The following is a 72,089-nucleotide window of genomic DNA, read 5'->3' on the forward strand; positions in this document are numbered from 1 at the left end:
TCCTGACTTCTGGAAGGGTCTACAGTAGATTCTGTCCTCACAGAGTCAATCTATATGAATGACTAGCCATAGTTGAAGTCTGAAAGCCTTGACTCAGGATCTTTCCATTTTAGGTTGACCCTTCACTGACCTCTACCCTCTCCCCCCACCTGTTTCACCCCAAGAGGCCATCCTGTTTGCTCTTTGCCACTTTGTTGCAATTTTCCACCCGAATTATTTGTGGCTATAACAAGCAAGGCCACGCCAATGTCTGGCATTAAAAGAAGCATGAGCCTTCATTCCTGAGGTAATGAAAACTTTTTTCCCAAGTTCCTTCCTCCAAAGTTCATGAACTTAATAAAAAGTAAAATAAGAACAGCTCTATTACAGCCCAGACCTCTGCTGCAGGAAGCCAGGGCTGATTAGGTAAAGGCAGTGCCTGGATGAAAAAGAAAACATATTCATAGATCAGCTCCGGTCTTTACCTTCTATCGACCAAATCCATAGAAAGCCACAGAGGAAGGCACCACAGCCTGCCTCTTAGCTTCCTGGTTCCACACTGCAGGTGACATTCAGGTCACAAGGGCAAAGTGGACCTTGATACAGAGAGGTTTATAACATTTTCTGCCCCGGGGCAGTAGAGCTTTGGAGAACCGTGACACTAGACTCTTCAAGGTGGAGACTTACATTTTTTCAATCCCTGTGTACCACAGCTACGCACAACAGTGTGAAATATTGAGTAGGTGAGAGCAGGGAGTCCCCCAACACTAGGGCTTCGTGGGCCTCGTGCTCCTCAATGCCAGTGGCCTTTGCCACATGCTTCTGCAGCCTCTCAGGAACGGCCCCACAGTGGTCTTTGTCATGACTCCAAATGGCTTCTCCACTGATACTGTTAAAGCCCACTACCCCCCTTGGAGACCCCCAACTGCTAGCAGCTCACTGGCACAATGACTGCTCTCAGGCCTCACTGGGACCCCCAGGGATTTGACTCGCCTGTTCATGAATCCCCTGCTGACATGCACACATCTATTCAGCAGACATGTCCTGAGTGCCATTCACACTCCAGGCATGAGAGGTTCGCCTTGAATAAGATCCATCCCCGCTTTCCCAAACCAGCCTCACCTCCCTCTCTGCCCAGCCTACACTGTCCTCTCATCAACCTACAGGTCCTTCATTCTGCCCCACCCAGTCACTCATCTTCTCCGCTGAGGCTGCCAAATTGCTGGAGAAGTTAGCCTAACAATGCTGCATTGTCCCAGAAAAGAATTAGCAAACTCTGCCTTAGTTTCAGTTTCTCCATCAGGAGGCTACAGTGAAAAATACAGGAGGAAAACAATCTAGAACCCAAATATACTGTGTAACACAAGCAGGTATTCAGTAGATACCACCACCACCACCGCCACCCACCTGGCGTTTGAAGTCAGGCGGGCCTGCATGTGAATTCCTACAGTCTGTTTACTTGCTGTGCGCTCTGAGCCCCAGCCCCCTCCTCTGCAAAACGGAGGCAGTAAAATGGCCTACTCTTAAGGTGGCAGAGAGGCTTTAGAAGCGAGCACGGCCAACAACCCCTTCGTGCCATTGTGCCTTCCCTAAAGGAAGGACTATGTCTGGGCTTCAGAGCCTACACAGTTACCTCACTTCTAGGTGGTTTTCTGATCAGCAGCTTCTTGTTGCATCAGAGGAGCTCTACTGCTGACAGGTTTAAGACCTGCTAGGCTCCTAGAACCTGTGCCACTGCCTCCTAATTCTCAGCTAAGACCTTTGCAAAGATTGTAGAGAGATTCAGAAAACAAGAGTCAGGAGCCCCCGAAGCCTGGGAGGCTTTGTGCAAGGGAAATGTAACATAGCAGTGCCAGGAGCTCGAGTGCCCAGGCCCTGGGACCCCCATCACAGATGTGGTAGGCAGCGATGACGAGGAGCGTGTTGCATTTCCCATGAATTAAGCCATAGGGCCGGGAGAACAATGTTGTCATTGATGGGGAAAGGTCGCTGAAATTCCAAGGACACTTGAGGCCTTTCACTGTGCTGAGACAGAGATGCCTAATATTAATCCTACGTAATATGAGTCTCTGACCACTCGCTTTCTAAGGGGCCTGCTGGCAGCTCAATCAGCCATTCACAGTGATTCAGTGCATCCTCAAGGAAGCGGTTTCGAGGGGAGAAACTCTCTCTCTCTTTCTTAATCTATGATCCAAAGCTCCCTCAAAATGTATTAGCCTAGGCCATTCTGATTCTTGGCGGAAAAGGTCCTTTGCTCCACTGAAGTCTTACTTAATTTGGGGGGAGGATCCATCCTCCAGGCACAATAAAATCAATGTTCTTTCCATTTTTCAACACACATTAATGGGGCACAGAATATAACTCATGCACAGGCTATTTCTGCTGCCCTCCTGATGGTAGTTTGTCACCTGTGACCTTGGATCTAAGGCCCATCTCTTTGCACAGCTAGCTTCTTTACACGGGTGGTTTGGAGTTATTCATTTAATGGACCAATCCTTAATGAGCACTTCCGCTATTCTGAGTACTATAGTGAGGGATAAAATGGAAAAGAAGACAGAGCCGTTCTCTCTCCCTTATGTAGTCTATAACTAATTGGAATGTCAAGCCATGACTTTATTATTACAATCAAGTGTAATGGGAATTACTATGCTTGGGGAGTTCAGGACCCAGTGAGGACATATAGCAGGCAGTCTAACCTCTAAGGAGAATTTGAAGAGGACCTTTGGAAAAATTGACATTTCAGCCAGGACTGGACAGAAGGCTGAATTAGCCCAGGGAAGTTGGAGCAGGAAACTAGGGACAAAGAAGGAGTGCTCTGTACCTGGGCTGTAGGGAGAATGGAGTGAAAGAAGTGAGCCGTGGCTGACACAGATCCAGCTTATGGAGGGGAGGGCTGCCTGTTACACGCCTTTTCAGTTTTTGGCTGCACACTGTTTTAAGACTTTCTTTGGCTTCAATCTTTGCAATCTACAGTCCTCAGTGAGACCCCAGCGCCGACCCAACTCCCAGAGTCCCATTTTCGGCATGGTGTCCCAGGAGCCCACTTGTCAGACAGGGGAATTCAGACCACACCCATTCACGTCTCCAGAGTCTGATTATTGTGAATAGAAGAATTATAGAGACGTGGGGGAGAGAGGGGTGAAGGTGGTCTACTGAGTGGGACCAATAGGAAATGGTGAGGGGACGCTGAACTGCTCCACTCCTTTTCTTTATCTTCACTGTCAAGGGAAATGACCTTCAGGAGAGTCGGGCAAATAAGTGAACTCTTTGTCTCCCTCAATGAGTTCTCATGTCCTGTCTTGGATTAAACTCCATCCAAGAAATGAGAATTGCTGCAGATAAAGCTTTGACGAAGCATGAAGACGGAGAACAGAGTTGAAGGACAAGGGTTTGGCCAACATTAATTTTATTTTTAACAATGAGAAGGAAAAAAAAGTTTCCCTGAGTTCAACAAACCATGTGCCAAACTCTTCTTTGGCAATCACTTAGTGTACACTCAACAGACATATGCTAAATGTGGTATGTTTACAGAGTTGAGGACAGAGTGTTATGAGACCACAGCAGAAGGTCACCTACCCCAAGCCTGTGACAAGTCTGAAAGGCTTCATGAAAAAGAGACCACTGAGTGGATACACACGCACCCAGCAGATGACAGAGTATAGAATAGAAATGCAGCACAGCATGATGCAAACTCTGGAACCCGACAGCCTGGGGTCAAGTAGGCTCCCCCGATTACTAGCTGTGTTACCCTGGAGTTTCCCTCATCTCACTGTTGCCTCACTTTCCTAGTCTGTAAAATGAGAATAATAATAGCACTTAGCTCACAAGCTTGATGTGAGAATTTAAAAAAAGAGTTCATCCACGCCACATACTTAGAACAGTAACTGATATGTGATAAGTGTTATATAAATGTCAGCTATGATTAAGGAGATGTGTAGTTAAGGTTGGGTGTGTTTTTTTGGTGTGTTTTTTTTTTTCAATTTTTAAACTTATTTTTGAGAAGCTTTAGATATACAGACAAATTGAGCAGAAAGTACAGCGAATCCCCATATACCCTCCTTCCCCTCCACACACAAGTTCCCCTATGATTAGCTTCTTGCATTAGTGCAGTACTATTGTTACAACTGATGTTCCAATATTGACACATTGTTATTAACTGAAGTCCATGGTTTACATTAGGGTTCACTCTTTGTGTTGCTCATTTTATGGGTGTGGACAAATGTGTAATGTCATGTACTGGCCATTACAGTACCACACAGAGCAGTTTGATTGCCTTAAAAATCCTCTATGCTCTGTCTACCTGCTCCTCTTCCAACCTCTATCACCTGGCAACCACGATCTTTTTACGGTCTCCATAGTTTTATCTGTTCCAGAATGTCATATTGTAGGAATTATGTGTAGCCTTTTCAGATTGGTATCTTCCACTTAGAAGTGCGCATTTAAGTTTTCTCCTTGTGTTTTCTTTTCTTAAGTTTTATTAAGGGGTAGGTATATTCATGTCAATCAAGTTAAATGATGGTACTCAAAGGAAGCTGAGTAAAGGGCCTTTACCTTGTCACTCTATAGAACGTTCTATGAATCTTTGCTTTTGGAACTCTATTTCATCCTCCACTGAGGTCCCACCACTAAGCCTTCTAGGTTTAGTTCAGAGACCCCTTTAAAATGCCAATGTTCCTTGGAGGTCACATTTTAAATATTTCAGGCCTAGAATCATAGCATTTTTCAGCTAGAAAGGGCCTCAGCAATAGCTGAGATGGGAATCAGATGACTCACTGAAGAACACAGTCAGAAGTGAGTAACATGTCACTCATGCAGCGTGTCACTTGTCACTTAAAGGCAGGTTTGGATAGATGCAATAACCACACACCCTGAACCAAAAAATTAAAATACATGCTCAACAAAAGATCCTGTGGATTTCATCCATGAACACATACAGGTGCGATCATATTTAACGATTTAATGCATAACCTTTACCAATAATAACAACATTAAGGTAAGTCAGGACTATTCATTTACCAACATAATTTTTGGGACGCCTACAAAATGTAAGGCAATATGCTAGGTATGAAGGCATGCAGGTAAAAATAACACAAGCTTGCGGAAAGTACCCATAAATGACGGCCTCGGTCAATCAAGGAGGGCTTCCCAAAAGAGATGACATGTGATCGGGCCCTAAAGGATTTGCAGCTAGAGATGGTAAGGAAAGGACACTAGAGTGAACTTGGGATGAGGAAAGTATGAGACATTTATCTGGGAATAGTGAGCAGTTCCGTGGGGCCGAGAAGAGAGCACCCCGGGGTGTGGCAGAAGTGAGGCTGCATCCCCTCTCCCCGTGATGGTGCCATAAGCTGCAGAGCGACCTGGCTGGGCAGAGTCATCATAAGGCCGACTGCTCCACTGCACTGCCGTTCCCAGGGCCCAGCTGCTCCGCCAGGTTCTAGTGTTCAGCCAGTCCCTGAACACTTGCCAAAAGGCAGTCCACAGCAGGTTCTTAGCGCACTCAAGGACTCCCTGCTTCCTCCGTGTGTCCTTGGCTGCTGTGTCTTCATTGTGCCCCCGAAGGAACAAGTTTCCTCTCAGTCCTGAAGGGCAGACAATAGAATTCTTCTGAGACAGCCTTCTCAGGAATGAGAAGTCCTAAGGCAGCGTTAATTCAGCCGGTGGGGTGGAGGGTGGGCTTTCCTTCCTGGAAACCTAGCTTGCTAACAAATGCCTCCCCACCCTTCTACTACCCCCACTGGCTGCTCTGCACTTGCAGCTCCACATCCTCTGCCAAAGCAGCAGCCTCCCAGCCAGACCTCACAGTCAGGATGGGCCTCGAGTGACTTTCTACATTGAATTCCAGACTCCTGGGTGATGCAGCCATTTTTCAACCAGCCTCCCCGAGCTTGTCAGAGCAGGGACGACTCTGAGTCTGCAGGACACCCCATTCAAATAAACACCCAGGCAACAAGCAAGCACCTTGGCAAAGAGGGATCAGGAGTGTGAGTGACAAGGGGGGGTCTTGGGAAAGTGACAGCTGTTTGAGCTGATCTCTCACAAGTCCTTTCAGCACCTACCTCCCTCCTGCCTGCCTCCCCATCTCCGCGAGTGAGCACACACACACACAGACACACGCGCACACACACACACACACACACCCCTAGCCCTCTTGTTCCCTGTGCCCGCAGCCATTACCTCCCCACTGCCAATCTTTCCTGACCCCCACACCCCCACTAATGCTTACACCATCATGCACCTCAATACCACAGGACACAGTGGGGATGGGTGGAGAGAACAGGGGCTTTTGAATCAGACAGACAGGGTATAAACCTCTCTCAATCTAATTCTCTTCACTGCAACCTGAAGAACAAGAAAAGGAAAGGAATACAGGCCATTATGTATGTACATAACCTACAGCAATAGCTGGCACAGAGTAAGTGTAATCTCAGGTTATTTCCCTCCCTCTCCCTCCCTTAACAAATTAAATTCAATTCTAGTCACACAAGCACAGCACGGCAATGTCCCTTGAAGGTCATAGAGAGGCAGTATGATGGGAAGAGCAGAGGCTCAGAGACAGATTCTGTCTCATTTAAGTCACATGTTTATTGCAAAGAACAGAAACCCCAACTCAAATTGGCTTGAGGATGGAGGAAAGAATATATTGCGGTGGCAAAATTGATGAATACTCCTAGTATCTATTCTCTCACGCTTCCCTTTAGTAGTAGGACTCCCTGTCTGCAAGCGGCCTGAAGGTTGTGCCCATCTTTCCACACACTCTCTGGAGACTGCCCTCCCCAGCCTAACGTTCGTCTATGAGTGGCATGCAGTGGGCTGGAAACAAAGGAGATGAGTACACGTCTTAGGTCACTTCTCTAAAAAGAAGCTGCTTGCTCTCCATATCTTCTTCTGTTCTTCCCCTTGGTTGAGAAATGGGTCAATTGGAGCCATCTATTTGGACCTAGAGATGGAAGCCACACGTTGAGAATGGCAGAGGTACGCTGGCAGCCCTGGACCCCTTACTTCTGGATGTCTTTCTATCTTATTTCAGTCCTTTTGCTGGGGAGTCTTTGTTATAGCAGCACATCCTCTAACTTACTAACAGAATTCATTTCAGGTCAGAATTGATCCAGCCGTCTCCAAGAATCCAGTGTCTTTCATGCGTCCAATGATGTCTGTCTTACTCTCACACTCTACATGTCCCCCTCCCACAGTTCGCTCCTACTCCCCCAAACCACCCTAACCCCAATTCTAAACCAGCTTCATACTAAAGATGTTACTAACAAAAATTGCGGCAGCCAGTGCAGACCTCAACACACTCTAGAGAAGAGTGATATTTTTTTTCTCTCAGCTTTGAAAAAGGGCAATAGGGACACGGAAGACAGAAAGATAAGCTAGCAAACCAAAATGGCCTATTGTTGCTCAGTTTCTTCTGTGAACATAACTTGCTTAACTGTTTAGCTAGAGCCATTAGATCAGGATTTACATCAAGTACAATGGACTTTAGATGTCAGCTCTAATATTCAGAGAGTGTTCTTCCAGGGCCCTTCTGGATTTCTATTGTGGGAGGCAAGTACCTATTTCCCACAATGTCCAACCAAGACATTTGTTCCCAGTGAAGGAAACAATTCCCCAAGATGAAATTCAGTGCTACCAGGAAGTGGAAATCAATGCTGGGAAGCTAAACAATGGCAAATGTCCAGTCCATCACCTATATGCTGACATCATCCAAACGTGTACGCCCAGCCCAAATCTCTCTCCTGTGACTCAGGCAGGGTTGGAATACAGTGAGGCAAATAAGGTGCCTCGGGTGCAAAATGGAAGGAGACACTCATTCTCAAATAGCGACTCTGCCCTTACAAGACCCTGGGACTGAGCGCCTCCTTACATTTTTCTCCCTATGTGCCATGCGTGCCTCACCCTAGTTTTGTACATTGACCTGCAGGCCTGTGCACCGGCTAGTGATCGACCAGGCTATTTCCTAGGCTTCTCAAGTTCGGCCTGATGACAAATCCTATTACCTTCCACTCTCCAACCTTGTCTTCCTGTGCTCCCTATCTCAGGGAAGAACACTACCCCCTGCCACCTGCCTGGCTGCTCAAGCCAGAATCCTGGGAATCATCCTTGATGTCACCCTCTCTTCACCTGCTGCCAGTCAGTCGTCAAGTTCATAGAGATCCCCAGAATGCTTCCACTTCGGTCCCACCACCCTCATGACATGCAGCTAAGCTGCTATCGTTTTCCTATTAAAAACAGGAACAGCCTTCTACGTGGTCTTTCCATTCCCAGCCTTGCTTTTCTCCAGTCCCTTTTACTTATAACCAGGATGGTCGTTTCTAACTTGGCTTACAAAGTGGTCCTCCATAATATAACTCCATCAACTTCTCCAGCTTTGATTAGGAAACCCCACCCCTCCCCGCTCCCCCCACCCCACAGCTGCGCTTCCTTCTCTTAGCTCCTTCGCACTTCCAGACCTCTCCATGTGCTTTTCGTCTTCCCATTTACCGCCCCCGTAACTTATTTATTCTTTGAATATTAGTTTGGACTTTATTTCCTCCAAAAGGCCTTCCTGACCCATAAACTAGGTGAACCCCTTCTCCATGCTCCCGTAACAGATAGTTTTACTTTTAAAACACTCATCAGATTTAAATAAATAAATACACAAATACATAAATACTTGTGTACGGTCTGCCACCCCTGATTGGTTCTAATTTCCTTGAGTTGCTTATCATAAGTTGGGTGAATGTTTGAGGTAGAATCAACATTACAGATCCCAAAATTACAACTCTGACAATACATTTATTTATTCAGCTATCATCTGCTAAGCCCCAAGAAAGTTCCAGTTCTTTGCAGGCACTGAAACTGCAGAGAATAAAAAGAACCATACCTTCAGGGCATTCAGAGTTTAGTATACTAGTAGAGAGCCCAAGCTTCGAGTCAGAGGCCTTGGTTCCCTCACCTGTTAAAGGGAGCTATCTTCTAGATATAACAGATGTCTCTGGTACCTTGATCACATCCTGTTGACCCACCCCTAATTTCAGCTGCAACTCTGATAGGTATTCCATGCAAGCTCAGAATCATCTTGTGCTGTCAGCTTCCCACCCCAAGCAAGTATCTCCATCTTTCAGCATTCTGCCCCAGGGCTTTCTCCAATGTTGCCATAATCTGGTTGACCTGTGTAGGTAAACTCAGCCCAGAAGTGCAGGAGACTTAACGATACCCAGGACGCAGACAGCTTTTAATCACTGAGGCATTGTAGCTGGTGGGTAAATGCTACAGTTTCCCTCTTTTCGAGGAGACAGAATTGAACCCCCATTGCCTACAGCAGAAACACAACCTTATTTGGCCTTTTCCTTCTTCCCTGTCTCCTTCTCCCTGTCCCCTTACTCCTCCTTCTTGGGATCCCCTGTACTGGTACCCAAGTCCTCTATCAGGCTTTGCTTTGAGTGAAGCCCAAATTAGGGCCCCAAATTCACAAGGTTATTCCAAAGATTAACTATAGCAACGTGACTGACATCTCCTGGCACACGGTAAGTGCTTAATAAGTTGTAAGTATTAATGTTAGCGATTATATTCTTAGTGGGGGAGATAGACAAGTGTAATCCAATCAGATAAATGCCATAATGGAAGAATAAAATGGTTGAATGTACAGAGTAAGAATGGGTGAAGGAGCCCTTAAGGTTGGAAGAAGCAAGGATGCTTCTCAGAGAAAGTTTCTCTTAAACTGAGCTTTCTTAAAGGCCCACGAATCAGGAGAAAGAATTCCCCACAAGGGACATAGCAAGAATGAAAACGTGGCTTAAGACAGAACATGCCATGTCGTGAGACACATACACAGTTCTATATGATAGGGAAGTTAAGAGAGGGTTTATGAGGGGTAGAAATTGAGGGCACAGAGAGCGGCAGTCTCAAGGAACCCCCACCAAGGAGAGAGGTGACGTCTGAGGCGCCTACAGAGATGAGCGGCCAGGCTTTCCTGTAGATAGCCGCACGGGGAATACATAACGTTCGCTATCCATCTACACATGTGCTTTCCCGGCTCCTGTTTATTTACACTCTGCTTGGCTGGATGGAATCAAGGCTTAATTCCTGACCCACCCCCCCTTTAGCACCCTGCAGAGAGGGGGAAGCAGGGAACATCCCTGTCAAGTGCCAGATGTTTGGCAAGGGCCGAAGGGCTGCTGATGGCTGTGGAGGTGAAACAGGAAACTCTTCTGGGGCAGGAAGCCTGGAAGTGCAGAAGTTTGCCAAATGAAAGACAAGTGGTTTCAGAGAAGTAGAGAACGATGAGATCGAGTAGAGCTGGACACATCTGGGTTCCAGGCCCAGCTTTGCTCCTTCCTGGCTCGGTGGCCCCCCACAAGTCACTTCCTTAACCCGAGCCTCAATTTCTTCAGCTAATATCCCTTCTAGCTCTGAGGTGCAAGGATTTCATGAGGCAGTCCCTGAACTTCACTATGAAGGTTGTAAAGGATTTTGGTATCCCAAAGCTCCTCTTCACTTTGAGTTAGTTGACAGAATGAGATGTCTTTGAACCAAAAGAAGTTAAAAAAAAAAAAAAAAAAAAAAAAAAACTCAGAGGCCTGCCCACCTGGCTTTAAGGTAAACAATGACTTTTAACTACAGTACATGCAAAACAACAGATTGAATTGGGGGTCAGGGGTGGGGGCAGGAAGTTAAACTGGCTGTTCAGAAATGCTGGTTGGCTAACTCTCACTTTTATCCAGTTACTTTGGCTAACAGCTAATAAATTTTTGCTCAAGTTATTTCCAGTCTCATGTCCCACTCTGCATCCTACTCCAGCCAGGTTGAATGAACGACTACTCTTCATTCTTCTAAAATGCCCTCATCTCCTGCTATTTTGTCTTTGTTCATGTTGTTCATTCATTCAACAAACATTTACCGAGAACTTTCTGAGGCCTGGGTTCGGGGTAGTGAAAACCAGAGAAAGACCTGGTCCTGCTCTCAGAGACATGTAGTCTAACATTAATTACATTAACCAGACAAACATTCACTAAAAACCTGGTACCAAGAGATGGGAACCTCAGAGGCTGTCCATCTTACACTGGGTTGGGGGCAGATGTTGTTTACAAGAGTAAACAGTATGATTTAGTTATGGGGGTCAAGGCTTCTTCGAGTACGTAATGTCTTTATGTCCCTCCTTTTAAAGACAAAATCCTATTCAGCTGTGTGAGGCTCAATATCATCTTGTACATCAAATGTCATCTCTGTGCAGTTGTCGGCATCTCCCCAAGCAAGACAGTCAGCTTTTCCTTTGGGATCTGCAGGTTTTATTTTACGGACACGAACATAGCTTTGGGGGCACTGTTATTATCTTTAGCTGTGTTCTAGCCTGTCTCCCCACAAGCTGTGAGCTCCTTGAAAGCACAATGCCTACATCACCCACTTCCGCAGCTCCAACTGGGCCCCACTCACAAATGAGATAAAACTGGAGTAAATCGAAAGGCAGTTCCGCTGCAAGTTCAAGGTATGTTTTGTTAAAGTGAATAATTTACTTCACAATTAGCATTCTAAATAATGTTCTGGTTCATGATCTTTTTTTCTTAATAAAACAAATACTTTTCTAAGAAGTTTGCATGGATATATTATACAATTAGTAAAAATAAGCCATGTATGAAAATTCTAAACCTGCCATTCAAGCAACGGATCATAAAAGTCCTTCACTGGATTTTAAAGACATTCATCTGTAATTTCTCCATAAGCCCAAAGTCTGGCTGTCAGAGTGACTGAAGTAGTGAGGTTTCTTATTTCAAGTATGAATTTTTATGATGTGGTCTACCTATGTGGGCAGGAACACTTAGGAAAAGGCAGGTGGGTTTTTGGGCATTGAAACAGAAGTAATAAGAACTGGGTGAAAGTCTATCTCTCAGAAGTAAGCATGTCTGCTGCCTTTTCTACTCAGAGGGTAGAGTCGTTATGAAATGGGGCCATAGTTATTTGGTTTTCTGTCACCGGGTAGGAAAGTCTCTTGTACTTTGCCCATTCAATGGCCTCCACCTGGAATGACTTTACTCCTCCTCTCAAAATCCTATGTATCCTTCAACCCCCATCTCAAACATATCCTTGTTATTTTACCAATGTTTGGATGATTAGAATTTGCCAAAGGTCATAAAACAGATCAGTGGCAAACTAAGAGAAGAACAGGACTCTAGCCACCCTATTCTATATTTTTCCCACACACAGGGTTGTCCAAAAGGCAGTGTCCTAGGTGTTTGGGAAGTGTTATCTACCTTCCAATCCCCCTTTCTAGAGAAGTCTTAATCCCCATCGACACCAAAAGACTATAGAAAATTCTGTAGTTTACCACAATTTAGAATCATTATTTTTTTTTAACTTAATGCAGCGTTTTCCAACTCTTTTGAGCCCGTTGACCCATAACATCCATTAGCTTCCCCTAGAATTATTTTTTCCGGAAAACACTATTTGGGAAACACTGCTCTCTGTCATGATTGCTCCCACTCAATTCTTCCCCATTATTTAGAGAGGGGCGCCAAAGAAAGACAGTCATTATATAGGTCAGACACTAAGATACTTGGATAATCACCTCTTTTCATGACTGCAAGAAACCTCTATTTTACATTTAGATAAGAATCAAATTCAAAACTGGGGGCAAAGGAATGAGAGGCAATTTATGAAAGAAGATACGAATTGTCAGTTAACATATAGAAACGTTGGGTGTCACTAACTATACAAAGCAACGCAAAGTGAAACAACAAAGGATGGTTTTTATGAACCAAATCATCAAAGATACAGTTTTAGTGATAATGACATGCTAAAATTCTTAGAGATTATGTCTCCTTTACTCTTTTTTTGTATTTCCCAAATGTTCTACAATAAACATATATTCATTTTTAATGCTAAAAATACTTTAAGGTTGTGAGAGTTCTTTTACAAGGCTGAACAGATCTTATTAAAAATTTACATGTTTAAAACTGGGAAAATGTGACTTTCACATTTTTAAGACATGGAAACTGCTACTGTTAAACCTTCACCAGATTCCAGGAAGCAGGAAGTAACCCACTGCTACCTTCAGCTAGCTATCGGCTCACGCCATAGGGGTGGTCTCAATTCACTCGTCTTCCTGAAGACCAAGTGGATGAGTCCACCCTCGCTGCTGACTTAGTTGAAGGGTTTGGCCTTTGAAATAAGACCTAGGAAATCTCAATACCTAGAGATTCAGAATATCCACCACTGAATCTATATTGGTCTCCCAGAAAGGTTCCACAGAGGTTCATCAAGAAAGGTGAGGTAGTGAGGAGTCTGTGGGCCTTGAAATTAGACCAGCCTGGCTTTGTGTCCTACCTCTTCCTCTTCCTGTCATAGACACGAGGAAGTTCTATACCATCTCTGAACACTGTTTCTTCCTTTAGAAAAGAAAAATGGTCAGAGCAAGAGCTTATAGGATTGTCAGGAGGTTTAAACCTGATAAAGTAGGTAACCCAGGTGTTGGCTGAGACCCCTGTTCCGAGAAAGATCTAGAAAGGATTGGCTGGAGTCCCCAATTCCAGACCCTGGGAATGTCTGTAGTCCTCTCCCAAATTTCTGCAAATTCCAGGGGCATTCCTTGCTCCAACATATGTGATTGGAGAGTCTTGCTTAAACTTGCTGATTCTATTACACACGGCGTTGAATCAGACGTAAAATTCAAGCACTTCTTCAATTTCCATCAATAATAATAACAACAACAATGACAACGGGATTATAGAGAGTCTGTGAGCATAGTAGTACTTACTGACGTTTTGGAGGGGGAGATTTACATTTAAAACACAAATAATTTCAACATTAAAGTGGATCTGTCCTGAAATGTCCCTTGGTCTCCCTAAAGTCCATCACTTCATATTCCATTCTCCATCGTGCTGTACTCTCTGTACCTCCTCCTCCCTTCTCTTTTTCTAGAGCAGAAAACAAATTTCTCCCAGTTTCTCAGGCAGAGAAGCTTGACTGTTCTTTTGTTGATGAACCTTCTGATAACACCTTTATTCCCAAATAGTTTATCAAAGTATTTTTATAAGAAAGGCAGTTAGAAAAAACAATTGTTTTCACTTCATTATACACATCCACAGAGGTGATACTCTAGAGGTAAAGAGCACAGTGGGCTGTGTGCCTTGTCTAACTGTGTGACCCCTGCAAGGCATTTACACTTAGTGTCCTCATATATAAGATGAAGATTATAATAGTACTAAACTCATACAGTGTCTACAGTTAAATGAGTCAATGCAGTAAAAACCTTAGAACACTGCTTGGCACGTGATAAGGTCTCAATAAATATTAGTTATTCGCTTTCATTAAACGAGTTTTTACTGTATTTACTCGTTTATTCTCCTTCTTTTTGGACTTTATCCCACTTGGGTCATCTACTTTATGTGCAGTCAGTCAACATCAACAAGGTATGAAAAACACGGTACCATTTTGAGCATTGTAGGTCATTATTCGAAAACCTCCTTGCCGATGATATGTGACTGGAGACAATGATATGACTACGCAATCGTAGTGGACTAGCAGGGGAGCAGAACGATTGGGAGTCAAATAGCCTGAGTTCAAATCCCAACTCTGAAACTTTCTTGCAGTGTGATTGACCTCTCTGAGCTGGTCTCCTCATCTGCTAAATGAGTAATAAGGAAACCTACCTTACAGAATTGACAGGAGTAAGAGACATAATATATGCGGAAGAAAAAGTAGTCCATGCCTAGTACGTGGTACATGCTCAATGAAGTAGGTGGTGGTGTCACTGAAATAAGTATACAAGGTCTCTTTGGATGATACATGAATATACCGATAATATCTGCCACCCACAAACTCATCAACAGCAATTAACTACAGGTAAAATGTTGGCATCGGTATTCTGTTCCTATATTTTTATGTCCCTGAGATAATTCTGTATAGACATTTTAGATCCTACTTTTCCACTTAACATGATATTAAAAGTATGTTTCCATGCCTTTAATTTTTTTATCCCCTTTGTTTTAACAATTACATAATATTCTATTGTAAATATCTGCTATAATTTATTTAACAATCCTCTTTTTACTGGACATTTAGGTTGTTTCCAGTTCTCGTTTATTATAAATAATGCAGCAATGAAAGTTTTTGTCCAGAAGGTTTTGTCTGAATTTTGGATGATTTCCTTCAGCTAAATTCCTAGACATAGAATTACTGGGCCAAAACATATGAACTCATAGTACATATTGCCATACTGTTATCCAGATCCTTCACATATTTGAAGACAATCATCACGCTCTCAAGTCTTTTCTCTAAGCTAAATACTCCCAGATCCTTCCATCACTCTTCATATAATTCAATTCCCAGTGCTGCCACCATTCTTGTCACTTTCCTCTAGGATCAAAGCACTCAAGCTGGCATTCAAGGTTCTGCTACTCTGGCCTACTTTATCTTTGCCTCATCTCCTGCTGTACCTCACTTCACTTTCCTGGCACTGCCTCCACCCCCACCCCACTCCAGTCAACCACAACTTCCTGTGTTCACTCTGTTCCTTCATTCTGTTGTTCATCTGTTTATTCTATTCCTTCTGTCCAGGACTGCCTTTTACACTCCTGATGCCTGGGAAACTCAATCTCATCTTTCAAGACAAGGCTCAAGTGCCACGTCTTCTCTGAGCTTTCTTCGTTCCTCTTTTTCTGCCCGAGGCAGAAATAACTGCTTTCTCCATTCTGTTCCTGTGTTACCTAGTATAGTAGTAGTCAGAGTCCCCCACAAAATGGATGACCCACTCAATTTTGGGTAATTCAAGGAGGATTTAATAAAGGAATTATTTAGGAAGTGGAGAAGTTATAAGGAATAGCACAGTACCCATGGGCCAGCAAGGCTTTTAATATCCCTATGGCTGAAGGAGTGAGGACAGGAAGAGGTTGCTGGAACTCAGCAAGAAAGGGGTCATATGCAGAGGAGCTGTGACTTCCATCAACAGATAAAATCAGCCCAAAGTAACCCCATAGAGAGGGACCCAAGAGAATAAAATACCTTGCTTGACTTCACTCTCCTCTCTCCTTTTCATCTCCTGCCTTGGCTTGAAGCAGGTTGGAGAGTTGGTCTGAGGGGGAAAAAGGAAGAGTCCCATGTCACCACATTGAAGCTTGTTACCCTGCATTATAGCTCATTTTTCAGCAGGTACGCTTCACTCCCTGAACTGAATACGTACTGTCTCACTCACTTCCAAACGATCTTGCACACCGAGGAATGACCGTGTTGCTCTCCCACTCAGCTTTCTTCAGTGCCCCTCTGCCCTCCCCGCTCCCATTGCCTACAGAGACAACTATAAATGTATCAGCATCACCAATACCCCTGGGGACTTGGCTCTCGCCTTCCTCACTTCCTCACAGCTACCTCTCCCTTTTCTCCTCCTTCCCAGTCCAGCCACGTGAACACTTGTCACTCCCCAAACACAGCATTCTCTCTAAAGGGGCTATCCTTTTGCCTTGAACACACTTCCCTGACTGGAAACCTCCTACTCATGCTTTAAGACTCAACTCAAGGGTTACTTCCACTGTGAAACTCCCGCCTCCCCCAGACAGGCTTTTGGCCTCCTTCTCCAAAGCTCCTTTTACAGCTTATGTTTTATAGCACTTTATATTATAGATGTTTATAACTCTGTCTCCCCAAATAAACTACCAGCTTCTTTGAGGCAGGAACTGTGTCTTACTTCATCTATTTTCCTGGTACCTAGCAGAGTCTCTGGCACATTGTAGACACTCAATATTAAATTAATGAATGAATCATTGAATCGAAGAAAGGTATTTTTCAATTAACGTATACTTCTTATTTGGTGAGTAGTTCTTTTTTAAAAAATTATTCTTGTTCTTTATGTACTTTTAGGGTGTGAGTGTGCAACAGAGGGCAGAAGCATATGTCCTGGGCATCTGTCAGCATCAGCTGGCACTGGCCTTCATCTGCCCTCTGCATGAAGGTAGGCATCCACGGGAAGACAAGTAGGAGACAATCCACATAGAGCCTACCCATTATACATTCATTTGACAGATGGACCCTGTTAACAGGTAACTTGCCAACAAGCCCTTAGGAGCTCTTGTGTCTGCTTCCTAAATCCATTTTGGAGCAGATATCCATTTTATTAGCTGAAGACAGAATAGACCAATTCCAAATATTTGGAAAAGCTTAATCTTGCAAATTAGCTAGCTGTCCTCTGGCCACATGGTGGCCACTTGTGTGGGAGGAAAGCAAGCCCATCTCAGGACAGACCTTTCTCTGTTTCTTGAGAAAACACAATAAAACACCCTTCTCCTTTCATCCACATCTGGCGGCTGGAAAAACAGTGACCCATGGAATTCACATTTTCATATTTGACTATGGTAGGCCAGTGTCCAGAGGTTATTCTTGCTGTGTTTATGAAAAAGAGAAGCCTGTCAGGATAAGAAGGCTTCTGATGGAGTGCTTATTGAGAAAACATGCAGAGATTTCTGTTTCACCAAATTAGAGAAGGAGCTTATGATAAGAATCCTTTTCATTGATTTCTCCTCCTCAACTGCTTTCCCACTGTCCTATAGTATAATTACAAGCTCTGAGGTTCGGCCTCATGAAGCAAGTCCTAGAGAAAATTCCCCAAAGTGAAGTAGCCTAGGGGGTCCTAACTCTCAAAATTGCACAAAGTTTAATATGATTCTATTGTACCCATAACATGGCCATCCGGCTAAGTGAGCTGAAAAGGGATTTTTGTTGTCTCCATTTTTGTCTGGCTTTTTATCAATTCATCATATTACAAACTGCATGTTGGTTGTCTCATCATGTTCCCTGGACAAGCAGGAGAAGAGAAAGAAAGGCACCTCCTAAGAATGCCAGAGGACAAAGTCAAATAAGAGTGACCAGGGGCAGTGGTAAGAAAGAAGGTTCAGTGTTCAAGAGGTCATTGGGAGGGATGCTTCAGGCAATTTTTGAGCAAACTAGGAATTCCTGAACAAACTGGCAAACCTGAGTGAACTAGGCAGCTGTAATCACCTTTATTTGCTGCCCTGTTTACAGGCACGAACCTGCTGAGAGCACGGAAGGGGCAAACAAAGTGGACACTGATGAGAAACTATATTCAGCAGTAATTTTTGCCCTGGGGAAAATTAGTTTGCTGAGTCATTGACTAGTTCATTCAATAAACATTTTAGCAGATTCTTACTCCATAACAGGCACTGTGCTGGGCCCTGTATTTACAAAGGTATAAAAACCATTCTCTCTGCCCTTGAGAGGCTCATGGACTAGAACAACTACTGGTCTCCCTGATCTCGAGATTGACACCCCGTTATTAATTCCTTACTACAGCTGGAGATTTCTTTTTTCTCTCTTGTTTTTTGCTTTTCTTTTAACTTTTCTATTTATTTAAGTGTGTTTTTCCAGGACCCATCAGCTCCAAGTCAAGTAGTTGTTTCAATCTAGTTGTGGAAGGCACAACTCACTGTGGCCCATGTGGGGATCGAACCGGCAACTTTGTTGTTAAGGACACTGCGCTCTAACCCACTGAGATAACCGGCTGCCCCGAGATTTCTAAGCCACAAAGCAGGCCTGGTCTTTCCCAGATTAAACCCTGCAGTGGCACTTCCTTGTGAAGAGGAAGTGAGCGTCAGCTCCTCAGCGTAGCACGCAGCCCCTGTCCACCTCTCCAGCCTTCCCCGCTCATCGCCGTACCCACATCCCAACCCTCCCCCGATCTCTGCACCCAGGCCTTTGCTTAGGGCCTGCCCTGTGCCCACAGGGGTGTTTCTCCTCTGTGTCTAGCCAAACTCCTTCCTGGCCTTCAGTTCTTCATTGAAATGCTAGGGTCTTGAAGAGGCCACCCTCTGCCCCAGCCTCCGATGAGCGGTCCCCCTCATATTGTGCCATTAAACTCTACATTGACCTTGGTTGCTGTAAGCATCCTACTACTGCACTATGGAATGGCCTGCTAGACTCCTCTGGCTCTTCCACTCACTTGTGAACTTCTTCAAGATGTACTTTTCTCCTCTTCACCTTTGCTTTCGCAAATGCAGTATAAGGAATAGCACTCATATAGTCAGTGCTCAAAATAATTATTCATTGGCTGCCTACTGTATTTCACACTTTCATAAATATCTTACATAATCTCTACAAAAATCATAAGAAATTTGCATTATGATCTCACCTTGCAGATGTGAATCTGATTCAGAGAAGGTGAGAAATTTGCCCAAGATCTCACAGGTCAGAAGTGGTGGGTGGCATCATGATAAAAGAGTACTCTCTCTTTCTCTGCCCAACACTGGCTTGCATGCATCTTCAGGGTCTGCTCTTTGCACTTTTAGCCAGAGTGCTTCTCTCCAATCTGGGGGAGGTAAAAGGAAGGGAACACATCATGAAGAAATGAAAGCATTTTTTTCTCTCTTCAAAGAGATCAGCAAGGATACTGTATTTTTATTTCTAAAGGCTTGGCTTTTCTTACCTAAAGGTCAAGTTGTTAAGGGTTTGGGTTCTATTCAAAGGGACCATTAATCTCTCTTGCTAATGGGCACTGAACGTAATAATGGGAGAAAATATGCAGAATGAAGGCTTTTATGTGTGAAGTTTCCTGAGAATGTGGGAACAAATCCCCTGGAATGATCATGGGAAGGAACCCCGAACAGGACTCTGGATCCCAGCTTCTGGATCCCACTCTTGAGGGTAATGGACAATAGTTAGAATGGATGCTGGTCCAGAGAACAGAATCCAGTACCCAGGCCAGAGTGCTTTGTTAGGCAGGCTCAAGAAGCAGAGGTTGCAAACTTCTTCCTCATGTACCCTTCAAACAATTTTGTAAAATTGTTTTACAAAACACACACTTTAAGCTGACATCTGAAATTTTTCATCAAACTTTAAACAACATGTTGTAAATATTGATATTTTAAAATAAAATAGTTACATCACAGTTTTGCATGTACCCATTTTAGTCTAAATACCACAGTTACTTAAAACCTACCACAATCCACTTGAAAAATGTATAAACAAGCTCTTCTTTAACAGTTGGAAATTTTACATTATTTTTTTTTCTTCTTAGAAAAACTCCCTGAGCTCCCGTTTTTATTTTATGTCTCCCACAGAATTTTATTCTAATGTACTAGGTTTTTTCACTAGAACCTAGTCTTTTATTGATCATCCAATATTTCTGGAGAGTCTGTGTGTGAGTGTGAGTGTGTGTGTGTGTGTGTGTGTGTGTGTGTATTGATTTAGTTTCCTGAAACCATAACGCAATAGGTGTTTAAAAGGGGGCAGGGAAGGGAGATTGCGAAAGGGCACATGGGAAAGGAGAGGAGAATCTCTCGCCAGCTGTTGGGAAGATCAATGCTAGGAAAGATCATACATGCAAGGTGAGGTATTAAAAATTGATTCCCCTAAAACTGTCTATGCCTCCATATTTTTTGAGAAGTTTCTAGGTACTTTGAAGGGGATGTATACCTCAGATTGAAGACCACAGGCTCGAGGCCCAAATTAAGGTCTTGCCTCCCTGAGCCTCGACCCGCCAGCTATTTGATAGTCGTGGAGTGAATGTGATCTATGCCCACCGGGCCCTCAATTCAAAACCCCCAATTGCTCAGCGACCCCAAGAAGCTATTCAGATAGCTCTGTAACGTCTCAAAATACCCTTTAGCCCTAAGGGAAATATTGGATATCCAACCAGGGTTGTACCCATGCCTGACCCTCATGGCTAGACTGGGATACATAAGCTCATCCTGATCTGGGATGAAGTGACAATGGTCACCACCAGTATTCCCAAGAGCCCTCATCTCCAGGCTCAGTTCTCAGTCTTCCAACCCCCCAGCCACCCGAAATACTTTCCTCACTGCACTATCCATGCTGTTCATTGAACTGGATGTATTTGTCCCTTTGATGATTGCATTAAGTGTCACTCTCTTCTGAATACTTACCTAGCAAAGCTGATTTCCACCTCCTGTGCATATTAGGTAGAGTCTGTCATTAAACTTAGCACATTGTACTACATGTGTGTGAAAGACTGTCTACCCTCTTGGAAGGCATGACCCCTATCTAAGCATCCAGTGTCAATACTTAGTCAATGATTGGTGAAAAACTAAAGTCACAAAAGGACAATCAAAGGAGGTGTTCTCTAAGAGGAAGTTTTATGGGCCAATTTTACATATACGAGTTTTAGGTAGTTTTTAGCACCAGTTGAAGCTACCTGTCATGGCCCCTAAAGTATATACAGCTCTCAGGAAGAATGGCTTAGCCGGCACACTTTGGGGTGCTCTCTAGGAGCCAGAACACATAGTAAAGCCTGCATTCGTTTTGTGTTTTCACCCCATTCACTTGTTGCTAATAGCACTGAGAAAGACCTTGATCATTTTTTAAAACAAGGAAATCCCATGTAGCAAAATGTACGTTAATTCAGAGCTGCAGAACCATTTCATTAGGATATAAAATGATGCATCCAGCCAGGAGTGTCTTCACTTCTAGAGATATGTGTCATCAGACATTTTACACAAACTACTGTGCTGGGCTGAGTGGAAGTCATGTTGACCCTTCAGATGTTGACTTGGTCCCTTTGATTCATCAGATGTTCTGACCCACCTTATTTATTTATTATTACTTATTTATTATTGTACTACAGGTAAATTGTTCTTCATTTCTATATTTTCACTTTTAGTGTACATTCTTCAAAATGAAATCGTAATTTCAATCATATATAGATTTGACTCACTGATTCAGTTTATCGTCTCTGTCCCATTTTATTAATTATAGCTTCAGTCATTGTAAATTTTATGTATGGCTATTATTTCTACCAAATCCAATTTCTACATCAAATAATACAGATCTAATTTTGATGAGAAACTTTGACTATCCCACACCATTTTTTTTGGTTCAATAACAAAGGTTAGATAGTTTTAGCCATTGTCAGTTTTATTTTGTGGTGATTGCTAATTCTAAGTTCATTGTACCCTGGGGTACATTTTGCAGTTTCAGATGATACTAACACATTGTGATGCTTTGGTCTGGCTTAATCCAAATTAACAATGAGATGGAAAAATTTAATCAGGTTTTTGTTTATGACAACAGAAAAGATTAAAATGGGAGGGGTGTCCAGACAGCCTGTTATTTGCTGGAGCAGAATGGTGTATAGAGGGCCCAAGATATGGAAACACAAATAGTACGAGATGAAGGTGAAAATTGAGGGTGGGGACAGTTTGTAAATAAGCTTGAACACAACAAAGATGCAGGTGAAATTTTAACTGCTGTTGAGGAAAGACCACCCTCTCCCCCATGCTTCCACCCTTCTGTCCACCAGTTTTCTGGATTCCATGAAGAATTGTTAGTTGGATGATCTGGTCCTAGGCTATTCATGATATGCTTGGGTTAGAGCTGGGCCTTAGGGTATCACACCTGCCCTCTGCTTTCTTCTTCCTTATCAACCTGCTTCAGATTCAGGGCAGAAACTGCCCAAGCTTAGAAGGCGCAGTGAGCAGCACTGCACAACCCAGGCTTCTCGGGGTCCCAGGTTGAAGTACAATCAAAATGCCTAAAACTCTTTCCCTTCTTCTTAGTATATGCTTACTGTAGGACCTTGAGCAAGTTGCTTAAACTTTCTGAGGGTCCATTTTCTCAAGTGTAAAACGAGAGTTAGAGTTGATGAGAATTCATGAAAATCATTTATATCATTAAGTGTTCACTATGGGCCAGTACTCTTCTAAGTTCTTTCCAGAAATGGACTCACTTACCCTTCACAACAACCCTCAGTAGGTACTATTATTACTCTCTTTAATAGAGGATGAAACTGAAGCCTAGAGAGGTTGACAACTTGTTCAGCGTTTCATAGGTAGCTCTGGGTGGATTTGGGATTACAAGCAAGAACTGTACCGTTTATGTAGCACCCCCACCCAACACACACGTACACATACACTCACTCCACCTAATTAAGTGACATAAGCATCTGACATATTTAAACAGTGCCTAGAACAAATGGGTTCCTTAATTGGGAAACCTGCAGAAGTGCCATAATAGAGGGCTAAGCATGATGTGATATGATTAAATTTATACTTTAGAAATATTAGTCTGGAATACCTCTCATCTCTCAGAGTTAGGCCTGAATCACTCTACCTAGAGTGTGGGAAGTTAGAATTTTTTAAAAAAAATAGTAAATTTAGACCATGGAATATAGAACAGGAAGGGTCTTTACATGTCAACTGCCCCAGCCCACTCTTACTCAGTTGGGGAAAATAAGATCCAGAGGGGAGGACCTGGGTGGGACGCAAAGCAAGCTAGAGCAAGGTTGCCCTCCCCAGGGCTTTCACCTACATTCTAGTCCAGCTGCCTCCCCAGCACTAGGGGAAAGAATAAAAAGTAGAACCCAACCAGAACAATCATCATGTTCACATGTAAAAAAGCCCAGACACATGTCTCAACAGTCTGACCTCCTCTTACCCTCTCAGATTTCTCTGGAAATAACAGAGTCTCCTTATCCTTTGCAGTTCCCAGCAGAGTTATTGTTGGCCTTTGCCTGAAAACAGAGGTACTTTAGGGACATCACTTCTAACTCTCAGAGTAAGAAAAACATTCAAAACTGTGCTGAAGGCAAGGGGGTGCAAGGCTCCAGTTCTTCTTTTGATGTTTGTAACCCTTGTTTTAACCCACTGCAAACCCATCTGAAGCCTCCTTTTTTTCTTCCCCTTCCCTTCACTTGCCATCACTAGAAGTACCTGGCTTCGGAGACAGCCAGCTGAGACTAGTAGCATAAACTTGTCACTGAATACTTAAGTAGCCACTGAGCACATCACAAAGTTACTGAATTTATCTGAGCTTCAATTTCCAAATCTATAAAATGGGATAATTATATCTTCTTCACAGAGCTATAATGAAGATTAAATAAATTAGCATAAACAAACAGTGATGTTTGTAAAAATCTCTAGAAATGATCCCCCTCCCTTTTTTATAAATCAAAGCAGCATGACCACTAAATTAAAAGTAGAGAAATAGAACTGAAATACAACCTTACAATTTTTTTAAATTTTTATTAAAATATAGCTAACTTACAATATTATATTAGTTTCAGGCATACACCATAGTTTTTCAATATTTATATGCCTAAAGAAGTGATCACCATGGTAAGTCCAGCAACCATCTGACACTGTACCACGCTATCACAATATTATTGATTATATTCCCCATGCTGTACATGACGTCCCTGTGATTCATTTGTTTTATACCTGGAAATTTGAACCTTTTATTCCACTTCACCTTTTCACCCCTTTGCAACCTTACAGTTTTATGGCAGTTGAAGTTTACAAATTACTTTTGCTTGATTTGTGCTTTTGATTTGATTTACTGATGTTAGTCAAGTTCCAGTCCCCAAGTATGTATGTGTATGTATGTTTGTATGTATGTATGTATGTATGTATGTATGTATTTTTTCAATTACAGTCGACATTCAATATTATATTAATTTCAGGTGTACAGCATAATGGTTAGACATTTATATAATGAGGTGATTCCCCCAATAAGTCTAGTCACCCATCTGACACCATGTGTAGTTATTACAATATTACTGATTATGTTCTCTATGCTATACTTTAATCCCCGTGATTATTTTATAACTGCCACTTTGTCTCCAAGTATTTATTAAAACTTAAGAATATCTACCTCATCACGTTGCTGTAAGGATTAAATAAATTAGGACAATAAGATGTTTAGAAACTAGTCATTTATTATAATTTACATTGTTACAATTGTATGCTAAATGCTCTGATAGATGCTAAGCGCATAAAGATGAATAAGACACAGATTCTACCCCCCAAGGTGGGCCTTGACAGTTTACTAACTTCACTTTAAGGTGGATGAAAAGAGGCTCAAGAAATTAATTGATTTGCCAAGGTTGTCAGTTGATAGGTGACAGGGACAGGACTCAAACCCAAATCTTCTCCCTAAAGTTGCCATGTTCTTTGTACCATGTTATCAGATAATGTTATTTTAGTTCAGCTCTCCTCCAACATGATTATATGTTTGATCTTGACCTTTACTATTATTTTTTATCTATGACTCCTACACCCAGAGGCTGCTTGGTTTTCAAGTATGAGGAATAAAGAGCAAGTGAGTTTAAAATTTTATATAGATAGGTAGGTATGTAGGTATGTAGGTAGGTAGGTAGGTAGGTAGATAGAGAACTTGTTGTTTACCAGGCACTAAGCTACAAATGCTTTTACTAGATTTTCCCACATGTCTCACTTATGGTGATTATTATTGCCCTCATTATTATCCTCAAAACCAAATCTTAGGAAAGAAATTACATGTATCCCAAGTAGATCTGGGATTCAGGCCCCTTGGTCAGAGTCACAGCTCCTTATTTTACTCCCTGCATAAATGGCATTCAAAAAATATCAGGACAGTATTGGAGCAATCTTTCTTCCTAGTTCAGTAGGCTTGATGCCTAGAGTTTCAGAGGAATTTCATATTTTCTCTGTCCATCCATTTATTTCACAGTTACCGGGGCAGTTACTATGTGCTAGATTCTATGCTAGGGATTCAGAAATATGTACAACACTGCCCTGGCCCTCAGAGAGAACCATGCAAAGACAAATAATGAGAGAAGATGAGAAAATGAAGCTGCACTCATTATGAACCCCAAAGCTGAGTTCGTTCGAATGGTGTCATACTCACTCATTATGACATGAGAGAAGAGATTATTTGGGGAATGACCTAAGAATCACTCAATATGTGCTCAATGAATAGATGAAAGGAGTGGGATGAAATCTGGACAATGGAACAGAAATATCAGCACCTGTAAGATGGTCTCTGCTCTACTAACCTACCCGTGTAACGTTTCCTCTGTGTATCTCAGTCCAAAGCATGTATTGAGGACCATCTGTGTACTTGGAATTAGGTTTACAACCATAAACCTGTGTGTCAAGGACTCACATCTAGTAAGAAATCAAACAAGCGAAGAATACAATCCACTGAATCAAATGTGCAAAAGTAACCAGTGCACATGTGGGATGCATGGGCTACAATTGACAAAGCAACTTTATTTGTGTCTCTTGTATTTTGTGTCTCTCGCTGTCCTTTTAATCTGCTCAGTGGGGATGGTCCTTTCTATATTCCTGGGTGCAAGCTGAGGTAGGCCCCCTTACTTCCTTGTTGATTCCTAGATAATCAAAAGTTTGGTAATTATTTAAAATCCTTAAGTACAATCTCAATTCAGTAGAGTCAATGTAACAACCAAGCTTCCAACTTCATTTAAGATGACTAATTTTTCCTCCTCCTTCTCTGGCCCATTGCAGTCTAGGGGAGGGTTATAGACAGTGTCTTCTTCCTTTTATACCCCAGCTCTTCTTCCCACAACTTCCTAACTCTGGTCTGTAAACACATTCTTGAATTAGACTGGTAGAGGGGCAAAGAGAGAAGAGCAAATGGTAAAGGGCAGGGCAGGAAATTTTTTATTTCATGCATATTATCATAAACTGGAATTTGTTCTCTGGTCCAGGTGCCTGAATAAAGGTGATTAAAGCTGGAAGAGGGGACAAGGTTTGTGGCCTTTGCAAAGTTCTTCACTGGGAGCATTTGATGACACTTCCAGGGAGTAAGTGATGGGTTTCCCCTAAGCTGGCTATCTTCTCCCCAGACCCAGTCCCCTTTTTCTAGCAGTCTGGTTCATATAGGCTCTCTATTAATTATCCCTCCCCAGTAAGTTGCTTGGGTAGAACTTTAAGAGGCTGCATGAGCCTGCTCTCAGTCCCACATGGTCCCTGTCTGATCTTCAGGAAATACACACAAATCTTTCACCTGACAGATTCTGGGAGGCAGGCTAATCCTGTGCCACCACCTTTCTTTCTCCCCAGCCATCAACAGCTAGACAGGCTGCGTCTGCTGCTGACTCTGTAAGGCAGGAGACAGAGCCAGTCCATCACTTCAGAGGACCTTTACCAAACTCTCCAAGTGGTCGCAAGGAAGCCCTTACTCTTATTTTCAAGGAAGTCGTGATGTGTCTTTACTTCACCCTTCCCTGGGACAGCAGGATTCAAAGCACACCTCATGTCAAAGCCATTCTCCTCACAAATCCTTGTTTCACCTCCAATCTCTTGATTTGTCTCCAGTCTTTAAATCCTCATGAATATCGGATCCAAGAGCCACAGAATGGATTTTGAGCTATGTCCTTTGTAAATCCTACATACGGTTAATGCAGCTTCTAAGGTATCTTGATCCAATGACCAACTTCCACCTGAACATCCTATCATATAAACAAATTAAGTGCGCCTCCACTTTTCACATTAGCCAGTGTACAATGTAGAAATAATATCCCCAAATAGTTCTTCTGTGGAATCTTTCCTCTGAAAACAATTCTTTCCAGATCTAGTCCCACTCCTTTAGGCTGTCTTCCCCAGTGGTCTCAGCACATGGCGATGTCACTTTTCCCTGCTTACCTGCATCCCTGTCTGAGCTACAAGGTGGCACAAAGTCTGCCTTGCATGTAATAGACCATCCACGATTGATTTTTGATTGACTTATTTGAAGAGACTGTCGACAGCAGCCATATTGCATTGCCTATCCTACTGTATTTGTTGCCAATCTTCCTAGAAGAGCTTTCAGCACCCATGATGCATAGCCTACAGATAACATACCCTGCACCATAGCTATTGCCCTTAAGGCATTTTTCTGCTTAGAAACAAAGGAGGAAATTAATCTTTCTTGAACCTCTGCATACCAGGTACCAATCCATATTTCACTTATTTTTCTAAAATAACCTTAAGGAATATGTATTATGTTGCCACTTTTCCAGATAAGAAAACTGCGTTTTCAGAATGATAAGTAACATGCCCGAAGATACACAGCACCTACGTGGTAGCATGAGGTTTAAGTAACTTTGATTCCAAAACCCATGGGCCATAGTGGAAGAAGTCAATTTATGAGACAGGAGACCTTGGGTTTATCCCAGCTCTGCTACTTCATTGACTGTGGCCTTAGATTGTTTCCTCCTGTCTGAGTCAGAGTTTCCTCACCTGTAGATGAAGGAACTGGACACCGTGACCACTCATGCCCTTCCACCTGCAGAGTTCAGAGCTCCTGAAAGGTGCTTATATAAGTTGCTTCTGTGAGTCACATGGCCTGCCCAGATGTTTTAACTCAGAATTTCCTCTGTGGTAATCAGTCTCATCTTGTTATTTCCTGCCTGCCTTTCTCACCTCCCTTATTTGGGATCATTTGTATCGCTTTTTTGTGCTGTTCATGTTTACTGAGGGCCCAATTTAGAATCATCTGCAAATTTCATCAAAGGGTATTTATTTACCACCTACCCAGGGAAACTTCGAGGGCCAAGTGAAATACCAATGCCGAGCTTGCGTTCTGATCACCTTCTTCCTTCTTACATGTTTCTCTAAATAACTGCCCTCAGAGTGGGTTAGCACTATCCTGGAAAACTGTGGTTTTGGGTCAGCCAGACCTGGGTAGGAAACTTAGGCAAGTTATGTAACCTTTATTTAACCTTCTGGACTTCATTTTTCATCTAGGAAACAGGAATCATGACACCCACCCCAAAGGGTTGTTTGCAGTATTAGAATTACATGTGGCATAAGGAACAGTCTAATACTGGAATGAGATAGTCCCCCCCTTTTCCCCATTTCTAAAGCTTTTGGGAATGGCTGCCAAGCAAACAGAACTGTCTAAAGAAGTTTCTTTCTTTCTATGAATACCATCATGGAGCGTTTTCCTAGTAATGACATCTAATAGTGCCCATATTTACACCCTTAGACACAGAATGTGTATCTTTGGCCTTAAAATAAAGAAGGGAAACAAAATCTCAGGCCTCTCTGGTGAGTTGCGTTGGAGGGGTTATTTATCCTTTCTAAGCCTCTTTACATTAAGCCTCTCTAAGTCTCTGTACTTTTACGTTGCTATGAAGATTAAATGGAGTAAAGTAAATATAAGGTCAGGCCATGATACATACTCAGTATATCAGGTGAGTCTATATTGGAACCCCTCTACCATTTACTAACTTTGAGACACCTTTGAGGCCTGATTTCCACATCTGCCAAATGGGGATAATAATTCTGGTGTTTAATGTGATTGTGCAACTTTATGCAGTATTAGTGGACATGCCTGATACAGAGAAGGCACTCAGTATATGGTAAAACATATTCCCTCCCTTGCAGTGGATGTTTTTGAGTTGTGTTGTCATGGTTAAGAACAGCTAAGGAGCATGATTTAAAAAAATAATAATAATCAGAGCAGTACTAAATGAAATAGAGAACAAAAAGACAACAGAAAATATTAATGCAATAAAGAGCTGATTCTTTGAAAAGATTAATAAAATTGACAAACCTTTGGCTAGACTCACTAAGATAAAAAGAGAAAAGACACAAATATACAACATCAGACATGAAAGAGGAGAAGTTTGCACAGATGCCACAGAAATACAAAGGATCATCCAAGAATACTATGAAGGCCTATATGCCACCAAATTCAATAACCTAGAAGAGATGGACAAGTTCTTAGAAACATATAGCCTTCCTAGGCTGAATCATGAAAAACTGGAAAATCTAAATAGACCGATCAACAGTAAGGAAATTGAATCAGTCATCTGAAACCTCCCCAAAAGCAAAAGTCCAGGACCAGATGGTTTCACTAGTGATTTCTACCAAATCTTCAAAGAGGATCTAATACCTGTCCTACTCAAACTCTTCCAAAAAACTGAAGAAGAGACAACACTCCCTAACTAATTTTATGAGGCCAACTTTACCCTGATACCAAAACCTGGTAAGGATAACACAACCAAAGAAAACTACAGACCAATATCTCTGATGAATACAAATGCAAAAATCCTAAACAAAATTCTAGCAAATTGAATGCAACTATGCAACTATGCATAGCAACTATGCAACTATGCAAAGATTATACATCACAACCAAGTGGGGTTTATCCCAGGGACACAAAGATGGTTCTACATATGCAAATTGATCAATGTGATACACTGCATAAACAAAATAAAGGACAAAAATCACATGATTATATCAATAGATGCAGAAAAAGCATTTGACAAGATACAACATCCATTTATGATTAAAACACTTAATAAAATGAGTATAGAAAGAAAATACCTCAACATAATGAAGGCCATATAAGACAAACCCTCGGCTACTGTCATAATTAACAGTGAAAAACTGAAGCCCTTTGCTCTACGTTCAGGAACACGACAGGGCTGTCCCCTATCACCTCTGCTTTTCAACATAGTGTTGAAAGTCCTAGCCAGAGCAATCAGGCAAGAAAAAGAAATAAAAGGCATCCAAATTGGGAATGAAGAAGTTAAATTGTCATTTTTTGCAGATGACATGATGCTATATATAGAAAACCCTAAAGACTCCACCAAAAAGCTATTAGAAACAATCAAGGAATACCGTAAAGTTGCTGGCTACAACATCAACGTACAAAAGTCCGTTGCATTCCTATATACTAACAATGAAATCTCAGAAAAAGAAATTAAAAAAAACAATTCCTTTTGCAATTGCAACAAAAAGAATAAAATACCTAGGAATAAACTTAACCAAGAATGTGAAAGACTTATAACTGAAAACTATAAGACATTTTTAAAAGAAATTGAAGAAGACACAAAGAAATGGAAAGGTATTCCATTTTCATGGATTGGAAGAATCAACATAGTTAAAATGGCTATATTACCCAAAACAATATACAGGTTTAATGCAATTCCCATCAAAATCCCAATGGCATTTTTTAAAGAAATAGAACAAAAAAATCATCAGATTTGTATGGAACCACAAAAGACCCCAAATAGCCAAAACAATCCTAAGAAAAAAGAACAATGCTGGAGGTATCACGCTTCCTGACTTCAGCTTGTACTACAGGGCAACAATAATAATAACAGTATGGTATTGGCAGAAAAAAGACACATAGACCAATGGAATAGAATTGAGAACCCAAAAATAAACCCACATAAATAAGGACAGAAAATTTTCGACAAAGAAGCAAAACACATACAATGGAGAAAAGATGGCCGCTTCAATAAATGGTACTGGGAGAATTGGAAAGCCACGTTCAAAAGAATGAAACTAGACTGCTGTCTGTCACCATGTACCAAAATTAATTCAAAATGCACCAAAGAGGTAAACATAAGACCTGAAACAATAAACTGCTTAGAAGAAAACCTAGGTACTAAGCTTATGGTCCTTGAGTTCAAAGAGCATTTTATGAACTTGACCCCAAAGGCAAGGGAAGTAAAAGCTAAAATAAATGGATGGGACTATGTCAAACTAAAAACCTTTTGCACAGCAAAAGAAACCATCGACAAAATAAAGAGGCAACCAACTGAATGGGAAAAGATTTTTGCAAACAACGCCTCCAATAAGTGGCTAATATCCAAAATATATAAGGAACTCATACAACTCAACAACAACAACAAAACAAATAATCCAATAAAAAAATGGGCAGAGGACCTGAATAGACATTTTGCCAAAGAAGGCATACAAATGGCCAATAGACATATGAAAAAATGTTCAACATCACTAATTATCAGAGAAATGCAAATAAAAACCACAATGAGATATCACCTCACCCCAGTCAGAATGGCTATCATCAACAAAACAAATAATAACAAGTGTTGGAGAGGCTGTGGAGAAAAAGGAACCCTCATACACTGTTGGTAGGAATGTAGATTGGTACAGCCGCTATGGAAGGCAGTGTGGAAGTTTCTCAAAAAATTAAGAATAGAATTCTCATACAATCCAGCAATCCCTCTCCTGGGTATCCACCAAAAAAATCTGAAAACATTTATCCATAAAGATATATGTGCTCCAATGTTCATTGCTGCTTTATTTACTGTGGCCAAGACATGGAAACAGCCAAAGTGTCCTTCAACAGATGATTGGATAAAGAAGTTGTGGTATCTGTACACAATGGAATACTATTCAGCAGTAAAAAAAGATGAAATAGTACCATTTGCGACAACGTGGATGGATCTTGAGATTATTATGCTGAATGAAATAAGTAGGACAGAAAAAGTCACTGACGTGGTATATAAAACTGAAAACAACAAAAGAACAAGACAAACAAATGAAGAAACAAAACCTCAAAGACACAGACAATAGTTTAGTGGTTACCAGAGGGTAAGGGGGAAGGAGGGTGGTAGATGAGGGTAAAGGGGATCCAATATATGGTGATGGAAGGAGAACTGACTCTTGGTGGTGAGCACACAATGTGATATATAAATGATGTAGTACAGAATTGTACACCTGAAATCTAAGTAACTTTCCTAACAATTGCAACCCCAATAAACTTTAATTTAAAAAAAACAAAAAGTAGAAATTCACAAATGTATTCCTTTCCTTGAAGGGCTCCTAAGAGTTAAACTTGGTACATGGTTGAGACATCAAGATAATTCTGCAAAGATAAAAACTTAAAAACTTTACTAGGCGATCACATTTGGTTCATATCAAAATCACTCAGACCCAAAGATGCATTCCAAGGAGTTGACATCCATTTCAGTTGGATGCTAGTCCAATTTTTAAAAATTAATCCAAACTTGACAAGAGACTCATCTCATGTATCTTACCAAACCAGAACATCCCACTCCAGGTCGATTTCCTGGGAAGGAAATGGGTCGCTGCCTGTCAAACACAGAACTGAAGACACGCCTTTTCCTCATTTTAGCTGGAATCTGCAGTTTCAAGAAAAGATTTAAACAGCCCACTGGACTCTCATAAATTACTCCTGTCATAGCCTTTTTGCCTTTTACTTGAGATTTACCAAAAGACAAAATCGTTCATATCCTTTCCAGCCATCATCGGATCCTAGAACCCCAGTGCTGGAAGAGCCCTCAGAAAACTTGCCTCTGCTCTCCATCCACCCCTCACATCACACAGCCACCAATTCCCATCAGTTCTGTCCTCCAGCCATTTCCCAAACCCGTCTCTCTAACTTTATCCCAGCAGTTATTCCCCTAGTCAAGCCCTTGTCGCTTACTTCTCTCTTGCAATCATGTCCCAAATCTTCAGAACTCTGCCAGTCTATCCTCTATATGCCAATCAAAATCTTTATGATATGTCAATATGCTCATACAACTCCTTGCTTAAAATCCTCCAGTGGCTCCCCTCAGGATAAAGTACAAAATGCTTATCTTGGCTGCTGACACTCAGCTTGTTCTGGACCCTGCCTGTCTCTTCAGCTTCTTCCTCCTCTGTCACTGCTCCCCTTATGTTTTCTCCCCAGCCATAATTAACTTTGAAGGTCTCTTTTGTTTCTGGGATGCTTTAATATACCTGGCACTACCCGAGAGCCTCACATGTCCTTCAAAATTAACATATATATAATCCGCTATTTAAGGCTTTTCTTGACCTCTCTGCCCACCCCAAGTACAGTTATCTGTTTCTGTCTGTGGTCCCATATATTTTGCACCCACTCTATTTACATCATCTTAGAATTTTCGGTGTGGTATCTGTTTTCCCCACTATGCTTTGAATTCCTCAAAAGCTGAAGTTACATCATATCACCTTGGATTCCTATATTCACAGAGTAGGTGTGTGTGCACTCACTGAACATCTACTATGTTATAGCACTAGGAATCTAGAGATAAACATGTATCCTACACTCAGCCTGAAGGCACAGCCAATACAAAGAGACACAAATAATAGTACAACATGACACAGTAAAAAGAAGTACAAGATACTCTTATTGGAGCCACAAGGAGAGGCTCTGAACAATGTGGCTGGGGAGAGAGAGGAGAAAAATGCTTCTCAGAGGCAGGATACAAGTTATGTACTTTCAATTTGAATTGTATTTAGACTTGTTAAATTTCAGGTGTATGGTTCAAGATGGCGAACGGAACATCCCTCCTAGATAAGAGTCCATCAAATAAACAACAAAGATGTAAAGAATAGATAAATAAATCCTTGGTGGTTCAGATTTAAAAAAAAAAGAGGATGCTATCCATACACAAATTTCTGAAGGGTGGAAAGCAAATGGGATCACTGAGGCATAATGTAGAGTATGAGAGGTCAATGAGAATCAAAAGCAGAAGGCTGCAATGAGCATGTATACCCTAATGGAGCCCTGGAAAGGCCTCCGGATGGGAGTGAGAAAGGTTGGGGACCCTGAGAGAGCTATGAAATGACATAGTCAGGGAATCAGGACCAGCCTCGGGAGGCCCCATAGTCTGAGTGGGGGCTCAGTATGGAGGCAGAGAAGAATTCAAGGTAAATTGTAAGCCCAACTTGACCTGAAGAAAAAGAGGACAGACGCTTGCAGCCAGGAGGGCTGCAGTGCTCTGCCCCCACAGTGAACTCCTTCTTATTTGGGGGCTCAAGCAAACGAGTCTGGTCCCTACCATGCATCATAAAGACAAGCCTGCCATGCAACAGAACCTGATTATCTATACAGAGCGCTCCATCAGCTTTCCCGTCTGGAGAAAAGGCCTTTTGGGTAAATGGACGTGCTGGATTAGTAAGGGGAACCATGCCAGGGCCTACGCTGTCAAATGATTCACAAATAAAAGTAAGCCAATTAGGTCAGCATGTAAGGAAAACTAAGAAGGAAGAGAAAGCCCAAGATTGAAAAATGCAAACAGTAGACCATGGAGGACACAGAAATAAGCAAGAAACAGAACAGAATTCTCAAAATAAATTTAATCAGAAATCTCATAGAAATTTGAAAAGTGATTGTTACCATGAGAAACAGGTAGTCACGGGTTCTTGGAAATGGGAACTGTTTGTCAACATTTTAAAAATTCAGCAGAATAGCTAAATAACAGGTTAGTCATGGTTAGAGACCAAATTAGTAATCTGGAAGATGAAGTCAAGGAAATCTCAGGGAACATGTAGCAAAAGGTGAGGAGAAGGAAAATACGACAAAATTGAAAGTTAAAATTAAACAGAATAGATCCAGAAGGCACCAGCATTCTTCTAAGAGGAGTTTCATACATGGAAAGAATAAGTACAGATATTATTGCAGATCACGGGGGTACAGATATGGAGGAAAATAAAAAGGAAAATGTTTCTTTTCCTTAAATAGAATTTCAAGTCTTCAAAAACCCACTCCCAGCCATAATCTGAAGAAATTTCAAGGAGACAGTCTTAAAAGATGCCAGGGGCTAAGGCAGTAAGTGTACCTAAAAAGGACAAAGAATCAGACTGTACTCAGATCTTGTGTCAACAATTATTGACCCCAGGTGACATGGAGGAATGTCTCCAAAGTTATGAGGGAACATATTTTTAACCTAGACCTCTACATGCAGTGTGAAGCTAATTTTTTAAATTCCAGATTTTGTGGGGATTCCAAAAGTTTATGTAATAAGCCAAAGAATGACCTTCCCCCAAAAGCTGTCCACATCCTAATTCCAGAAACCTATGAATATCGTTACCTGACATGGCAAAAGAGACTTGCAGATGTGATCAAATTAAGAGTCTTGACTCATGTCATTAAATGTGGGAAACCTTTTCATTTGTGGTCAAAGGGAGCTGTGACTACACAGGAATGACCCGAGATATCTCATTACTGGCTTTGAAGACAGAGGAACGGGGCCATAAGCCAAAGAAGGTGAGTGACTTTTAGAAGCTGGAAAAGGCAAGGAAACAGATTCTCCCCGATTGTCTCCAGAAAGGAATCCAGCCCTGCTAATATTTTGATTTGAGCCTAGTGATACCCATGTATCGCTAACCTACAGAACTGTTAAAATAATAAGTTTGTGTTGCTTTAAGCCATTAAGTTTGTGGTGATAGGTTACAGCAGCAACAGGAAACCGTATAGTTGCATCCCACACGCCCCTTCCGAAAACAATTACTTGAGGATGTACTCTACCAAAATGAAAAAGGAAGCTAAGAAAGAGAAATATACTCGCATGTTATGCAAGAAACAATGGAACTAATCCAGAGGTAAAAGGTAGACGACCAGATTTATAGCTTTGCAATAAGTTCAGCCAGCATTCTATCGAAATTAGAATAGAAAGCCATAAGGTGTTGCCGAAAAAAAAATCTTAAAAGGAGAAAGTGAATTCCATTGCAAACTTATAAGAAGCCCAATGATCTTAAATATATGATGAAGACATTTGTGCATTCTATGAATTTAAAAAAGAGATAAATTAGGAACTTTGGTGAATCAAAAGTTGTATACAAAAGTTATGATCAAATCATATGATTTTAAGCAATTGATAAAGAGTAAGAAAAGATAATCCATTTACCCTTGATAACAGGAACATTTCCCTTTAGGCACTATAGCTTAGAATTGTCATTTCTTCTTCATGGGTTTAATAATACTTCTAGAGTCTGTAGTAAATATTGTTTACCCATTTACAATATTTGAGCTGTCTTTTTGGGGGGTGGGGTTAGCCATTTTGGAATCAACCTAAGACAAAGCAAGTAAGATTTAGTTATAATTATAATACAGAACATAATTGGTATCAACCATAACAATACAAAAATAATGTTGACCATAAGGAATCAGGAGATGCGGGAGGAGAAAGGACAGAAAGTATAGGTATAAGAGTGTCCTCATTTTACATGGTGGGAAGTCAGCAGATAATATCTAAATGGGTGACAAAAGTTTTATGTATATATTTTTTTAACACATAAAGATAATCGGTCATCCATTTAACAAATATTCATTGAGTGACTCTATGCTAGGCATCTTCCTAGGTGTTAGGAATATAACAGTGAACACAATAGACAAAGCCCTTTTCATCACAGAGTTGACATTCTCGTGGGGAGAGACAGATTATAAACAAATAAATGAGTGACTTACCTAGTAAGTCAAATGATGATCAATGCTACAAAGCAGATGTCAGCAAACATTCTCTGTAAAGAGCCAGATAAGACAGTAAATATTTTAGGTTTTGCAGGTCTCCGTCAAAATAAGGTCTCTGTCACAAATACAGATACTGCTCAACTTAAACCATGGGGTTACTTTGTGAGGAAGCCATTCATCATAAATTTAAAATACTGTAAGTCAAAAATGCATTTAATATACTTAACCTACCAAACATCACAGCTTAGCTTCGCCTGCCTTAAACGTGCTCCGAACAATTATACTAGCCTACAGTCAGGCAAAATCATTGAACACAAAGCCTTTCATAATGAAGTGTTGACCATCTCGTGGAATTTATTATGCATATCGCTTTTGCATCATCGTCAAGTCAAAAAAAGTGTAAGTCAAATCATGGTTAAGTCTGTACTTAACTTTGCCATGGTAGCAGGAAAGCCACCGTTAGAAATACGTAAACAAATGCATGTGGCTGTGTTGACAAAAGCAAGCAGTGGGCCGGATTTGACCCATGATCTGCAGGCCATAGTTTGTATACCCTTGTTAAAAAGAAAAATTAAGCAGGGACAGGGGCTAGGGAGAGCTATAGAAAGAAGAAATGCCATTTTTACATAAGTCGTTGAGCGAAGGCCTCAGAAGAAACTTGGGAAATGACCTGAAGGGGAGAGGATGAGCCTTACAAATATCAGGGGGAAAGAGTATGCTGGGCAGAGAGAACAAGTCCAAAGACTGAGGCGGGTGTCTGGAGCAGGAGGAGGGAGGAGGAGTGTAATCGGAGACAGGCCTGAGAGGCGAGGGAGGGTGAGCAGGAAGGTTGTGGAGAAGATCATGTCATCTTGTAATAACAGTGTGGTCGGTCAGCCAGCAGCACCGCATCTCCTAGGACCAGAATCTGCGCTTGAACAAGACCCCTGGGTGAAAAATACGAACATGAAAGTTTGAAAAGCACTGGTATGGAGCCTCCTGGGCGACCATAAAGATTTTGGCTTTTATTCCAAATGAGAAAGAAAGCCCCTGGCTGATTCTGAGAAGAGGAGTAACACGATCTAATAGTCATTTTAAAGGACCTTCTTGGGCTACTACTTTGTAATTAGTCTATAGGAGAGCAAGGGGAGGAACAGGGAGACCAGTTAGAATATTCCAACCATCCGCATGGGAGATGACGACAACATAGAGGAGGGAAGGAAATAAGAAGTCGTCAGAGTCTGTATATATTTTGAGGTAAAGTCAACAGGATTTTCCATCAATATGGATGTGAAGCATGAGAGGGACAAAAAGCAGTGGGGGGGTGATTATAAGATTTGGGGCCCAAACAACTACCAAGATAAAGTTGGCATTTATTGGGTAGAGAAGACAGTGGGGCAACAGATTGGAGAGAGCGGGGAGAAATAGGGACAATGACCAGGAATTTAGTTTGGAACTTAGAGATATTTCGATGTTTGTGAGAGATCCACGTGGAGATGCCAAGCAGGCAGGTGGGTAGGAGTCTACAGTTCCAGCAAAGAGAACCACTGACCGGAAGAACTGAAAATAACTTGAAGAGATAAAAATAACAGCATGAGAGATGGAAGTATTTTAGAAGTGGAGCAATTGCTTTCACTGCAAGCAATCAATAAATACTGTTTAAGTTTGACAGATTGATTAACACCAAAGAAGTATATAAACTGGAGTTATGAAAGTAACCTAGCTCAAACAAAAAGAAGTTCCAAAGAAATTATGTGAAGTGGAATAAGCCAGTCAGAAAAAGACAAGTATTGTACAATTCCATTTATACAAGGTACCTACAGTAGGCAAATTGATAGACAGAAAGGAGAAGAGTGATTGTCCGAGGATGGTCGTGTGGGGGGAAGGAGAGTTAGTGTGTAATGGTACAGAGTTTCATTTTGGGAAGATGAGAAGGTTCTGGAGATGGACGGTGGTGATGGTTGCATGATGGATGAATGGACTTAATGCCACTGAACTATACACCTAAAAATGGTTAAAATGGTAAACTTTGTTATGCACATTTTACCACAATAATTTTTTTTTTAACTTTTACAAACTCACATAGTAATCGCACACAAAGAAGAAGAAATTGTGACCTCATGGGACAAGAGATGAGAAGAGAGGAAGAAAAGGAGACTTTTGCTTTGTATTTCATACTTTTCTGTACTGTTTGGATTCTTTAACCATGTGCACACATTATTTTCATATTTTAAAATAAAATATTTAAAAAGAATGAGTATGCAAAGGGAGAAGTTCAATCCATGTTTCCGCTTGACTTGCACCCAATTGCTCAAACACTATTTTATAGAAGCTGATTTCCAAGAAGCTCCTTCAAAGCCCCTTTTTATTGTTATTATTATTACTAGAAGCTATTCCCTTGGAATCAGACACTTGTGTTTTTCCGATAGAGCTTGAATTCAAAGCCTCAGAGGGTGAGTGCATTTGGAAACCTCAACACGGCCCTCTGCCTTTGAACTGCTGAGTTTTCCAGGGCTCCTCATGCGTTCCTCATCCAATTGGCTTCCCATCCAACACAACTATCAGGCAGCCAGTATTTCTTGTGTTGCCCCTGGGGGTAGCCAAAGACTGCTGGAGCATGCCCGTTAAAGAAAGCCTCCCACCAGCAAAGCAGACCTCAGGAAAATTCCAGACTGCAGCTGCTCATCACCCAGGTTCCAACCAACAGGCTCTGTCCTGCCAGTATGAAGGCCTCAAATAAGGCCGTCTCATCTTACAGAATTTTCCAGAAATTCTAGATTCCAGTCAGAGAATTCTAACACGTCACCATTGGAAGAGACCTCAGAAATCATATTGCAAAACCATTCCATTTTACAGAGGGGGCAACGAGGCCGAAAGACACATAATCACAGACAATGAGTTAGAAGCAGAGTCCAGATGCAGGCGTGGATTTCAGGAAATACGCTTCACTCTAGATAAAGTCTGAAAGAACCTCCCAGAATGGTGGGTCCTGTCCTGTTGAGGGCAGGGCAAGGAGCAGATGGTGATTAGGGTAATAGGACGGGGGAGGAAGCAGGGAATAAATACACACATTTGCAGCAAACTTGGCAGACGGGGTAATCGTATGATGAGTAAACCAGAATTCGTAGATGGACTATGAAGTCATTCAACTAATGGATCATTTCTCTGTTGCTTGATCGTTTATTCATTTCATGTGCCAGGGCTTGCTCTAAGCGCTAGGGACGTGGACTTGCATGAGACTTGGCCCTGCCCTCAATAGACAGTCCAGCAGGCCAGATGGTTACCATGCTTCTAATAGAGATAGTACAACGCTTTAGTGTGATGCACGCGGGATAAAGCAGTATTTCTAAACTTTTCTGACCATAGAATTACTCACCCCGATTTACTGAACTAGATTATTCAGGGGAAGGGTCTGCTCATCTGTGTATTTACCGAGAGTCCCCAAGTGATTTCTTATTATCAGTCGCACTAGCTTTAGAGTCATTCAGAGCTGGATTCCAGTTCCGGTTCAGGTCAGTGATACCTATCTGCCTGACAAAATTAGCTATCTGTACAGTCACCTTTCACCTGCTCCCAGGTCCCTCAAGATTGTGCCTTTCCCTCCTGTCAAGACACAGGCTACTTTGCATTGTACAAGTTGGGTACTGCACAAAGACACCAGCCAAAAGACTGGATGCTGCTGAGATTCCACCCTGTACTAATTCCTCCACCTAGAGGAAGGGGCCCTGTTGTTTTCATTCCAATGCTCTAAGCTTTGCATCTGTTCTGTGTCTTCCTAGGAGTGACTCTTATAATTCATCTGCCCAGAGAAAGCACTTTTTTCTAATTTGTACAAAGTCACCACATAGGCTAGCAGAATCCTGAAAATGGTATTGGTACCTGTCACACTCCCAGATTTCACTGCCCAGGTGGCTTCTTCATCTCTTCAGTGCCTGCACTGGTCTAATGCATGAGCCAGTTCCTGGTCTGAGTCTTTTTCAGTTCACTGAGCTCTGCAATAAAGAAGACAACCTCCCACATACTGTTTGCCCCAGGCCCGGAATGAGAGGCAATGTAGCTTGTGATTAACAATGTAAGTTTTGGAGTCAGACCTAACTTCAATTCTCAACCTCACTCTTTACTGTGTGACGTGAACAAATTAAGTATTGTCTATAAAATGTAGATTTAAAAGTTTGTTATGTATAACTTTGCTATAAGGGTTGAACGCGTAAAAGTCCTTAGCACAAAGCCTGGGGGTTTTGTTTCCTATGTGCGATCTCATTTGATTTAAGCTTCGCCTTAACACCTTTGGATAGGTACTATTATTATGCCCATTTCACAGATTAAAAAAATGAGCATTGGAGGTGAGATGGGGGAAGTGGTAGAGAGCTGACATCTAAATCCAACTCTAATTGTCTAATCCACGTTCCTCCTACTTTTGCCCCTAGATGCAAACATCAACTTTTCTCAGGGTTTCAGGTTCAAGGAGAGGAAAGAATAAGATTTCATCCTCAATTAATAAATGGACCTAGATTAGGTCTAGAAACACAGGTACAATGGCAAATAGGCTTCTGTTTTCGAGTGCCAACTCAAATGGGTTATTAATTACAGCCCAGAGGACCACGTTATGAAGGACTGCAAGCGCATGTCAGGGTTCATATAATATCATGACTGATTAACGATGTCAGCCAGGGACTGGGATGCAGGGATGATGGCAGGACTACAGAGAGCACCCCACCCCCTTTCAGATTTCAAAGTCTGCCCAAAATTAAGCACACTTGATAAAAAGGGAGGTCCAAGGGTACTAAATAAAGCTGTTAAAGACCATTAGCATTTTATTAAGACCTTTTCCCGGACACAGCTAGAAACAGCCAAAGAACACAGAATGGAGGAACATTTTGGAAAGAAACCATGGAACTGTCTGAAGCATTTTATGTAAAGAGCAAACATCCAGTTCTGCCTATTCCCAAAGGCTGCTAGGCTCCATCTTCGAGAACATCCAGGTAGGAAGAAGGGAACTATGGAATTCTGAAACCTCCTTAGGAAGCCCAGTAGGAGCTTAGGTGTGCCCTTGGGCAACCACCAGGGTCTCCCAACCTCAGGTGTTTCATCTGTAAAATGTGGACGATAATCTCTAACTCACTGTGGTTTTGCAAGTATGAAATAAAATTATCTAAAGAAGCTTCAGAGAACTCCACCCAAAGTAGGTATTTGAAAGCATTCATTCCCCACTCTTTCCCTTTCTCCCTTGAAAGGAACATTGTGACAGGTTATTTATAATTCAGGGTTATCAAATTATAATTTACATACAGTAGTTCCCTCCTAATCCACAGTTTCACTTTCTGTGAGTTCAATTACCTGCGGTCAAACTTGGCCCAAAAATATTCAGTGAAAAACTCCAGAAATAACCAATTCATAACTGTTATTTGCATGCTGTTCTGAATGGCATGATGAAATCATGTGCCATCCCACCCAGGACGCTAATCGGCCCTTTGGCCAGTGTGTCCACCCAACAAAAAAGTCGTGTGCTTATGGATGGACCCAGAGAACATTATGCTAAGTGAAATAAGTCAGACGGAGAAAGACAAATACCATATGACCTCATCTATGTGTGGAATCTAAAGCATAGAATAAATGAACAAACTAACCAGAAACAGTCTCAGAGACATAGAGAAAAAACCAAGGGTTGCTAGATGGGAGGGGGGTGGGGATGAGGGAGAAGGTGAGGGGATTAGAAAGCACAATCAGTCACCCCAAGATTGCCACGGGGATAGGAAAGTCAATTTGGGGAGTGTAATCAATAATGTAAAGATTTGGTACGGTGCCAGGTGGGCACATGTCTTATTAGGGAGACCACTTCAGGGACGGTGTGGATGCCTGATCACTGCGCTGTACACCTGAGGCTAAAGCTGAATAACAATGAATGTCAACTATAATTTAATATATATATGGTGATAGGATGTGGAGTACAGCGTAGGGAATAGAGTCAATGGAATTATAATAGCTCTATACGATGTCAGAGGAGTAGTAGATTGGGGGAGGGGAGTTATCACTTTGTGAGGGGTGTACATGTCTAACTATTACATTGTTTTGTACACCTGAAACTAATAAAAAAAAAAAAGATGAAGTGAGGTCATTAGTTTGGGTCCTAATCCAATATGACATGTGTCCTTTTAAGAAGAGGAAATTAGGACACAGACGCGCACAAAGGGAAGACCTTGTGAAGATGTCGGCAGAAGATAGCCATCTCCCCATCATGGAGAAAGGCCTCAGAAGAAACCAACCTTGCTGACACCTTGATTTTAGACTTCTAGCTTCCACAACTGTGAGAAAATAAATTTTTGTTTAAAGTACACACACAAAAAAACGTATGCTGAGATTGCTGTAATCTACGGTTAGAACAAATCTTCTCTCTGTGACGTTGTGAAGAAGGAAGAAGAAATTTAGGTTACTTTTGCTGTTGCACCTCAAACAGAATACATTGCGGCCACAGTGTATGATAAGTGCTTAGGTAAAATAAAAAAGACATTAAATTTGTGGGTGAAAAACATGAACAGAGAGAGAGAGACCACATCCACATAACTTTCACGACAGTATATTGTTATAATTGTTCTATTTTATTATTAGTTATTGCTGTTCATCTCTTACTATGCCTAATTATAAGTTAAGTTTTATCATAGGTAGGTATGTACGTACAGGAAAAAACATAGTATCCATCAGGTTTGGTACTATCCATGGTTTCAGGCATCCACTGGGGGTCTTGGAAGGCATCCCCCACAGATAAGGGGGACTACTGTACAGTAAAATTCGCTCATTTTAGGTGAACAGTTTTATGAGTTTTGACAAAACATACAGCCATGTGACTATTACTGCAAGGTATAGAATGCTGCCATCACCCCAAAAAGCTCCTTCACGTTGCTTTCCAGTCAAAGCCTTGCCCCCACCTCCAGCCCCTAGCAAACACTGATCCTGTTTCTGCCCCTGCAGTGTTACATTTTAGTGTGACCTATTTTAAAAGCATAAATCCAAATAGCAAATAATTCTCCTGAGTTTTTCTTTCATATTCTACTCAAAAATAGCTCAGCTCTGACAGTTCAGCTCTCCTTTCCAGGAAAATTATTCATTAAATAAATGAATACCATGTGCATATTAAAAAGACATTCTGCTTAATATTATTTCTATTTATAGCCAGAGTTCAATCAGCAGGGCCCAGCGAGCCTGTCAGGTCTCCCTGTCCTCTTCAGCTCACACTCTCTCCTCCCTGTTCCAGCCCAGCGGCAGAGCTGGCTCCGGGCTCAGGTAGCACCGGCCAGTCAAAGAGCCAAAGGGGGCCTTCGAATGAGGAGATGTGTTCCGCAACCTTTGGGGGGAAATTTTAGGACACCCTGGAATTCCCATCAGGAATATATGGCCATACAATAAATAACAACAGCATGTAGAAGACAGGGAATTGGACTAGAAACAAGGGGACAAAGTGGGATGTGTAGACCTAGGTGGTCTTTAAAGTCCTTTCCTGCAGAGAAGTCCCATGACCCAGGTAGGGGCCACTCCACCGCCCTCCCCACCATGTGCCAGATGCTGTGCTGAGCACAAGAGTTAAAGATGGACAAGTCGAGAAAAAATAATTAGACCTGGTTTCTGCCCACAAAGAAATTACTATCTAACAGAGAATAAAACGTGCAGGGAAGGATATGTTTGAATGGAGGAAAATAGCACAGGCTATGGAGCTAAAGGGAATGAGAGTTAAACCTGATTTTGTCATTTGCTAGTTGCGTCACCTTGGAAATGTTGCTTTACCTCTCTGAGCCTCTGTGTTCTCATCTGCAAACTGGAAATTATATCCACCCTCAGAGGGGTGCTGTGTGATATGAATGAGGTAATGGACATAAAGTACCTCACCAATTCCTTTTACATACAGGCTCAGGAAAGGGGAGTTTCCTTCTTAGCCTCTGTATTAGTCAAGGTTCTCCAGAAAAGTAGAACAAAGATATATTCATGCAATTATGGAGGCTGAGAAGTCCCAAGATCTGTAGTCAGTATGCTAAAGACCCAGGAAAGCTGATGGTATAGTACCATTCCAAGTCGGAAAGCCTGAGAACCAGGAGAGCTGACTGCAGAGTAACAATCCAAAAGCCAGCAGGCTTGAGACCCAAGAAGAGCTAATTTTTCAGTTTGTGTCAGAAAACAGACAAAGACTGACGTTGCAGCCAGCAGTGAGGCAGGAGTTCCCTCCTATTCAGGTTCTCTGTTCAGTTGACTGGATGAGACCCACCCACATTAGGGAGAGCCATCTGCTTCACTTAGTCTACCAGTTCAAAAATAGTCATCTCCTTCCGAAACACCCTCGTAGACAAACCCAAGAACAACGTTTGACCAAATGTTAGGGCATCCTGTGGCCCAGTTGAAATATAAAATTAATCTTCACAAAAATGCTCTAGCTCTCTATCTGAACCCCTTTTAGAATGAAGGAATTGGTGTTCTAAAAGGGGTTCAGATAGAGGGCTAGAGCATTTTTGAGTGAGAAAACGTTCCTTCTGGCCAAGTGGTGCAAAGGAGAAGCTATTTGAATCTTCTTCTCACCACAGCAGCGGCTCCACCCTGAGAACCTGGCCCATTCTACAGGGCAGGCCTGGGTTTAAGTCTCATTCACTCTCTGTCAGTCTCAGCTATATACCACGATGTGATCTCTCACTTTCTACTTGCATTATAGTCCCCACCTCAATTCTATGAGTCCGTAGGCTTCTTGAGGACATTGTCTAGGACTGATGCAGTTTCAGTGCCAGGTACATGGTAGCTGAGTGACCAGGAAATATTGGCTGAGTGACTATGATATCTAAATCCAACCATTTCATACAACAGATAAAGTAACTAAGGCTCAAGACTTATTTGTTTATTCATTCAATCAGTATTTGCTGAGCTTCCACTATGTTCTGCGACAATATACAAAGGTAAATAGAGAGAGAGATAAGTAAGACATCCTGTGTTTCCCTGAAAATAACACCTAGCCGGACAATCAGCTCTAATGCGTCTTTTGGAGCAAAAATTAATATAAGACCTGGTCTTATTTTACTATAATATAAGACCTGGTATAATATAATATAATATAATATAATATAATATAATATAATATAATATAATATAATATAATATATAATCCTGGGTCTTATATTAATTTTTGCTCCAAAAGATGCATTAGAGCTGATAGTCCGGCTAGGTCTTATTTTCGGGAAAACACAGTATATGACCCTAAAAGCTCAGGTTCATACAATGGAGGGAAATGAAAAAAAGGGAGCTCCTAGTATGGGTCTCTGTGTACATCACTCCAACTTATATCCCCAGTGTCCATTCATTTATTTATCAAAAATTATTTCTTGAGCACTAACAGTTTCAGGCATTGTCCTCAGTTCCAGGGATACCATAGCAAACAAAGGAGGTGTGGTTTTGCTGATAGAGAGTTCACAGTCTAGTGGAAGACACAAAAAATAGAGAGATAAAATAAAACAAGACAATTAGGAAAATAGCAGTATTTACAAAATTCAGGGGACTCAAAAGAGAAAGAATATATAATCTCCCTATGGAAGTCAGGAAAGTTTTGACAGTATTTGAGCTGAGAAATTAAAGGAAGAGTATATGTTCTACAATCAGACATGAAAGAAATATTGAATATACAAGACACTGCATCTTAGGCCATGAGAACAGCCTGCACAAAGGTTTGGCAACACGGGAGAACATACACAAATAAAAGCTTTCATTTCACGATGGAACTTTTTATAGTTCAATTTTTTCCAAAACATATTAAAACGTATGACCATAAATCATTGCATACCACAGCCTCACTCTGATTCTTCATTCTAAATGGTTAAATGTAAACCTCTGTGTGGCTAGGATCCAACGGCTTCCAACAGTCATTGCTCAGAAAATTGTGTTGGATTGGGCTATAACTTCTGGGTCAGGGAGTGCTTGAGGGCAGGGGATACTCCTCTGCCACCACTGTGTCAATCTTTGTGGCCCTTTCGGTATTTGCCTCAACCGATCATATTACCTCTTTTGGATTAAATCTTGCTTTCAAGGATCCTGGGCATAGAAAGCTCTCAAAGAGCTGAGTTGGAGGCTTCGTATTGCCCCCTACTTGCTCTGTTACCACAATCAAAACAGCCTCATTGTGCCTCAGTTTAATCAATTAATAATTGCCCATCCTTATTGAGGGCTTACAGCACATCAGGCTCCGTACTGGGCAATAACAGCCTCTTGTCAAACATACATTATCTCATCTAATCCTCAAACATTGGCATATGTTGTCTCATCTAACCCTCACTTCAGTCAGTGGATGTGGATATTAGGTGTTAAGGATTCTCATTTTCCAGTTGGGGAAACTAAGCCCCAAGAGTGATGAACTGATATCAGTGTTCAGTCACACAGACAGAATCCGAATGTGGTCTAGAACTCAGCAAGCTCAACTCCTCACCTCTACCAACTTCCTTGTGGGATTAAGGGGGCATACACTTTGACCATGTAAAAAAAGGATGTGTAAATTTTACCTAAGCTATCAAGACTCACTATGCCATTCCCATTAACAGTGTTCATCTCCCCAACCCAACCCCAAATACTGCACCTCATATCCCTTAAACCCCAAACTACCTACTGCAGATAATATAGGTACAGTTCCTCATTTCCTAATTTGTAATAATGAGAGTTTTGACAATGGACCTGAAGGGCTCTCCATGCCCAATGAAACTATGGAGATTTCTACCTCTGGCCAAGATGGAGTAACAGGGACCAGATTTGCCCTCCCACCTGAAACAATGAACAAAACAAAATAAAACAATGGTTCTCAAGACATTGCACATTTAGGCAATGAAGGACCATGATCCCTGAGAGATAAGACATAAGCAAGGTAAGTCTTATAATTGACCTTATAAGGCTTATAACAATTATAAATCCTATAATTATTTACAGCCTTGAGTGAGTTTCTAGGTCATGGTACAGGACAGGGAACCCAGGTGGAGGCCAGTGGACTCCCTGAGTTTTGGATGCAAAGCTAAGTCTGGGGAGACCAAGGAGGGTGGGGTTCACAAGGCCACGTACGGGAAAGAGAGACTCGCAGGGAGAGAGAACTGAGATCTGCCAGAAGTTCCCCTTCACTAGTCAGCTGGGTGCTGAGCAGAGCGTGCTCATAAGAAACTATTTGAGGTCGCAGAAAGAACCAACCTGTTAAGAGGAGAATAATAAATCGACACTACTCCAGATGATAAAATTCGTAAGCAAAGACATTAAAACAGTTACCATAATAGTATTCCATATGTTCAAGAAGCTAGAGGAAAAGATTGAACGTGCTAAGTAGAGACATGAAAGATGTAAAAAAGACCCAAACTGAATTACAATACCTAAGATAAAAAATAAATTGGATGGCACTGATAGCAGATGCAACATTGCAGAAGAGAGTGGACCTGAAGACTACCCAAAATAAAAAACAGAGAGAGAAAAAAAAGTCTAGAAAAACAATGAACATAACATCAGTAAGCTTTGGGAGAACACTATTTAGAGAGTGAAGAAACAAACAACACACTGGGAGAAATAACGTTCAAATCATATATTTGATAAACACACTTGTATCCAGACATTAAAGAATTCTCAAAACTCAATAATATGAAAACAAACAACCCAATTTAAAAAACAGACAGATTTGACCAGATACTTCACCCAGAAAGATATGTGATTGTCAAGTAAGTACATGAAAAGATGCTGAACATCAGTAGTCATCAGAGAAATGCAAATTAAAGACACAATAAGATACACTACTCACCTATTAGAATGTCAAAAATTCTAAGAGACTGACATTCCAAATATTGGTGAGGGTATGGAGAAAGTGGAACTCTCATACATGGCTGGTACAAATATAAAATGTTGCAACCGCTTTGGAAAACAGTTTGGCAGCTTTTTTAAAAAAAAAATATAAAGTTAAATACACATCTATCATGTGACCCAACCATTTCACTTCTAGGAATTTCACAAGACTAATGTCTGGGCAGCTTTATTTCTAATAGCCAAAAACTGGAAACAAAGCAAATGTTCATCAACAGATGAATGGCTAAATTACGATATATGTTTACAATGGACTGTTACTCAGCAATAAAAAGGAATGATTATGCATACATAAGATAACATGGTAAACCTCAATAATTATGCTGAGTAAAAGAAGCAATATTTAAAAAGCATACTTAATCTATGGTTCTGTTTATATAAAATGCCAGAAATGCAAACTAATCTCTGGTAACAGAAAGCAGACCCAGTGACTGCCTGGAGATGAGGATGGGAAAAGTGGCAGACAAGAGCAAGAAGAAAGGATTCTGAAGGGACATGAGGAAATACGTGGGGGTGATGGATATGGTCACTGTCTTGATTAAGTTGATGGTTCCACAGGTATGTGCATAAACTTGTCAAATTGCACACTTAAAACATGTGCAGTTTATTGTATGTGAAGAAGTGGGGGAGTGGAGAGAAGAAGAAATAGTACCTAAGATGCTAAAAGTAACTCAGAGGCTACTTTGGCCCAGAGGCAAGGGATGTCTTTTGCCTTCTTTAGGGCACCCAGCCCCAGGCTAAAATAGGAATAAAAAAAATAGAGTAACTGCCTAACATGGAAATTGTGAAATTATTCATTTAGCAAACACTTTTTGAGTGTTTGCTGCTGATCAGACTCTCTACTAAGTGCTTTGCATGGCTTTTTAATCTCATTTAATCCTCACATCAGCCCTCTGAAGTAAGTACTATTATTATTCCCATTTTATAGATGAGGAAACAGAAGCCCAGAAGGGTTAAATAACTCACCTAGGTTATATTATAAAGGTAAAATTACATCAATTAAGTTATATAAAAGCATCTGGGAGGGCCCAGCATGGAGCTGCTGTTCTATAAACCTGCTTTGAGGCAACTCTGCATAGTGTTCTGTCCACGGAGGCACCTTACCCAGCAAAGGAGGAAAAAACTCTGAAGTCATAGCAGCCTGGATTCAAACCCACTTCCAGCTAAGGGTCCGTGGGCTTGAGAGTTCATCTTTCTGTGCTCAGTTTCCTCATCTGCACAACAGAAATATTAATGCCTGATTTGAAGGCTAATTTGAGTAATATGCTTAAAGAATATGAAATAGTGGTGGTATGTAATCAAACAAATTATAAGCACAGGCCATGACATGTGGTGTTCATCAGTACATTTCATTTATGGCAGTTACTGAATGAATGAAAGACGTGATCAATGGCATTATGATCACATTTGTCCTGCACAATAATTACATAAGATGAAAAAGTATTATCATCCCCAAGGAATAGATGGAGAAAGAGAAAAAACAGTCAGCAACTTGCCCAAACTTATACAGCGAGTGAATCGTTGAGTAAATGGGACCCCTTCGCTCAGTGCATTTTTCTGCTGTTACACATTGTCTCTTAATGCTCCTTCTCCATGTCTTCTGGACCTGAACAACTCAACTTTTAAAATGAATAGCGAAGAATTGCAAGAGAAATCTCTCTGAACATAGAAAAGCCCTTTTTACTTCCGATGTTAGCGGGGAGCCTTTGGAAAAGAAGCTTACTTCAAATAGATAGAAGAAATAAACATTTCACCAGGTTGAATGTAGCCTATTCCAGCAGTTATTTGGATTAAAACTCCAGGGCAGTGTCAGGCCAACCTCATTTCTCTGTGGGCGGCAGAGTATCCCCAGGTTCAGCCTACCCTCAGGAGCCTGGCCCAGGAGAAGCACACAAGGAAAGAATGGTTCAGAATCCCAGCGCTCTAAGACAGCCTTGATGACTGAAACCTGAGAGTCGTCTTGAACTTGGAGGAGAGGTCAGGCGACCAAATGCTTTATTATCCACTGAAAGTTACACCCAACACAATATTATTCTCTTACAGCAGAGAGCTTTATAGTTTTCAAAGCGCTTCCATAAGCAGCTTTGTCTTCCTTTTATCCTACCAACAACAACAACCGAAAAAAAAAGTATAGGACCAGGCAATGCAGCAAAAATGGGCTTTGGAGCCAGACTGGTTTGGATCCCATTTCTGACAGTTGGTATCTATGGAAACTTGAATAAGTCACTGGGCCCTGTGAGCCTCAGTTTCCTTATCTATAAAATGAAGGTAGTAGTATTACATACAGGGACCTCAGAGCAACGGAGAGAAAATTCTGAAGTCATAGCAGCCTGGATTCAATGTAAAATGCCTGACTCAGGTTCAATAGTGATTCAATAGTCATAGTCCTTCCGTCTGAATTTCTGGATTCCATTTCATCGAGTGGGATTTCCTTCTAAGGAGGCCCACCAGCATTCACCCCGGTTCATCTTATAGTTAAACAGCAGGCTGAGCAAATATTTGTGGGATGAATCAATAAACCAGGGAGTCTCTGTCCCATGATGGCACCTAGAAGCCTTTCCCACCCTTCTGGTTCAGGGTATAAATGCTTCTGGAATAACAGGCTGTCAGGCATTGATGGATCACAAACCGGTAGATTTACCAATGCCCTCAGAGCAATCGAGTTAAAAGAAAAATCCTTTAGGGCATGTGGATGGGGGTGAAGGAGAGACGGGCTGGGTCCTGATGAATCCCACACGCGGCCTGACAGGGTGAATGGCAGCCTCGTCAAATCGGTTCTTGACGGAGGCACTCAGGGAGTTCTCACTTACCAGCCTCTCCAGACCTGTCTGTCTGTCCACCGCAGACCTCAGCTCTGATTGGGGAGGCCTGAGTCAGGCAACCAGGAGGCCTGCTGATTGGAGTCAGCTCTCTGGGCTGTCAGCTGGGGAGAGGGGGATATTGAATTCATCAGTCATGTTGACAGGGAACGTGGGGTGGGGGAAGGAGTTCCCAGAGTGCAGGGGAAAACCCAGTGTACAGCAAAGCTGTGAAGAACAACTGGTTTGGCCTTGAGCAGGGTGACCCCTTGAGCCAGATTAATGGCCCACAGATTCCCATTTGTGTTTCAAATTGCCCTAAATGATGGATGATAAACATTAGCCCTTGGTCCGCACTCAGTCAGTCTAAGGAAAGCAATAGACAATTTCCTACATTTTTTCATAGTATTTTTAAGTGCACTTGATGACATACAACATTTTGCTTTTCAATAATTGGACATTCTGTTACTATCTGGGAAGGGGAAAACAAATTGGAATTTATTGAACACCTACAACGTGCCCTGTGTGTACATCTACACCTGTCATTTAATTCCTCTGAGAGGTGGGTGTGACTATTTTCCATGTTATAGATAAGGATACAGGGAAAGACAGGTAACTAACTTGCCAAGTCACCTCGAAACTTGGTGACAGAACCAGAATTTCAATTCCAAGCTATGCAACTCTAAAGTATAGTCTATCCGTGTCCCTCCCACTTTACCTCTGCTCCAGCAATCAATAACTAGAGTTGGTTTGGCCCATTGCTCACTTGTTGGTAAGATGTAAGTTTTTCATTGGTTAATTTTTGCAGTGAATTATTTCACTCGATGCATTTTAGCTGGAGTCCTGTTGTTACCAGGCTAAATTTTCAGGTCCATTGTCTTCAATCCCAAGTGTCATGAGGAGGTCCAATACAGATGGAATCTGGGAGAGTCCTTCCTAGAACCTACTCCAGGCCTGGTTCACTCCAAGATCCATCAAGATGCACCTTTTCCTAGATTATCAAAGCCAAAACAGACGTTGAGGTTCTTTCTCCAGTTGCTGGGACTCTCCTAATTAGTAGGTGGTAGAAGCGGGAAGAGAGTTGTACAGGTGGTGCAGGGAGCTGGGCCAAGGTCTGGTTATGAAGCTCTGGGATTCTGTGAATTGAAGGGTCTCCTCTGGTTCAGAGTTCACATCCCATACTTCTGCTCTCTCAGCCTGGCTTCCACGTACACAGATTATAGTGCTAGCTTTAGTGCTTTCAGGGATACTGAATCTCAGATTTGAACGGAACTTTTGGGCTGTCAAGTCCAATGTACCATTCAGTACTCGGATCTTACCTACAACACCCTTGCTTACCCTTCTCCAGGAATGGGGGGTTCCTTGCCTCTTTCTTTCTTTGGAAAACATGGCTCTTATAAAGTTCTTCCTTCCTTTTACATTGTTTCAGGCAGAGGAGATAATCTGAGCAAAAGCAGGGAAGAGAGAAACAGCAGTATGCATTCAAAGGGGATTTGGAATCAGAAGACAAGGGTTTAAAGGCCATGCCTCCTAGTTCATAGCTGGTAACCTTGGACAGATTATTTAACCAATGTGGACTTGAATATTTCTTTCCTTGACTATAAACTAGGGTAGTAATACCTGCCCTGTCTACCCCCAATAAATTGCTGTGAAGATCAAAGGAGATCATGAATAGTTACTTTCACAGAGAAAGATGGTGTGTATTTAAAATACAACAGTTGTGGCCGGCCCAGTGGCTCAGGCGGTTAGAGCTCCATGCTCCTAACTCCAAAGGCTGCCGGTTCGATTCCCACATGGGCCAGTGGGCTCTCAACCACAAGGTTGCCAGTTCAATTCCTCGAGTCCCGCGAGGGATGGTGGGCAGCGCTCCCTGCAACTAAGATTGAACGCGGCAACTTGAGCTGAGCTGCCGCTGAGCTCCTGGATGTCTCAGTTGGTTGGAGCGCATCCTCTCAACCACAAGGTTGCCGGTTTGACTCCCGCAAGGGATGGTGGGCTGCGCCCCCCTGCAACTAGCAACGGCAACTGGACCTGGAGCTGAGCTGCGCCCTCCACAACTAAGACTGAAAGCACAACAACTTGAAGCTGAATGGCACCCTCCACAACTAAGATTGAAAGGACAACAACTTGACTTGGAAAAAGTCCTGGAAGTACACACTGTTCCCCAGTAAAGTCTTGTTCCCCTTCCCCAATAAAACCTTTAAAAAAAAATACAACAGTTGTTATCATTATTTCTTACTCAACTTTTTCCTCTTTAAACAAGAAAGGAACCAAAGCAATTGTTTTGATTTTGTTTTGTTTTTGTCACTATTTGCAATTGAGAGGTTTGACACCTATCATAAAATCCAGAGGGTAGCCCTTACCCAAGTTTTGCCATTTAACACACCCAAAATATTCTAAGGTGACACCATGACATTGCTTTGCTCTCACTCCCAAATCCCCTTCTTGATACAGTCATATATTCTCTGGTCTTTCCTAGGGAGAAGTCTGACACGTGCTGATTTGCACCCAAACTGCCTGGGGCTTGCATTGACAGAGATAGATGTCAACAGGGTGAAACCAACAAATTAATTTTACCTGATGACCTAAGCCAGATGTGAATAGAAGTCTCAGAAGAAAGAAAGAGGGAGAGGAAGATATGGCCTCTCCCTGCTGTGCCCCAATCATTCTGTTTTTTTCAAGATTATCAGCCATAGGATTCAAAACTATACCCTATAAATCCTTTCTGAAACAGCATCCCCAGCTTATCCAGACTTGAATACCTCTAGATAAATGTGGGTATCACCCTTTAAGAAAGCCCTGCTTGGCAATTTCAAATGCAACCAACAGTTATTGATCTAGATGCAATATCATTTAATTCTCAAAATAATCCTATGAGGTAAGTTTTATCATTTCCATTATTTAGATACAGAAAGTAAGACCAAGAAAGGCAAAAGTGATTATCCAAATTCACAAGGTTAACAGAACCAAAACTAGAACTAGTTTTTTAGTTTAAAATAAAGTATTAACGGCAACCTCTCTTAGATGCACATTTCAACAAAGATGTCAACATTGATTAAATCCCTTCTCTGTCCAAGCCTCCGCAGTAAGCACCGGGGGTGGGAGGAGAGTGTAGAGGAATATCTCATTCTACTGAGGGAGAGTTTGGGGAGACGTTTCCTTCCATAAACTATGAATTGTTTGATTCTCAGGTCTGTCCATTCAACAAATATTTAATGATACCCATTAGGTTCTAACCAATGCTCTGAGTATAAAGACAACACTGAGATAAATAATCCATGCCCTCAAGATCAAGACAAAAGATTAGAAGGAAATTGCTCCACATGGTGAAATAGATGCAGTTGTGAAGTTCTGCATGGGGTACATGCGAGCTCAGAAAAATCTTATGTAACACAGCCCGGGGGTGAAGGAGTGCAAAGGGGGAAAGTCAGAAAGTCTTCCAAGAGAAATTCTCATGTGACTTAAGTTTTAAAAGTCAAGTATGGCTTAGCTAGATTAATATATGAAAAAAAAGGATATTCTGGGGCGTAAGAGCAGTGGAAACTAGGCTTAGAGCTGATCAGAGTGCCAGGTCTGGAAGACCACAAACCTGGTGAGAAGTGATGAGGATTGAGACTGGACAGGAGAACGAGAGTTGGATTATGAAGGGTCTAAAATCCAGGCCAGGGAGTTTGGACTTTATCTCAAAGATCATAGAAAAACATGGAAGTCTTTTAAGCCCAGGAGTAAGATCACTTGACCTAAAACAGATATTTTCATTATCCTAGTATACGATTATGTACACAAAGACTCAAATACACAATTTTAATTTGTCACATTTACATATTGCAATACGATGACCATTGGGATAATTAGCACCTCTATCACATTACGTAATTATACTTTTTTAGTGATTGGAATAATTCAGTTCTAGTGTTAGCAAGTTTGATGATCATAATACAACATTGTTGTCTATATTAACTATGCTGTGCAATTAAATCTCTAGGACTTATTTACTGCTCACTGCAAGTTCGTACTTTTAAACATTGGTCCCATCCCCCTACCTCCCATCCCCTGGCAACCACCATTTTACTCTCTGGTTTTTACCAGTTTGGTTTTTGAGATTCCACATGTATGAGATATCATCTAGTACTTGTCTTTCTCTGTCTGACTTACCTCACTTAGCATAATGTGCTCAAGTCCCATCCATATTGTCGCAAATGACAAGATGTCCTCCTTCCTAATGGCGGAATGATATTCCATATATATGACATTTTATTTATCCATTCACCCGTTGATGGGCGCTTCCATTGTTTCCATATCTTGGCTATTGTGAATAATGCTGCAGTAAACATGGGAGTGCATAGATCCCTTCAAAACCCCGTTTTCCTTTCCTTTGGGTATATACAGAGAAGTAGAATTGCTGGATCATATAGGAGATCTATTTTTAATTTTTTAAGTAATCTCCGTATTATTTTCCATAGTGGCTGAACCAACTTGCATTCCCACAGTGTACAAGTGTTCCCTTTTCTCCACATCCTTACGAGCACTTGTTATCTCAATGATAGCTGTTCTAACAGGTGTAAAGTGATATCTCATTGTAGTTTTGACTTGCATTTCGCTGATGATTAGGGATGACGAGCATCTTTTAATGTATCTGTTGGCCATTTGGATGTCTTCTCTGAAAAAATGTCTATTTAGTTCTTCTGCCCATTTTTTAATTGGATCGTTTGTTTTGTCATTGTTGTTGTTGCTGCTGTTATTGTTGTTGAGTTGTATGAGTTCTTTATATACCTTGGATATTAACCCCCTGTCCAATACAGTTTGCAAAAATTTTCTCCTGTTCTGTAGGTTGCCTTTTTTATTTTGTTCATTGTGTCTTTCACTGTGCAGAAGTTTTTAAGTTTGATGTAATCATAATTGTTGATTTTTGCTTTTGTTGTTTGTGCTTTTGTTGTCATATCCAAACAATCATTGCCAAGACGAAGGTGAAGAGCTACTTCCCTACATTTTCTTCTAAGAGTTTGATAGTATCACGTCCTATGTTTAAGCTTTTTATTCATTTCAAGGTAATTGAATTTTTCATTCATTCAAGGTAATTTTTGAGTGGTGTAAGACAGTGGTCGAATTCCATTGTTCTGCATGTATTCATTCAGTTTTCCCAGCATCATTTGTTGACGGGACTATCACTCCCCATTGGGTGTTCTTGGCTCCTGTGTTGAATATGAGTTGACTACATATGCAGGGGTTTCATTCTGGGCTCTCTACCCTGTTCTATTGGTCTATGTGTGTATTTTGCTTTTACATTTTAAATTATTACTTTAAAAATAAAATATTAATAAGTATTGAGCAGAAGCAAAAAAAAGTGAACTAAATGTAGGTTTAAAAGGAAACAAAAACAGCTTACACCCTTATTCCTACCACGTTACTGAAGAAATACAATATGACAATAGTCTTTGAAACCCCCTCTGTGTACTTTTGGGATTCTATCCCCTACTTTTTCCCTACAGAGACAACCACTATCCTGATTTTTGTTTTTATCATTTCCTTGCTTGTTTTTTAAGTTTTACAATTTGAAAAGCATATAAAAGAATCACACTGGATGTTCTCTTCTGCAACTTTCTTTTTCTACTTAACATTATGTTCTTGAGGTCCTTTCACATTGTTTCTAAGGCTGTTTCATTATTTTTTTCTTATTGCTGCATCATTTCATTGTATGAATATTCCACAATTTATTTAGCCTTTATACTGTTGATGAATATTTGGGTTGTTTCCCATTTTTTGCTAGTATAACAATGCTGCGATGAAATTCTTTTATATATCTTCTCTGAGATTGTCTAAGATACAGAACCAGAGCCAGTATTGCTGGGTGAAAGGTTTGCACATCTTTAGTACATAATTAAATATTATGTAATTAAATATCAAAATAATTTATGTCTATTTGCACTTTTACCATTATTGCATAAATATTCCAATTACAATATTTGATATTGTTATGCTTTTCAGAGTTATTTTTCACTCTAGCCACTCTCCCTTGTCTTCAACCACCACTTCTGAGCTGATGACCACCAAACATTTATCTCCAGCTTGTATCTTCCACCTAAGCTCCTGACCTGTGGATTCAACTCCCTATTGAAAACTTCCCCTCCTGATTGTCTTCAGCCAGAACAAATGCAACACGTCCAAAATTGAGCATATCTCTTTCAGTAAATTGCACCACCTTTACTCAGACATCCAAACCAGAAAGCAAGGCATCACCCTAGACTTCTTCTTTTCCCTTTATCCTACAGCTGCATCCTATTAATTCCAGGTCCCAAATACCTCTTGAATCTACTCCCTCTGTTTTACTGTGGTTTGCTGATATTTCTGGTGCTCTTCTTTCAGGGATCATAAGATTGTACTTCCTTGGGGGTGGCTGGTTAGCTCAGTCGGTTAGAGCGTGGTGCTAATAACACCAAGGATGCCAGTTCGATCCCCGCAGGGACCACTGTGAGCTGTGCCCTCCTTAAATAAATAAATAAATAATATAAAGATTGTACTTCCTCATTTCATGACGTTGGTAAGTCTGTATGACTTGCTTGGCCAAAGAAATGTGTGCAGATGTGACATATGTCACTAGCAGGTAGAAGCTATCAGACTCAGTGCATAATTCTATGACCTATAACAATTGCCACAATGATTGGCAACATTGCATCTGGCAGAGGCTCCATCAGCTTCAATTCCGGAGTGAGAATAACAGAACCTTGCTAATACATAATTGACATGTAGTATTAATAAAAAATAAATCTTTGCTCTTCTAAGTCACAGAAATTTTGAAGTTATTTGTAACTACATTACCAAGGCTATCCTGACAAATATACCCTTTTTTTCCATCTTCCTGACTATTGAACATGTACAAGCAACAGGGTTAGAAAATTTTCCAGTTCCCTTGGAGTTTACTGCTATGAGATTTGATTTCTTTTTCTTGTAACTTACTGAATAAACTCTTATGTTGGCATAAAAATAATTGCCTTTGAATGTCCAACTTCAGAGCACGCTGAGTGCATTCCAAGTGGCGTTAGTTGAGGTTTTGGCACGTTCTTTCAGAGCACAGCCACCCTCTATCTGCATAAAGTCAGCTGTTATCTTCTTTCCAAAGCCAGCAAATCTCAAAATAGTGTAAGTTGGGTGTAGGCTAATATCTTCCTGGCAAAATCCAGTGTCAAGTTTCAAGGGCACTATTTGACTTCCAGCTGATGGAGGGACATAACCTAGACTGTCTATTATGCTCAAAGACCTACAGAATATTATTTTCAAGGAACTAACCAAATTGAAGACATGTTATGACACTTAACAAGTAAACGGAAATTAACACTGGTTGAGCACCTTCCAGTGCCAGGCATTTATGTATACTGTCTTGTTCAGTCTTCAAAACCACCTTGTGTGTTAGATATTATTAGCCTAGCTGACAAGTCATTCCCAGAAAATAGGTTCAAATTGAGTAAGTGACTTGCCAAGGTCATGGTAAAGACCCTGGGTCTAAAGTCTAGAGCATAGAGCTTCTTGTAAGGTGTTCTTTTGACTCTACCAAAGACTCTCTTGTGTCACCACTTCACTTAAAGGTTAAAAAATAACCCAAATGCAGGAAGATGAGTTTTTTGAATCTTGACTCACTCATCTCATAAATATTGCCTCCTACTTTCTCAATGTGAGTAGCAGTGCTGGAGAGAGAAAAAATAGAAAAAGCCAAGATTGAATAGAGGAGAGGAATAAATTTCTGCCCTCAAGGGGCTGATGATACACAGTGTTACATAATGATATGCATGCAGATAAATTATAATTTGATATAATGAATGCATCTATTCACTCATATGCCAAACATTTATTAAGACAGGATTTGGAGGCAGATTCACAGCCCCTGTCTTCAAGGAGCTCATAGTCTACTATGATGGGTAGAACAACAGAAGTTCATTGAGTGGGAGAATCAAGGATGGTGTGGCCAGTTCTCTCAGTTGAGTCAGCAAACACTTCATACCCGGGGTGATTCTGGAGATGGGTTTTAAAAGGTAAGTTCATGAAACAAAATGAAAAAAACAGCTTACTGAATGGGAGAAGATATTTGCCAATGATACATCTAATAATATCCAAAATATTTAAGGAAATCGTACAACTTGACACCAAAAAAAACAAATAATCTGATTAAAAATTGGGCAGAGGACCTCAACAGACAGTTCTCCAAAGAGGACGTACAGTTGGCCAATAGACATCTGAAAGATGTTCTGTCACTAATCATCAGAGAAATGCAAATTAAAACAACAATCAGATATCACCTCACACCTGTCAGAATGGCTATCATCAATAAGTCAACAAACAGAAAGTGCTGGCAAGAATGTAGAGAAAAGGGGAACCTCGTGCCCTGTGGGAGACTGTAAATTGGTACAGCCACTATGAAAAACAGTATGGAGGATCCTCAAAAAATTAAAAATAGAACTACCATAGGACCAAGCTATCTCTCTTCTGGGTATTTATATCCAAAGAAACCCAAAACACTAATTCAAAAAGATATATGCACCCCTATGTTCATTGCAGCATTATTTTCAATAGCCAATATATAGAAGCAACCTAAGTGTCCATCAATAGATGAATAGATGAAGAAAATGTGGTACATATATACAACGGAATATTACTAAGCCATGAAAAAATGAACTCTTGCCATTTGCAACGTGGATGAAACCAGAGGATATTATGCTAAGTGAAATAAGTCAGACAGAGAAAGACAAATACCATATGATTTTACTTATATGTGGAATCAGAAAAACAAAATAAATAAACAAATAAAACAGAAACAAGCTCAGATACAAAGAACAAATTGATGGTTGCCAGACAGGAGGAGGGTTGGAGGAATGGGTGAAAAAGGTGAAGGGATTAAGAAGTAAAAATTGCCAATTATGCAAATAATCATGGGGATGTAAAGTATAGGGAATATAGTCAATAATATTGTAATAATTATGTATGGTGTCAGAAGGGTACTAGACTTATTGGGGTAAACACTTCATAAAATATATAAATGTCTAATCACTAGGTTGCACACTTGAAACTAATGTAATATTGTATGTCAATTGTAATTGAGAAATACATTGAAAAATAAATAAATAAGACATCAATGCTAGGTATAAAAAAATAAATTAAAAAAAAAGATAAGTTGATGACCACTAAAAGAAGAGCATTCCAGGCCACTGGAGTAGCATAAGCAAAGGCCCACGGGCAGCACTGAATTCTGTCTTGGAGAGCTAGGGAAACCTTCCCAGAGGAAGCGACCACTCAACTGAGCCTTGGAAAATAACTAGGGCAGGCTCTGCAGACAAGTGCAGAATATCACCACCAGAGCAGACAGAATATCAGATACCAAAGCATGGAGGTTTCTTTGGAAGAAACTGCAAGCAATTGAGCATGCCTGGGTTCAAGGTTTCCATGGGGAAGTAGCAGAAGATGAAAGTGGAAAATGAAGGTCCTTGAAGAGGAGGGTCATGGAGCGCCTTGACAGCTTTGCGAAGAAAACTGAGATACCTTCCATAAGCAATAGAGAGCTATGGATGTAATACACATGTACATATTTTTTAAAAAACACCTAGAACAAAGGTTGACACATGATAAATCCTCAATGAATTTTAGCTATTATTTTTCATTATTGTCTTAGTCAGTTCAGGGTGCTACAACAAATACCATAGTCTAGATGGCTTAAACAATGGATTAAACAGCAGAAATTTATTTCTCACAGTTGGAGAGGTTGGAAGTCTGAAATCAGGGTGCCAGCATGGTCGGGTTCTGGTGAGAGCTTTCTCCCTGAATTATAGATGGCCACCTTCCTGGAAAGAGGGAGAGGGGGTGAAGGTAGGGGGGAGAGCGGAGAGAAAGAGAGAGGAAGAAGAAGAAGGAAAGGTAGGAGGAGGAAAAGGAAAAGAAGGAAGAGGAAGAGGAGGAAAAGAAGGAGGAGGAGAAGGAGAAGGAGACAGAAGAGGAGGAGAGAATAGCAAAAGCTCTAGTCTCTTTCTATGAGGGCACTAATGCCATCATGGAGGCTCCCCTCTCATGACCTATCTAAACCGAATTACCTTCCAAAGGTGCCACCTCCAAATATCATCATACTGGGGATTAGGACTTCAACAGATGAATTTGGGGGGGAGGCAAACATTCAGTTCATAGAAACTATCATCATAAAAAGGTGTTATGAGAAGGAAATAATATGGTCACACTTGCAATTTTAAAAGATCACCCTGGCAGCCATGTGGGATGTCATAAGAAAGAATTCCCTCCACCATTGGCAGTAATGGTGTTGGCAGGTTAGATGAGGCTCCTTCTCTGTGCTTCTCTCTCGCCACATTAGTACACATATCTGCTTACATGCTGGTAACTTACGTTGGGTTACGAGCTTCTTGAGAGACGGAGACTGTCTTGATCTCTGTGTCCTCAGCATTGTCTGGCAGAGAGTATGTATTTAAAAATATTTCAATGAATGTGAATCCCACTGCCTCGTGCCACTGCTGCTGGTCTCCATTCCACTGGGTCTCCACTCCTCTTTCCATACTGCTCTTTCAAGTGTCTTATCATTGCAGCTTGGCCTGGCCCTAGGCTCATGATGTCATGTTTCCAAGGCTCCTACCTACCCAGACTATGGGGGGCAATGTTGGTGTCTGTGTCCCCCTCACATCCAGAACCCTCTACATCTGAGTTTCCAGTTTCTTTGCACTTGCTTTGAAATTGACAAATGCATTTTGCAAGCCCATCTAGGAAATTACCACGGCACCAAGTCGCTTCTTAGGGCTGTTTACACTCTTGAATAAATGGAGAAGGTTGAGGTGTTTGTTTGTTTTTAATACCCTGCACCATTGGTAAGCCCTTTTCACCCCTGTAAATGAATGGGAGATAATATCCCAGCGCAATAAAATGTCTTCTTGCTGTATCCCTCCCTTTGTGGAGAATGGCTGACACAATTCTCTCTGACCTTGGTTCCCTCTCCAAGGCTGACATATTAAATCACTGAGACTTGTCTCAGACTTTCTGCTATTTGGGACAATGAACAGTTATAGAGCTCATGTGTTTTTTTGTTTTTTTCACTGTGTTTTTTTGTTTTTTTCCAACATCACAGGCTTAGGCAGCACAACCTACTGCCACACCCCACATGGATCCCGTAGCTATTCATTCATTGAAGCAACAAACCCAGTGTATGAGCCTGTGCTGGATTCTGAGGTCACCGAGGTGAATAAGGCATGCACCCTGCCCAGGAGGAAGCGGAGTATTATGCTGCTTCCAAGGTAAAACACCATGACCGAGACCTGCTCACTCACATCAATGAGTTTGCAGGGTAGTAGATAAGGAATATGTATCACTACGTGGCTACGTACAAGTAATACAATATTGAAGGTAGCAAGGACTTTACGGAAACATACATATTTAAAATATATATAAATACATACAGCTCCTCTCCTCTCTACAGTATCTGGGGCCTCAGCTGGAAGACACCAGCCCGGGGTGACTTGACAGGTGGGAGCAGGGATCGTCTGAAGGCTCCTTTACTCACATGTCTGGGGCTGATGCTGACAGTTGGTGAGAGCCTCTGCTGGGGCTGTCCGTTACAGCGCCTACAGGAAGCCACTCCATGTAGCTGCCTGTGCTTCCTCACAGAATTCACACAGAGTCACTTCTACTATAGTCGCAAGCCCATCCAGATTCAAGGGGAAGAAACTCCAGTGCCACAATTAAAGTTGTGAATGTCAAGGTTATATTGTAGGAAGAATATGTGAGATGAGAGAAATTATTGTGATCATCTTTGGAAAACACATCTTTGGAAAAATAGAGTCTTCCACAGAACCTCACATGCAGAGTTCAGCGAACCCCCAGCAGGTGAGGCCAGCTCCCCTGGCGATGGAGCTCGCTAAGAAATGCGAAAAAGGCATCATCACTAGCCCCACTTGATTTCCAAAGTCATTTGACCACAAAACATTTTCCTATGAGACACTGAAAAGACAAGCATCCCTCAAGCCTACTTTTTGAAATAGTGATCCAGAGATTATTTATACAAGACATGACCTCAAAATGAATTCTTCCCCACGTTCCCCCTCAGGACGTTTGCACCAGCTCTTCTCTCTGCTTTCAGCGCTCTTCCCTCCAATCTTTACAAGGCTGAGTTTCTCTTTATTCAGGGCTCAATTCCAACATCACCTCTTTGGAGACGACTTCCCAGATTACCCAGGCTAAAGCGCCCACTCTTTCCAGCAAGTTATATGGTCTTGGTCTAGCCCGAATATTCCCACTATCTGAAATTATCTTGTTTATTTTCTGTCTTCTCCTCAACTCCCACTCTCTGTGTGGAAGTGCCATTAGAGCATAGACCTTGCTCTTTCTGCTCTCTGGCAATTAGCCCAGTGCCTGGCACACAGCAGACATCCATTAAACAGTCATTGAATGAGTAAGTGGAAATGGTGCCATACCCAGAAATCTTTTTGTTGCTTGTTTGTGGGATTTCGCTAAGGAGAATAAAGGACTTTCACATGTATCTCAATGAAATGTAAACTTTCTTTCTTCCTTCTCTTCACTTCCTGAATCCGCTCCCAAATTTTCTCCTTTAAAAAAAAAATAATAATATGATGCACAAAAGAGTACTGTGCATGATTTTGTGAAAACCTAGGAAAGGAAAAATAATGACTACTTCTTGAATTACTTCTCTGTAGAATTTCAGGTGGTTCAATATATTCCACTATAAATTGCCTAAGAAGGAATGCTTTTCTTTATAATAATAAATGTAGCTAAAAATATATAACAAGAATATATAATAAAGTACAATATGTAATTCATTTATATATAAAATATATTTGCATATTTATATGAAATATTTATATTGATATTTGTAATATATTCATTATATTTATATAAAATGTTTTCTAATTTTTATATTTATATAGGATAAAATTTATATAAATATAATATTATTTAAATATAAAATATAAATAGATATTATAAAAAATAAAAGTAGCTTAAAAAACATTTTTTTTTATTCTTCTATTTAGTATTTGGTCTTTCTTAAAGATTTCATTTTCAGTGAAAATAACTAATTTACATCATAGTGACACACAAGTGTATATCAAAGGAAATATAAAAAGCACTAAAAGCACTAAACAATGGCTCACTTGAATTAAACAAAATCTATGGTTTAAAAAACCTGGAACATAAACAAAATGGAAAGTCAAAGAGACACAGCAGAATTTTATCTTCAAGTATGGTCACTCACACATTCTTTATTTGCTGATGAGAGGATTCAACAAAATACGGCACGTCTCCCTGAGGTAGATTTCAACATACATGTACTTTTTCATCCAAGATTCTTATAAGAGGTGATATCAAAGAAAAGAAAACTCTCCACTCTTGTATGAAATACCCTCCCCGGTCTTGTCTTCCCCACCCTGTCCCCCATGCACTGTCCACTAATGACTGAGCATCATTCATTAGTCACCTGTAAGTGCACTGAATTAGGCACATCAGATTTTATCCAGGATTCTTCACAGGGGTAGCATTATTCTCACCCACACACCAAAAAGGAGGTCTGCTAAAAATCTTTTAAAAACCGGGTGCTTAATTTATATGAGACGGTGTCTAGACATTTATTTTCTGGAAATATTTAACTTGGATAAGACACGTGGCCCCCAAGATGAATGCAGGATTGAAATATGTCACTTGAAAATTTGTGCAAGGAAACGTCTGGTTGAGTGCAATGAGGTTAAACATCGGAATATTTTCCTAGAATGGAAAGGTCATCCTGTTTGCTGTGTGCTAGCAGGACATTGCATCTGAATACTCCAGGTATTATGTTAGAAATATATATTTAGGCAATAATTGCTTTTGTTATGCCTACTGTTCTGTTTTTGTATATGCATTTACATGAATCTGTATGTGAATACTACAACTTAGTTATTGGGAGAGAAATGCTAGAGATAGAAATTCTGGACATTATATACAATGGCAGCTTTATTTGACTTTGAATTAGAAGTTTTTGCCTCAATATCCTAGACCATAGAAGCCAGCAAATTTTTCTGAGAAGGGCCAAGTAGTAAATATTTTAGGCTTTGCAGGCCATACGTGTGTCACAACTACTCAAGTCTGTCCTTGTAGTGTGAGAGCAGCCAAAGACAATACACACACAACTGAGTATGCCTATGTTCCAATAAACCTTGTCACAGCACAGGCATTTGCTGACCTTTGTCTTAAACCAGTAGCTTCGGAATTGTTTTGACTGTGACTCATAGTAGGAAATGAAATTTATACTATTACCCAAAACAAACATATATGTGTATATGTCTGTGTGTATGTACACTGAAAAAACAATACCTGGCTTTAAAATGAGCCTACACTGATATTTTCTATTCTTTCCAATTTGACTCTAAATCCTGTGTTCAATACTGACGGCCACCATCTAACTCAATTTTAAGACCCACTAATGGGTCATGACCCTCAGTTTGCAGAACACTGTACCAGGCTAACTCTATGCTTGTGTTTAAAGCGAATAGCGTGTAAATAGCCAGAAGCAGACAAAGAATCACTGTCCGTCTGTTAGTGAATGGGAATGCTTGCCTTTAGTCTGAAGCTTCTGCTGCCTGCTGGGGTTTTCACATCTCTGGAATCTTATAAAGTTATGACCTAATAACCGGGAAGAACATACATTACTGAGAATGAGGGTAGAAGGTCTGGGTAAGAGCCAAGGACCAGAAGCTGGAAGCCTTATCTTTTTCAAAGCGGAATGGGAAACAGAATCTTTTCAGAATGAGCCCAGTAGAACTGGCAGAAGTCCTTCTCTAACTGGAGCTCCAGTGGGAAGAAAACAAGGAGGAAGAAACTTTCTGATGCAAAAGACCAAGCCCAGAGCAAGAATGACACACCAGGGTCCTGCTCCTGCCATGGCCACTATCTAGCGGATGACTTGAACTGGTTGTTCTTCTCTCTGAGCCTCAGTTTCCTCAACCATAAAGTAATGTTAGCTACCTCAAAGAATGACATGAGGAGTAAATAAATTAATGATATATGGGAAGTACTTAGCACAAGCCTAGCACAAAGTCAGTGCTTAATATATACTACTTGCTACTAACACAATACTTGATATGTAATGTTCTTGCTACTAGATGTACAATAGTTAATATGTAATAAATACTTGCTATCATTTCACCCATCTTTTTTATTTTGAAAAGTTTCAAACCGAAAAATTTCAACAGAAAAGTTAATAGTCCTATTAACTAATATTTTTTCCCTACACTTAGGTTTACCAACTTTTAATATTTTGCCATATTTGCTCTTTCCTTCCTTCCTCTCTCTCTCTCTCTTTTTCACACACACAAACACACACACACACACACACACACACACACAAACACGACACACTCTTTCTCCCTATCAATCTATCTCTCTGTATATATTGCTACATATATATTTTGAAAACTGTCTAAGTATAATTTGTCAACATCAAAACTCTGCATCTCTCTATAATTTAACATGCATTTCCTATCTCTTACAATTACATTCTTTCACATATCATTATCATTCCCCCAAAGTTCAATATTTATAAAATATTATCTCATATACATTCCATATTCAAAGTTTCCCAATGGTGCCCTTTATGGATGTTTTTCTTTTTTCCAATCCAGAATACAAACACGTCATGCACTGCATTTGTTGTCATGTCTCTTTAGTTTTATCTAACATACAACATTCTTTCTGCCTTTTGTCTTTCTTTTTTTCATGAAGTTGACATTTTTGAAGAGTCCAGAATAGTTGATTTGTTATATATATTTGGGTTAGAACAAATGAGTAAATATATTAACTTTTTTGGAAACCAGGATTCTCTCTGCAAAAGATGGGAGATACAAATATGAATGAGTAAGACGCAAGAGCCTGAGGGTACTGGATTTGAACTAGAGATGTCAGACTCCATATTCGTCAGGGTTCTCCAGAGAAACAGACCCGATAGGTTCTGTGTACACAGAGAGAGGGAGATTTATTTAAGGAATTGGTTCACTCATTTATGGAAGCTGACAAGCCCAAAATCTACAGGGTGGACCAGCAGCCTGGAGACGCAGAAAAGAGCTGATGTTGTGGTATAAGTTGAAAGGCTATCTGCTGCAGAATTCTCTCTTGCTCAGAGAAAATCAGTCTTTTTTCTAGTTGGGCCTTCAGGTGATTTGGTGAGTCCCACCCACATTATGGAGAGCAATCTGCTTTATTCAAACTCCAAAAGCACCCTCACAGGAACATTCAGAATAATGTTTGCCCAGTCAGGTTGACATATAAAATTAATCATCACAACAAACAAAAAAACAAGAAAATAAAACACTAAACAAAACAATTTAACCATCACAGACTCCAACAGAGATAGACATAGACACACACACACACACACACACACACACACACACACGCACTCATTCATTTATTTTAGCTCTGTCCTGAAAGGATCCAAAAGCGATGATTGGAACCTTAGATTGCACTTATAGGAGCAAAGACTCCAGAGAAGGGGAAGTGACCTTTCTGCTTGCTTCTGGGTTTGGCAGACTTAACTGGAATGCTGGGAGCAATTCTTGGACACAGATAAACCAGATGCTTGCCCACAAGAAACTGTCCAGATTTGGGTTGGGGAGAGGGAAAAGGTGTGAGGAGAGGGTAATAAAACAAGTTATTGAAGAACAGCTGAAACCAATTGGAATGATGATGCTGATAGTGATAGCAACTTTTTATTTAAAAAGTAAATACCAGGAGTTAGACAGGGTTTTCAAACATGCATAAATGATATCAAGTTATCTGTGTCTTTCTGCAGCTTGCTCTTTCCTAGTTAACAGTATGTGTCTACAATTCATCCACACTCTAAGTGCAGCTTTAATTTATTCCTTCAGCTGTTTTTTCATATTTAATCTGCAAATGACCTGTTTGTTTACCCATTCCCCTATTAATATACTTTTAGATCATTTCCACGGTTTGACTGAGATATAAAATGCTGCAACTGAACATTTTTGTACATCTTCTCCTGCACATATGCAAAAGTTTCTCTAGGTTTTCACTTTCCACAGGAAGCCACGGTTCCAAGGGCAAGTTCATAAGCACCTCTATTAGTTACTCCAGTTGCTTCCCAAACGGATTGTATCAGTTTATAGGACGGCTAGCATGGGATGATAGTTCCTGTGTCTCCTTATCCTCATCAAAGCTTAGTATTCTGTTATTTTTGCCAGTCTGATTGATGCAAAATGGTCGCTCATTGTTCTCATTTGAATTTCTCCATGACCAGTAACGCCAAGCATCTTTTCATGTGATGATTGGCCATTTAACTTGCCTGTTCAGAATCTGTCAATTTTTCCATTGAGCTGTTTGTCTTTTTCTTATTGACTGGTATGAATTATTTATATATCCTGGATAATAATCTTTTAAAACTTGAATGTGTTGTAAATATTGGAACAAGCTTTGTAAACTTCAAAGCAGCGTTAAAATAACGTTGGTTTTTATTAGTGTTCGTTTTACTCTTACATATGTCTTATCACCTAAACCAGAGCCCCCAGAGAACAGAGAATGTGGCTTCCTTATGTTTATTTATCCAGAGTGAGTGTTAATAGGACGCAGCCTGGAATTATGGGGGGAAATTATGGCTTTAAAAATAGAAATGCCCTGATTCTGACTCTGCCACTGAGTGGCTATGTAAGCTTGTGTAAGCCACTTAATCTCCCCAAGTCTCTGTTTCTTTTGTTCTAAAGTGGGAAAACTCTCTCACAGAGTTTTTGTGAAGAAATCACAAAAGATAATGCACGTAAAATTGCGTAGTATGGCTGGATCTCCACATATATTAGCTGAATAGAAATATCGGTAAACGTATAGTGGTTAACTTAATTCCTCAGTGACTGAATAATAGTTTCAATTTGTTGAACATTTCTTATGTGCGTGACACTACTCTAGATAAACAGATACCCTTTATTGTATTTTTATACCAGTTTTACAGATGAAGAATTCCATATTAAGAATGATTAAGTAATGTAGACAGTTACACAGCTTATAGATGGTGGCATTAAGCTGCAGACACTGGTCTTATTTTTGTCCCAAAATTTATTCATTTATGTAACATATTTATTGAATGTCTACCATGTGCCAGGTACCCCACTAGGCACTGGTCTACATTGGTCAACAAGATGAACAAGCTCCTACCTGCAAGGAGCTTACACTCTACCAAAGGACCAAAACAGAAAGCAAGCAGGCAAATAAATTGTGATATGTTATGAAACAAATGTACAGCTAACACACAATATGGTAAAGAGCTTGGAGGTTCTTTTTCAGGGGGTGATCAAGGAAGGCTTCTCCAAGGAGATGACACTGAAGCCAAAATAAAACAGACGAGGAACAGCAAGAATGACTGTTTGAAGAATAAAAGCATTTCAAGCACAGGCAACAATAGTCAAGTCCAGTTTCATTCTACATCATCAACTAAATTGAAACTATTTTCTTATTCCATATCCCCCATGTGAGGTTCCCGCTCGCTTCTTTTAGCCTAACCCATCGTAAGAGAGAAAAGAGTATGAGCCCCAAGCAGCTGGGAAAGCCATCTTTGTATCCTGGGCCCAGATCACCCCCAGCTGGGCAGCAGCCATCTGGACATCTTCCAGATGTGGGCTTCCCTCCTCCTACCAACTTCCCTTCCACGTCACTGTTCCATCTCCCAGGCCCCAAGCCTATGAACTCAGCCAGATGGGTTTGGCTTTGTTTCTCAGGTAAAAACTTTTCACCCTAGCATTCCCCACACCATCAACAGGGTGGACATTTGCAGATTGGCCTGTCTGTGTATGAGCTGAGAACCCCAGAGGATTGATTTAAGCCTGGAAGGCTGCCAGGTTTTCATTAAACCCCTTGTAAACCCACACTGCAGTTCTACAGAGCCACATCTGCCGAGGAAGCCATCTGTGATTTGTATCGCCGTGCTCCAACAAAACGCCAGCAGTGTGAAAAACTCTCCCCTCTGCTCGGCAGTGAACTGGAAAAGTAACATTAGTAATCACTTCTGCAGGCTCCATAATGACATAATGGGCATTGGCTTAAGTCTTAAACCACGGTGGATGGTCCCTGCCGACAATCTAGGAGGATCCAAGTTGTCCTAAAAATTATAGGTCATCACTCATGTCCACCTCACTACCTAAGAGAATATGGACCAAGAATTTGCACTTCGCAACACAGGGAGGGAAAAGTAGCTACTATTTAATGAGTGTCTGCTAAGTATCAAGCACTTTACAACCATGACAACCTTAAAAAGCAGGCCTTAATATACTCATTTTACAGACCAGGGAACTGAGGTCAGAGATGTTAGATGGCTTACCCAAAGCCATACAGACAAGGGACATAGCTGAAAGTTAAACGCATATCTCAGGAACTCCACAGTCTGTGAGCTTGCCACCACCCCCAGAAGGAGAACTCTGAAGATGGGATGCAAACCAAGGGTTTGGTAGCTTGTTTTGGTTTTTCTCAGACTACAGATCAAGAGTTCATTAAAGTTAAATGAGGCTGGACAGGTAGGACATCTTCCACCTATAATAAACCCAGATCTAGGTAAAACCACTAAATAATGGGATCTGCACACAGGTTACTTAAATCTATGATAGTTCCTTTGAATTGAATTGCATGAACGGAAAGGACCTCTCTTGTCTTCCCTACTTCTTTTTTCCTCCTCCCCCAAGCTCAACCCACCTTGACTATTAAAAAAAAAAGAAGAAGAAAAGAAAAAAGAAAGAAAAGAAAGGAAAGATACAGCCTGTTCCTAATTCCTGAGCCCACATCCAAAAATAGAAACATCCATCCGGTGTCCATTTCACAAAGAGCATCTTCCAAAAGTTGGGCTCCCCCGCATTTGCTACTGCAGGCTTTTGGTGATCTCCTGCCGTCTCAAAGCTAACGTCCTTTTTCTTCTGAAACCACAGGTATGCAGCTTTCTCCGGATCTCCCAGGGGCTATAGAGACAAAGGGACAGCCTCCTTAAAGATGGAGTTTAGAGGAAGTAACAGCTCTCTCATCAGTAGACTTGCAGACTCAGAAGCAGAGAGTAGTAGAAAACAGAGCCTGTGCTGGAGGATCAAACAGGCTAAGGTTTGAATCTTGGCTCTGATGCTGAATCCTTGTGTGATTTCAGACAAAGTTCTATCTTTCCGAGCATCTTTATGTGGCAAATGGATCTAATGATACCTACCGTACAGGGTGACTGTGAGGAATGGAGAAGACAAATACGTCAAGACACAGGCACATGGTAGATTTCAGTAAAAGTTGATTGGCTTTCCTGATCATCCACATTTATCTCCTATTTGGCTAAAGCTTCAAAGAACAACTCCAACAAACGTCAAAAGAGTTGATAGTTTTCTTTTGGAAGGATACTTTCTGATATTTCAGATATTGTTGGGTCATCCAAGAGTTTAACTTTCAGCAGCTTTTCCTCGTATAAACCCCTGGAAATAATGTCCTGATCTATGTCCCATTGAAGCCAAAGCGCCTGGACAAAGAGAATCAAAACATATTTAAATCGCTTAGTGCAACTCACCCTTCTTCCATAGACTGCCAGGTTAGCCAAAGGTTTCTCTGTTTAAAAAAAAAAAAAAAAGGTGTGGGCGGGTGTGGGGGGGCGAGAAAGTGCTGACAGAAAAGAAAAACTATCGCGGTGGGAGAGTTTTAAGCTGGACTAAGATTCACGAAATATAATCATCATGTACATATTCATCGTGTAATCTTTACAAAACGAATCCATTTGGATTTCGGGCACTCTCACTTGAGCAAATTACTCAATGCCTCTGAACTTCAGTTTTCTCTATT

The 72,089-nt window shown here is 41.0% G+C and overlaps 1 long non-coding RNA gene across 1 annotated transcript; it reads right to left on the minus strand.

Annotated features, from left to right (window-relative positions):
* Window positions 1-4,892: 4,892 nt before the first annotated feature.
* LOC117027512 (uncharacterized) lies at window positions 4,893-51,374 on the minus strand. Its single transcript, XR_004423936.1, has 5 exons — window positions 51,285-51,374; window positions 36,652-36,704; window positions 19,091-19,267; window positions 15,958-16,027; window positions 4,893-5,561 (listed from the first exon to the last, which is right to left on the minus strand). It is a non-coding gene; the product is annotated as an uncharacterized LOC117027512 (long non-coding RNA).
* Between the last annotated feature and the right edge of the window lie 20,715 nt (window positions 51,375-72,089).

The sequence above is a fragment of the Rhinolophus ferrumequinum genome, chromosome 9 (genome assembly GCF_004115265.2).
Source record: "Rhinolophus ferrumequinum isolate MPI-CBG mRhiFer1 chromosome 9, mRhiFer1_v1.p, whole genome shotgun sequence".
Classification (NCBI taxonomy): Eukaryota; Metazoa; Chordata; class Mammalia; order Chiroptera; family Rhinolophidae; genus Rhinolophus; species Rhinolophus ferrumequinum.